Here is a 72,089-nt window from a genome sequence, read left to right as displayed (position 1 = left end):
TGACCTATGTCCGGATCCCCGGATATGAGATGCCAGTATTTCTTTATTTTGTTGGCAATCATCCAACTTTCTTTGTTATATGTGGTAATGAATCTTGGCGGATCTTTTTCCAATACTTTTTTTGGTTTCTCCATCAGCAATTCAGTTCTTGTTTTTCGGTCGACCTTCCTTTTACAGTTCATTAAATCTCTTTCTTCATATCCTCTGGATTTGAATCTCATCTTACTTTCATTTAGTTTCATTTCCGCATCATCAGTTTTGGAACAGTTTCTTTTCAATCTGATATATTCTCCATATGGAATGCTTTTTAACAGTGCTTTTGGGTGAAAGCTGGCTCCGTGTAGCACACTATTAATGGCTGTCTTTTTGCGGTACAGTGTCGACTCGAGTTTGCCATCTGAGATATATATTTCAGTATCAAGAAAAGCGATTCTTTCGGTACTTGTGGCACAGGTGAATGGTAGGCCCACAGAGTTTTCATTCAGTTTTGAGAAGTAGCTACGAAACTCGGAGTCTGATCCGTGCCAAATTATAAAAAGATCGTCTATGTACCGGACCCACAAAATGATCCGATTCAATTCCGTTTCATTGTTGATATCCCAGGCAATTGTTTTTTCCCACATATATATATATTTATATTTATTCAAGCTCAGCAGTCCCTTCGGTTCACGAAAAGAAGACTCAAGCACTCCGGGTAAGGCGACAGGATTTATTAACGCCTACAGCAAAGATGAAATGACAAACGTGTTTCAGACAAAGTCCTTCCTCAGTGTCAGCAGTGTGCTGTTCACGGCTCATTTTTGTAAACGCCCTCATAGAAAGTGAGGGCGGACTCGATTTAGGTACAGATATGTTTGGTTAGAAACGCTGGTAAAACTTGGCGGCCATTGTTATATACAGCATAAATGCGAGTGAAAGTAACATTTGTAATCGGGCTTTTACCCTCTGTACATAAATCATATATAATCACTATAGGCTAATAACCACTGCCAGATAGAAATAGAATCTCGCCGTGTATCGGCATCGTTCTGGCTTAATTACCAACAAAACAAAACGTTACAAAACACCAAACAAATATCCCTTGCACCATGAGCACAAAATAAAGGCAAATTACAATCAGGCCGTGTATCGGCACATCTCCGGCATCACAATATATATTGTATCCCGGAGATATATTAATATCAAACTAATTTATACTGCATATGTCGCAGTGAGGTAGGAAAAAGATATAACACATTATACTGCAGATTGCCAATGGTCATAATACTTACTTGAATGTATTCAATACATAGAATAAAAAAGTTAAGAAATGAAATTGAAAAAGCCATGTCTGTCAGGAACATAATCGAGATCATATGAAGACATATCATTTTCCCAAAGTTGGATATTGGGACATAATTGAAATTAAGATTCAAAAGTTCATAAGTTCATTGAAAATTGATCGTGTGTGAATGGTACATCCTAGAAATCTCTTGAAGAAACACCTCATGATAGTATCTAGTTCCATGAGTCACTACAATACAGTTTTCTTGAATATTCATATATCTGTGTTCCTCACTCGTCTAGGGTGTAGTACAAAATCAGTTATAATAGAGACATAAGTAGAGAGTCGGAGAATCATCTACCTAAGTGGACTGTCAATTCTTCCCCTGTATTGAGCCCTGAGGGACTTTTGGTCTGAAAGTCTATAATGAATCTAGAGTCTAGTCTGCGAAGACTCAGCAGTCTATCTCCCCCTCTAGGGTTCAAGGGCACATGATCAATACCAAAGTAACGTAGCAATTCCCTGTTGCTGCCATGTACTTTGGCAAAGTGTCGAGCAACGGGATAGGTTACGTCCTTATTGGTAATTGCTCTTTGATGCTCCAATATTCGGAGTTTTACGTTGTAAATAGTACTCCCAATATATTGTAGTCCGCATGGGCAGACCAAACAGTACACTACGTAAGGTGTCGTGCAAGTGATAAATTTGTTGATAATTCTGGGTTTTCCCAAACCCGGAACACTATACATTAGTGTGCGTCTGCTATTTTCACATGCTCGACATTTCCCACATGCAAAAAACCCCCTCATGTCTTTCAGAGTACCGCTGGTCTTAGATTGAATCGGCATGAGGTGACTCTGAACAAGATTGTCTTTGATTGACTTAGATTTTCTGAACGTGAGCAAAGGTTTAACTGGAACATATATATATCAATGCTCGAAGGTGTCCACCTTTGAGTAGCACGCGAACAGCAGCTTGGTTTATGTATAGGTGAGGACGGGGATTCACTCTTAGATGCCGCTCCGTACGGGATCTGCCCGACGCGTTTCGAAGCTCCATATGCTTCTCTTTAGGGGCTTTAACTAAAGCGGTGTGCGCAAACGCTGACCCACTTCCCCATTTTATATATAACACACCCACCGATGGGAGGCTCAAATGAGACTGTGCATTCTGGGAAGTGTGGTCCGGGAAGCACACAATCAAGTCCTGTATGGAATCCACAAGTGGGCCCGTCCTCGATTCCAAGTACGACTGCTGCTTCACTTTCGTGACCCCCAGGGTACGGGGGTGGTGCATACTCCGCGTCTGGACGGCCACGTATAAATCAATGCTCGAAGGTGTCCACCTTTGAGTAGCACGCGAACAGCAGCTTGGTTAATGTATAGGTAAGGACGGGGATAGATGGGTAACCGTACGGGATCTGCCCGACGCGTTTCGAAGCTCCATATGCTTCTTTTCAGGGGCTTTAACGGAAGCGGTGTGCGCAACCGCCGACCCACTTCCCCATTTTATATATAACACACCCGCCGATGGGAGGCTCAAATGAGACTGTGCATTCTGGGAAGTGTGGTCCGGGAAGCACACAATCAAGTCCTGTATGGACTCCACAAGTGGGCCCGTCCTCGATTCCAAGTACGACTGCTGCTTCACTTTTGTGACCCCCAGGGTACCGGGGTGGTGCATACTCCGCGGCTGGGCGGCCGCGTATAAATCAATGCTCGAAGGTGTCCACCTTTGAGTAGCACGTGAACAGCAGCTTGGTTTATGTATAGGTGAGGACGGGGATCCACTCGTAGAAGCCGCTCCGTACGGGATCTGCCCGACGCATTTCGAAGCTCCATATGCTTCTCTTCAGGGGCTTTAACGGAAGCGGTGTGCGCAAACGCCGACCCACTTCCCCATTTTATATATAACACACCCACCGATGGGAGGCTCAAATGAGACTGTGCATTCTGGGAAGTGTGGTCCGGGAAGCACACAATTAAGTCCTGTATGGACTCCACAAGTGGGCCGTCCTCGATTCCAAGGACTACTGCTGCTTCACTTTCGTGACCCCCAGGGTACGGGGGTGGTGCATACTCCGCGGCTGGACGGCCGCGTATAAATCAATGCTCGAAGGTGTCCACCTTTGAGTAGCACGCGAACAGCAGCTTGGTTTATGTATAGGTGAGGACGGGGATCCACTCGTAGACACCGCTCCGTACGGGATCTGCCCGATGCGTTTCGAAGCTCCATATGCTTCTCTTCAGGGGCTTTAACGGAAGCGGTGTGCGCAACCGCCGACCCACTTCCCCATTTTATATATAACACACCCACCGATGGGAGGCTCAAATGAGACTGTGCATTCTGGGAAGTGTGGCCCGGGAAGCACACAATCAAGTCCTGTATGGACTCCACAAGTGGGCCCGTCCTCGATTCAAAGTACGACTGCTGCTTCACTTTCGTGACCCCCAGGGTACCGGGGTGGTGCATACTCCGCGGCTGGACGGCCGCGTATAAGTCAATGCTCGAAGATGTCCACCTTTGAGTAGCACGCGAACAGCAGCTTGGTTTATATATAGGTGAGGACGGGGATCTACTCGTAGACGCCGCTCCGTACGGGATCTGCCCGACGCGTGTCGAAGCTCCATATGCTTCTCTTCAGGGGCTTTAAACAAAGTTGCTGGTCGCGTTAAAGCCCCTGAAGAGAAGCATATGGAGCTTCGAAACGCGTCGGGCAGATCCCGTACGGAGCGGCGTCTATGAGTGGATCCCCGTCCTCACCTATACATAAACCAAGCTGCTGTTCGCGTGCTACTCAAAGGTGGACACCTTCGAGCATTGATAAATAAATATATATATATATATAGTAGCTCCAAACACCGTTACCACGAGTCACACAGATAGCGGGTGCTGTCTCCGCGGCGGTGTCCCGCGGAAAATATAACGGCTCCAATTCTTCAAATGATCCCATCCGGGTTAGAAGAAAACGGCACTCACGGGGTTTATATTTCAGCAGAGATTTATTTCGTCAAGAACAAACGCGTTTCGGGATGAAATCCCTTCGTCAGTGTTATCCGTGAACATTTTGCGCTGCGCCATTTTAAACATCAAGGGTCATTGCCAGCGAAATGGGACTCCAAGACGAGCTTATTTTTGGGCGCCATCTTGGAGGGTGTTTTTAATGAACCTCCTATACTTAGTTCATTACCTTACTTAAATATCAAGTAAATAATCACGCCGTGTATCGGCAAATATGTAACAGCGGTAGTACGCCCCGCTGTTACCATCATAACCACAAAGCCCATAGTAACCTCTGTCTTAGCACATCAATCCAAACAAGCGATATGGTACAAACTTAGACCAACGCAGACGATGCTTGTCAATCGTCACAATATATATACATTGCAATTATCCATCTTGCCGTGTAAATATATATACATTGCAATTATCCATCTTGCCATGTATCGGCATGGGCAGCCTTAAACATGGCCGCAGAGAATCATAATCTTAGGCAATGTACACGGCAACATGGATAACACTGACGAAGGGATTTCATCCCGAAACGCGTTTGTTCTTGACGAAATAAATCTCTGCTGAAATATAAACCCCGTGAGTGCTGTTTTCTTCTAACCCGGATATATATATATATATATATATATATATATATTACCTACTGGCGGTCGCCAGTAGGTATATATAGTTAGGATTTTTTCTCTATGGGTTTTTTGAAAATTCTATGTCTAATAACTTTGGCGTTTGTGGACGGAATTGGCTGAAATTTTCAGGAAAATGGCACATTTTGTTTCTGAGCAGCCCTTGAAAATTTGGGGGGGGTTCGTCCAGTGGGGGCCGAGAAAAAAGGGGGGTCCCAAAACGTGTTTTTAACATTGAGTTTTCCATAGGGCGGTTGGCCTCACTTTTAGCCCGAACGGCTGAATGGATTTGCACGAAACTTGGCAAAATTGTAGGGACTGGTAGCCCGATGTGCCTTTTGTAGGTCTCAATATATGTGCTCCAGTGGATTTTGAGAAATTAACGTTTAAAAAAAGATATATATCTGTAACAGCGGACCGGTTAGCGCTCTGGTTCGCGGACTTTTCGCGCAACGGAGCTTTGTGAAGCGAAGCTGATTGGTTCTCCGGCGTCTGTCAACATTCCAAACAGTCCGTAGCGGCCGCCATCTTGTCTCTCGGTAGGATCGAGAGACAAGAGGAGGTCAAAACAAAGGGGGAAATAACTATAAGGGGGCATAGTAGATCCTCGCTGACCCCCTAGGTTTGATGTGGAGGTTTTAAAAGGGCCCCGCGGGGAAAAAAAAAATAATAAAAATAATAATTGAACGGCTGAATGGATTTGCACGAAACTTGGCAAAATATTAGGGACTGGTAGCCCGATGTGCCTTTGCTAGGTCTCAATATATGTGCTCCAGTGGATTTTGAGAAATTAACGTTCAAAAAAAGATATATATCTGTAACAGCGCTCCGCTTCGCGTAACGGAGGTTTGCGAAGCTGATTGGTCATTCTGTCACTGGGCTATAGTTGGGCTACATCTGGCTGATATTTGGGCTACATTTGTTTTTTTGTGTGTCTGGCGGCCATCTTTGGGCTACATTGGGCTACATTGGGCTTCATTGGGCTACATTCGGCTAATTAGCAAATAGCTCATCGCAAACTAGGAATGGTAAAGAATCGCTATTTATTCCTTAAAGTTCGCTATTTAGGAAATGCAAATAACTTTGATGATACATATGGCGGTTCATCTCTAACAAGATAAGAAGCATAGGGATAGATTTATGATGACTGGCGCATCACCAGGGATGTGTTAGTCATTCTGTGCCGCTGTTCCGTCACCTATGGTGTGCTGCATTTACAATGCGGCGCATCACGGGGCAAAAACAGCACAGATGCGTGATGTATCTGTGCCGTAAAGGTGGCGCATTGCTGGAGTTGTATCGCAAGTGTGATGAAGGTCCAGCAAGGGTCGGGGGTGCCCCTGTCGCAGGGTTTCTGTTCTCACACAGAACTGTGGACAGAGGATTGGAACCTCGGCGAATTAGGGTGTCCCAAAACTCACGTTAGTAATCAAAAACTATTTAGCAAGCTAGGTACAGTGTCACATTGGATATAACAAACTCTCAATGTTTAGACAATCCAGAATATGAACTTATAGTACCTCAGGATACGTGGAACTCATGAACAGTCGGTCGTTATATATTTCTTAGAAACCAGAACATGGAGTTAAGAAGAACACATGTGTATTTGAAATGTTTATTTACTAATGCCGTCTTCTCAGGCGTAGTACCTTAGATAATAAAAGTACACATATTATCAGTAGCAAAATTACCAGCATAGTTACTAGTACATAAAAAGTGAATGGTGATAGTATGTTAACATGCTGTAAATGAATAAGAGTTAGCAACACTTATAAGCAGCCGCGGGCCGTGGAGGGAGTTACGGTGAGGCAGGGAGGCGGGGAGGGGGAGAAGCAGGGTGGAGAATACAAGTACACATATTATCAGTAGCAAAATTACCAGCATAGTTACTAGTACATAAAAAGCGAATGGTGACAGTATGTTAACATGCTGTAAATGAATAAGAGTTAGCAACACTTATAAGCAGCCGCGGGCCGTGGAGGGAGTTACGGTGGGGCAGGGAGGCGGGGAGGGGGAGGGGCAAGGTAGAGAGGGCTCCACCCTGCTTCTCCCCCTCCCCGCCTCCCTGCCTCACCGTAACTCCCTCCACGGCCCGCGGCTGCTTATATCTCACCCTCCCTAATACACATATTATATTATTTGCTAAGAAGGTCTCTTTGTGTTGGTTTAGGGCGTGCCCATACTTTAGTGTCTTAGATTTGAAGGAATCACATCAGCATACACCAGCTCTCTCTTCATGTGAACCGCATCAACTGTTGTGTATGTGTGTTCGGCAAAGCAATATAAAACCCGCCTCATGCCCAGAATTGGCAGAAGTTGCACTTATGTTATGAGTATGAAGTCGTGGAGATCAGACCTCATAACAATTCTGTACCGTGTTGTTCTTGAAACTTTAGCACTCGCTGTACAGATATAGTTTAACAAGTAAAGCAGATAGTAGACCAATAACATATTATTCTCATGTAAACCACGATGAACTACTAGGTGGAAAGCTAAAGCAACAACTAAATGTCGTGTGCAGAAGTTGCAAAAAAGGAAAAATGGCGTTTAAACCGGTAATGAGCCCATGCTAACTTAACACGGTGTAAAGATATCCAGGACCTAGATGACACCTCCTCATGATCCGGAAACGAACTGAATAAGATAATAGAAGTGCCATCTCATGAGAGCAGATTGCAAGTTTATATGTGGACGGTCCGCAAGGTAAAGCATTAAAAACTAGGAAAATTCAATGCTAAAGAAAAATAAAACAGCCAAGTACTTTATCGAGTCTTAAGCCAATAGGCAAGGTAAATAATAAAAACTTGACAATTAAGTCAATGAATTGTCAATGAAATGCTAGTACTCAGCATATGAAACATGAAAAAGGTCTATGACATAACTGTGTATGCAAAATAAGCTGCAACAGCCTCCAACAGGAAGTCACCGTCTTCATCCGAAAACAGTTCAGCCATCCAATTTAAAAGCGGAAAAGAACATACGTGCTCTCCCAGCACCGGATCCTCTATCACCATCAGAGGACAGCTCGGTGGGTTTTCAAGAAAGCTGTGTTCCAAGAAAGACTGTGCTGCCGCCAGTAAATTCCAGGGACCAAGTAGTCCATGCATCAATGCCACAGCCATAATCCTTTCGCCAGGACAAATCAACTCGTGAGTAATGATAGGAGTCATCAGCTGATTAAAGTCGACGTCAGGAGAAACCGGTCTGCAGAGACACAAATCAATGGCCCAATCGAAATCACAGGTCAGGCAGTGAAATACAGGCTGGACACAGGTGAAGTAGGAGAACCGAAAAGATAATCCATATGCCGTGCTTAATATCGCCAACGGCATTGTGCCATAATATTCTAGCATGCGATTGCGGAACAGTGTCAGCAGCTGCAGGGTCGGAGGTTGCATAGGAGGGACATCCATATTTAAAAATGTAAAAAAGCACAAGAGCGTCCGCTGGTAATGCAAGTAAAAATGCAATCCACGAACCAGAGTGGAGAAAATGGAATGAAAGGGAGCAGGGATGACTCCAAAGATTTTCTCAAATGAAGTCACGAGACCACTGGTAACAACTTTAAAAAAGTGTGCCAGGGATTTTGTGGAGGATGCGTTAAAGATAGTCGGAAACATGTTGCTGAAATTGAAAGGCAAACCTGTGTACGGGTGTTCGCTATGTGAAGTACGAAAGTTTCACGGGCCGAACTCAAGGCCACCTCTCTCTGAGACAAAAGAGCTCTTATTCTTGTCATGCCGTTGAAACGTGTCCCAAGGTTGGTATTTGTGGCCAGATTGAAAACTCCCTATGTTCATGTGTGGGAGGAAATAGAACATTTCTGCAGCAAATAACCCGTTCACTTACTGTTACGATAAAAGGAATACTTTTAATTAACTCAGAACAATCTTCATTATTGAGCATCAAATAACTACCATTTTCCAACAACTTGAACGTGGGGATGATAGCAGGAACTGGCGTGCCTTGCATCACGCAAGCCATATTTGGTCGGTGTTTGTTGCATGAATCGTGTAACTGTATGTGCCTACACATTAGTGAATGATCTGGCGTCTCAGTGCATTCCTCTCCATTCAGATAAACTTCTTGATCATCTTTGAAACATCTGTATGTGTATGGAAGCGACCAGACCTCATGAACAAAAGCACTACCTAAAGGTTCATAAAGACCTATTGGTATATATTTCATACAATTTGAAAACTTATATAAAGCAAAAGGCAGCGTTATTAAACCGTCGATAAGGCATGTTGCCAAAAAACCCGCAATCCTCTGCTGATGATGTCACTGAGCATGTCATGAATGATGTAATATGTGACATCATCAGTAGTGGATTATGGGTAATAGTATCTCTAGTTTACTCCCCTATAGCTGTCTTTCTTTTAACATAAGTGTGTGTTTCCTTCCCTTATACTTACTGTTTTTGGTTCGCTTCCAGTTCGCGTACCAGCGAGCGAACTAGGAAGCGAACTAAGAGAAATAGAGGTTGGCACAGTTCCAAATATTGTACCAATTTTTTAATAACGGGGAGGTAGTTCTGAAAAGAACTTTATTTTTTATTTTTCTGAACATTTTTTTACTGTAAGGTTCCCGATTCGCGAAGCGGGAACGAAGAAAAAAAAATATTTAAAAAAATAATTATTCATAAACATATAAAATATATTTTTGGATTTAAAGAAGAATAAATTTTACAGCTACAGATATTAGCTGTTAAAAAACCAATGAAATTCACTGAAAAAACCATAGGTTATAGACCATATATAGTTAGGAATTAGCATTTACAAAACCTTGAAAATTCACTGAAAAAACCATAGGTTATAGACCATATATAGTTAGGAATTAGCATTTACTAAACCTTATTTTACTCACACAAAACCATTGAAATTCCATATATAGTTAGTTGCACTAACTATATATCGCGCACCCGCAATCCACTGCTGATGATGTCACATATTACATCATTCATGACATGGTCAGTGACATCACTGATGACATCACTGATGACATCTCAAATGACATCACTGATGACATCACTGATGACATCTCATTTGACATCAATGACCACATCACTGATGATATCATTCATGTGACAATACAATGCATCTCCTCACATTTTAATATAACCTCTGTTTCACCCAGTGTTAAAAAGAGAGTATAATTTTTGAAACCATTGACACACCAATACTAGTTACTACATACGCACTCACTGATTGCTACGTCTACACACACCTTCACTCATTCACCCATACAATCATTCATACATACAATCACTCATCTTTACAACACTATCATATGCACTCATACACCTATACAGACACTCACAGTCTGCCACGCATCCATGGAGTTACTCACACACCTAGTCAGTCCTGTAAAGAATCAATGACACTTCCATTTTCTTGTCTATACAGTTAAACATAGAGCACCTTACATTTTCAAACATATACTAACACATACTTACCTTCTTATACAATCATTGATACAAGTACAGATTGATCTGCACAGAGTCACACACCTCCCAGCTAGCCACACACACACTCAGTCTCCCATACAAATACTTGGGCAATCAATCAATAACCCATATAGTTACTCATATAGCTACTGATCAACACATGCAGCAGTTTACAGAACAACAGACATAATGATGCACAAATTAAGACAGTTTAGTCACTAACCCATGCAGTCAGTGAGACACATTTAATCACTCACTCATACAGTCAGTCATGCACCTACTAAATCCTTCGTCCAGACACTTACACATCCACTCATTCTTCAATATGTAAGACATATTTAAACTTTATAGAAACAAAAAATCACTGGATGTTGTTATCAGTGATGTCATCAGTGATGTCATTTGAGATGTCATCAGTGATGTCATCAGTGATGTCACTGACCATGTCATGAATGATGTAATATGTGACATCATCAGCAGTGGATTGCGGGTGCGCGATATATAGTTAGTGCAACTAACTATATATGGAATTTCAATGGTTTTGTGTGAGTAAAATAAGGTTTAGTAAATGCTAATTCCTAACTATATATGGTCTATAACCTATGGTTTTTTCAGTGAATATATATATATATATATATATATATATATATATATATATATATATATATATGTATATATTACCTACTAGCGGTCGCCAGTAGGTCATTATATTTAGGACCTAGTTTCCATAGGAAATCGTCAACATTCTATTTAGATTAACTTTGGCCCTGGTGGATGAATCTTTGCGAATTTCTCAAAGAAGATGGCTCGGTCCACTGCGCTCCTTCCCTGAAAATTTGGGGGGGATTAGTGAAGTGGGGGCTGAGATAAAAGGGGGGTCCCAAAACATGTTTTCTCCATGTTATTTTCCATAGGACGTTTAGACACGGCTACAGGTCGAACGGCTGAAGGGATTTATAAGAAATTTGGCAAAACTGTAGAGTCCGGCTCGCAGATTACGCTTTTTGTGGAATGGTGTAAATCCGTTCAGTAGTTGCTGAGAAAATTAAAGTTAAAGTCAATTATATATCTATAAGCGCGGACGGGTGCGCGCACTCAAGCGGCTGCGCGCGAGCGTTTTTTTTTTGCTGTGTGACGTCTGTTAACGTTCGATTTGAAGGAAATCAGGAAGTGTTGACCGCCATTTTGTCACTGCGAGTAAATATATTGTCATTTCAAAGCGTTGGAACATGGAAAGGGGAGAAGGTAGAGATTGTTTTGCTGCGTAGGTTTTCTCAGGGTGTGCAGTAAGGTCCTTAAAGGCGAAAATATATATATTTTTTTTCCGAAAAAAAGTTGCGGGGTGCGCGCACTCGGGCGCGCACACCTATTTACAAGAGTGTGAAAATGGAGATAAATCAGAAGTTTGAGTGCTTTGATATAAGATGGCTCTGAAAAGAGCCCTTGTGTTTATTGAGTTGTTTCTGCATTTATAAGTAAGTACCGATGCAGAGTCTGATGTTGCAGAGGAAGATTTTGTTTCCCTCATCCGTGAAATGAACACCATCTGTCCTATAGATGTCTTGCATGTGGTAACGCAAGTTGTTGTGGTAAATAGAACCCATGCTATAATCTCTGAGGAAAGCAGAAACAGATTTATTAACATGTCTCCTTGCTTTCTCAATTTGTGCACAATGCTGATTGGACCAATTCCATTTCTGTCTTTGGCATATATTGGAATATACCAAGGCAGTTCGAGGAAAAAGTGTCATCAATTGTCTAAAGGTGTCTTTTAGAAGCATTTCCAGACCTACCCCAGTCAATGTGCCTAGATGGTTCCCACCACAGTGCACAATTATAAGGTCTGGTTCTGGGAGATGCATAAAAGTTTTCACCAATGGTATTAATTGGTGACATCTTAATCCTCTTTGCCCAATCCACGTTATCTGCACATTTGGTAAATCAAGGTTGGAAATTCGTCTGCTTGCTGCATATTTTCCACTCCAGTGAATATAGCTGTGTCCTAAAAGCAAAACCTTCATTTTCAAGGAAGATGCAGTCATGCTCCGATGGGTTGTGGAAGTGGAATGGCAGTTAGAAGCTGAAATTCAGGATAAAAAAATGGATGAGGCTTGGTGTGGTTGAAAAACAAAAGATGATTGGTTGATTCTAATACGTGAAGATTGAAGACTACGTTGCATGTTAATGTTATGTAAAAGGAAAAGTAGTATTGGGTGTGAAAAAAATGACATGTAACAGAGCTGTGGATAGGCAGGTGTTTCTGGAGGGAAAACAGTGTTGTTAGTTTGCTGTAGAACGTTGAGATATGAACTTTTGACCTGTGCCTTCAGCCAGGTGCAGAATGAGGTGTTACCATGGAAACAGCCAGAGATGGCAGTGGGTGATGGGTGACTTTTATGTGACATTGAAAATATTGTGAGGGACAACCAACTGAAATGTAAATTTGAATACAAAATTTTGCGGGAGGAAATATGATTGGCTGAAGAGACATATATGAGTCTGTATTGACTGGATATCTGTGCCATTGAATTTTGGTTGCAGTGATAGCAGCATAATTGAGACTTCCGTCAAACGAATATCTATTTTGTGACTGTCACTGTTGTACATCGTACAAAGCATTGGTAAAGATTAGTCTGTAACTGTTTGTTTTGTCATGTACCGTAAAAGAAAGGGTTCACGGGCTGTTATAGGCCTGTGGGTTCTAGTATGAGTAAATCAGGTCGACAAAAGAAAATATTAAGTTAGTACAGCTGAAGTTACGTGGAACACATGAATACTGTTTCAATATACAATCATTTTAGTTGAGATTATGGATTAAAAGAGAGAACGTGTATATTTGAAATGTTTATTCAGAAATGCACTGTTTTCAAGGCAAGTTTCTTATCTAATACGAGTGCAGACATTGCAAAAAACAAAGTAATCGGTATAGCCACTAGTACATAAAATACAAACGGTATAGTTGATGAAAAATGAATATGGTTTAGCAAAATTAATTATACACTCTTATGAGGAAGTATATTGGGGCAGATTTATGAAGGCCTTGCGCCGCCGGTGCGTTACTTTTAACATAAATAAGGCTCATTATATGTTAATAAATGGATGAAGGTCTCTGGCCTTTCAGTTTAGGAACGATACATGAAAATGCTAGTGGTTAGACCAGTGTTTCCCAAACTGTGGTCCGCGGACCCCCAGGGGTCCTTGACCCATTCTCAGGGGGTCCGCAGGCAGCAGTTTTAAAAGCACTTCAAAGTTCCTTGCAGAATTATCAGTTTTGGAGCAACAATAAAAGTGTCAAGATAACACCAGTGATTAATGTACCTGCTGGAGAGAGGAGAGTTTTGTCCAGTGGCAACTTCAACTTATCTAATGTAGCACAGAGGGTTACTGCAAAGAATATGTACCATGTATTTAATTAAAAAAATGTTATATGCATAGGTCAGTGGGGTACTTACTGCTTTTGTAAGTAACTTATTTTTCTTCCCAGATTGTCGTATCCTTGTGCATAATAAGGTCTGCATTTACTATTCTTTGAAAGCTAATAAAATTCAATCTGTAATGATAACTGTGTTGTAGACTGCACCATTGTTTCCCAAAAACCTTTGGGGGAGAGCATTCCAAAGCACCCTCTGTAGTGGTCAGGCTCACTCATTGCACTTGGTATGCACCGTATGGGGAGTGGTCTGAAAACATTTTCTAGGGCTGCTTTTGGTTTCCAGACTGGCCCTTGCAGGAGCAGGAGCCTCGAACAGCAAAATAAAACCAGCAGCACCAATCTTCCCATTAAATTATTTCGTTTTTTGTAAATTCACAGAAGTGGAGGAGCGTGTCGTTATCCTCCTTGGCTTAATGACACGGTCCACCACTTCGGAAAGAGGGTTTTGGCCATATTTACAAGAATATGGTGCAGCCCTGTGTTTCCCCCTGCGCTTGCGCTACACTTAGCAGGGTAGCGGCAATGCAGGCACCCTTGCACCATAGTGCAAGTGTGACTGCGTGCAGGGGAAGATTGTTTATGTACAGGAAGATCCTCCTTCCTGAACATAAAAAATCCAAGGCGTTTTGCTTTTTCCATGTGTACTGCATAAGGCAGCACACATGAAAAAAGCTAAATCGAGGAGAAATAAAGCATTTATCCTCGTTTCGTCAAGTTAAGTCCAGGTGTTTCCTGGTTTTAATTATGGCACAGTCTCCTATTTACGCTGCCCTTGTAAATAGGACAACAAGGGGTGGTGATGGACAGAGTCTTTGAATTAAGCAGAATACTCTCACCCAGTCAAGAGATCAGGGCTAGATCCAACACCGTTTTTTAGCTCATTGCACCATCCCAGTTTCAGAACCTGGCTGTATGCAAATTAGTCTGTCCCTGGCCCAGTGCATCATGGGAACAGGGCAGACCAGACTACAAAAGCCAATTCTTACACTGGGAAGGAAACAAGCTTCCGGGGACCGGTTTCTGGCATTACAGCCGTCTTCGGCCCGGCTTGCTTGAATCCTGATGGTGCAATGAGCAAGGGACTCACATCTGAGTATACCCTTCCAGCCTTAGGGTGGACAAAAATATTTACAACAAGGGGTGGTGATGGACAGAGTCTCTGAATTAAGCAGAATACTCTCACCCAGTCAAGAGATCAGGGCTAGATCCAACACCGTTTATTAGCTCATTGCACCATCCCAGTTTTGTCTCCTTTCTGGTGAAGAATTGGCTTGGTAGTTTGGTCTGCCCTGTTCCCATGATGCACTGGGCCAGGGACAGACTAATTTGCATATAGCCAGGTTCTGAGCTGGGATGGGGCAGTGAGATAAATAACGGTGATGGATCAAGCCCTGATCTTTGGACTGGGTAAGAGTGGTCTGCTTAATTCAGACACTCTGTTCATCACCACCCCCTTTTCTGTATCGTTTTTGGCCACTATAGGTGTGGCAGGGTATACTCAGACATGAGTCCCTTTCTCACTGCTCCATCAGGATTCAAGCAAGCCGGGCCGAAGAGGCTGAAATGCCAGAAACCGGTCCCCGGTAGCTTGTCTCCTTTCTGGTGAAGAATTGGCTTGGTAGTTTGGTCTGCCCTGTTCCCATGATGCACTGGGCCAGGGACAGACTAATTTGCATATAGCCAGGTTCTGAGCTGGGATGGGGCAGTGAGATAAATAACGGTGATGGATCAAGCCCTGATCTTTGGACTGGGTAAGAGTGGTCTGCTTAATTCAGACACTCTGTTCATCACCACCCCCTTTTCTGTATCGTTTTTGGCCACTATAGGTGTGGCAGGGTATACTCAGACATGAGTCCCTTTCTCACTGCTCCATCAGGATTCAAGCAAGCCGGGCCGAAGAGGCTGAAATGCCAGAAACCGGTCCCCGGTAGCTTGTCTCCTTTCTGGTGAAGAATTGGCTTGGTAGTTTGGTCTGCCCTGTTCCCATGATGCACTGGGCCAGGGACAGACTAATTTGCATATAGCCAGGTTCTGAGCTGGGATGGGCCAGTGAGATAAATAACGGTGATGGATCAAGCCCTGATCTTTGGACTGGGTAAGAGTGGTCTGCTTAATTCAGACACTCTGTTCATCACCACCCCCTTTTCTGTATCGTTTTTGGCCACTATAGGTGTGGCAGGGTATACTCAGACATGAGTCCCTTTCTCACTGCTCCATCAGGATTCAAGCAAGCCGGGCCGAAGAGGCTGAAATGCCAGAAACCGGTCCCCGGTAGCTTGTCTCCTTTCTGGTGAAGAATTGGCTTGGTAGTTTGGTCTGCCCTGTTCCCATGATGCACTGGGCCAGGGACAGACTAATTTGCATATAGCCAGGTTCTGAGCTGGGATGGGGCAGTGAGATAAATAACGGTGATGGATCAAGCCCTGATCTTTGGACTGGGTAAGAGTGGTCTGCTTAATTCAGACACTCTGTTCATCACCACCCCCTTTTCTGTATCGTTTTTGGCCACTATAGGTGTGGCAGGGTATACTCAGACATGAGTCCCTTTCTCACTGCTCCATCAGGATTCAAGCAAGCCGGGCCGAAGAGGCTGAAATGCCAGAAACCGGTCCCCGGTAGCTCGTCTCCTTTCTGGTGAAGAATTGGCTTGGTAGTTTGGTCTGCCCTGTTCCCATGATGCACTGGGCCAGGGACAGACTAATTTGCATATAGCCAGGTTCTGAGCTGGGATGGGGCAGTGAGATAAATAACGGTGATGGATCAAGCCCTGATCTTTGGACTGGGTAAGAGTGGTCTGCTTAATTCAGACACTCTGTTCATCACCACCCTCTTTTCTGTATCGTTTTTGGCCACTATAGGTGTGGCAGGGTATACTCAGACATGAGTCCCTTTCTCACTGCTCCATCAGGATTCAAGCAAGCCGGGCCGAAGAGGCTGAAATGCCAGAAACCGGTCCCCGGTAGCTTGTCTCCATTCTGGTGAAGAATTGGCTTGGTAGTTTGGTCTGCCCTGTTCCCATGATGCACTGGGCCAGGGACAGACTAATTTGCATATAGCCAGGTTCTGAGCTGGGATGGGGCAGTGAGATAAATAACGGTGATGGATCAAGCCCTAATCTTTGGACTGGGTAAGAGTGGTCTGCTTAATTCAGACACTCTGTTCATCACCACCCCCTTTTCTGTATCGTTTTTGGCCACTATAGGTGTGGCAGGATATACTCAAACATGAGTCCCTTTCTCACTGCTCCATCAGGATTCAAGCAAGCCGGGCCGAAGAGGCTGAAATGCCAGAAACCGGTCCCCGGTAGCTTGTCTCCTTTCTGGTGAAGAATTGGCTTGGTAGTTTGGTCTGCCCTGTTCCCATGATGCACTGGGCCAGGGACAGACTAATTTGCATATAGCCAGGTTCTGAGCTGGGATGGGGCAGTGAGATAAATAACGGTGATGGATCAAGCCCTGATCTTTGGACTGGGTAAGAGTGATCTGCTTAATTCAGACACTCTGTTCATCACCACCCCCTTTTCTGTATCGTTTTTGGCCACTATAGGTGTGGCAGGGTATACTCAGACATGAGTCCCTTTCTCACTGCTCCATCAGGATTCAAGCAAGCCGGGCCGAAGAGGCTGAAATGCCAGAAACTGGTCCCCGGTAGCTTGTCTCCTTTCTGGTGAAGAATTGGCTTGGTAGTTTGGTCTGCCCTGTTCCCATGATGCACTGGGCCAGCGACAGACTAATTTGCATATAGCCAGGTTCTGAGCTGGGATGGGGCAGTGAGATAAATAACGGTGATGGATCAAGCCCTGATCTTTGGACTGGGTAAGAGTGGTCTGCTTAATTCAGACACTCTGTTCATCACCACCCCCTTTTCTGTATAGTTTTTGGCCACTATAGGTGTGGCAGGGTATACTCAGACATGAGTCCCTTTCTCACTGCTCCATCAGGATTCAAGCAAGCCGGGCCGAAGAGGCTGAAATGCCAGAAACCGGTCCCCGGTAGCTTGTCTCCTTTCTGGTGAAGAATTGGCTTGGTAGTTTGGTCTGCCCTGTTCCCATGATGCACTGGGCCAGGGACAGACTAATTTGCATATAGCCAGGTTCTGAGCTGGGATGGGGCAGTGAGATAAATAACGGTGATGGATCAAGCCCTGATCTTTGGACTGGGTAAGAGTGGTCTGCTTAATTCAGACACTCTGTTCATCACCACCCCCTTTTCTGTATCGTTTTTGGCCACTATAGGTGTGGCAGGGTATACTCAGACATGAGTCCCTTTCTCACTGCTCCATCAGGATTCAAGCAAGCCGGGCTGAAATGCCAGAAACCGGTCCCCGGTAGCTTGTCTCCTTTCTGGTGAAGAGTTGGCTTGGTAGTTTGGTCTGCCCTGTTCCCATGATGCACTGGGCCAGGGATAGACTAATTTGCATATAGCCAGGTTCTGATCTGGGATGGGGCAGTGAGATAAATACCGGTGATGGATCAAGCCCTGATCTTTGGACTGGGTAAGAGTGGTCTGCTTAATTCAGACACTCTGTTCATCACCACCCCCTTTTCTGTATCGTTTTTGGCCACTATAGGTGTGGCAGGGTATACTCAGACATGAGTCCCTTTCTCACTGCTCCATCAGGATTCAAGCAAGCCGGGCCGAAGAGGCTGAAATGCCAGAAACCGGTCCCCGGTAGCTTGTCTCCTTTCTGGTGAAGAATTGGCTTGGTAGTTTGGTCTGCCCTGTTCCCATGATGCACTGGGCCAGGGACAGACTAATTTGCATATAGCCAGGTTCTGAGCTGGGATGGGGCAGTGAGATAAATAACGGTGATGGATCAAGCCCTGATCTTTGGACTGGGTAAGAGTGGTCTGCTTAATTCAGACACTCTGTTCATCACCACCCCCTTTTCTGTATCGTTTTTGGCCACTATAGGTGTGGCAGGGTATACTCAGACATGAGTCCCTTTCTCACTGCTCCATCAGGATTCAAGCAAGCCGGGCCGAAGAGGCTGAAATGCCAGAAACCGGTCTCCGGTAGCTTGTCTCCTTTCTGGTGAAGAATTGGCTTGGTAGTTTGGTCTGCCCTGTTCCCATGATGCACTGGGCCAGGGACAGACTAATTTGCATATAGCCAGGTTCTGAGCTGGGATGGGGCAGTGAGATAAATAACGGTGATGGATCAAGCCCTGATCTTTGGACTGGGTAAGAGTGGTCTGCTTAATTCAGACACTCTGTTCATCACCACCCCCTTTACTTGTAAATAGGAGGCAGCATTAAAAAATCAATGGCTGTTGCAGTGGAACGCCCATCGCAACACCCACTTCCCACCTCTTTCACGTTAAGTATTGCATGAAAGTGGTTCTTATTTGCAAAGCAGCGTTAAGCCATAGTAAGTGGCTCAACGGTGCCTTGTACATAGGGCGAAACCCATATCGACACGGGAATATCGCAAAAAGTGACGTTCCCATGGAGATAGGGGTTTGTAAATCTGCCCCAAAAATTGTTAGTAATTCGAGTTTTTCTTTTGTGTACACCTGAAACAATTTCCCTGAGATATGTGGCATACAAGGTAAAATAGAACACCGGGACCTTTATCGATTGCGTTATGTTGCACAAAAGAAAAAAATACACGTAACAGACTTGGATCATTTACATTTTCACTATTTCTGGGCACTTTGCTTTTTGACCTTTCAGTAACCGACTTGCTTTATTTCGCCTGTATTTTACGTAGATCGGAAACAATGGCTATGTATTCGAACTTACCAATTCAAGAGCTACTATTATATTTGGTTTTCACAAAATCTTTATTAAAAAATGATGACGTACAAATGCAGGCATACAACCACGTAAGTGATGACGCACAAATGCAGGCCTAAAACTACGTGGGCCAGCCACGGAGCAGACTGGGGCTGTACAAGAGGGCATATTTATTTGAGGAAAACATAACTGAGTCGCTGGTCATTTTATTTCATCAAGGTACGATAAGTGGAATAGAATCATATCGAAAATTAATTGTGGGCAAGTACCATCAGTGTTGAAAAATCGACCTTTCAATAATACTGTAATTAATGATGCGTCAGAACTTAATATCAATTCATTGTCCGAATGTTCAAGCAATACTCATCCCCTCCCGCCATGTGCTTCAAGAACTGCATCCATATTTCATGATCTGAAGTCTGAGCATCCGGAACACAACGGGGAATTGCGAGTTTCGTTTATATCGGCGCCATTTTGGGTGGGGTCAGGCGGGCCCAAGTATAGTCTAAATGTCTCCACCAACTCGGGGTTGGACCAGAATCTCTTTCGGCAGTCCAGAAGTTCCGTTAAGGGGCAACAGAAGGGACCGGTGACATGAACCATCAATCAAAGAAATTGAGGGGCAACAATCTTTCCTACCGGGTCATACTGATGTTCCACCGGAACCGATCGAATCAGTAGTCTGCAGGATTTTTGGTCATTCAAACTGAGGCTGGCGTCAGCATGAGAGCGCCAACGTCTTGTGGCTACGCTTTGGTCGTTCTGCGGGCAATCATGGCAGTCCTTTTCCATCGGGGGCGGTCGGAGGCCCGCGGAGGCCGAGGGCCCTCCGCAGCTCTCGTAGAATCTTCAAAGTTGAGGAGAACGCCTCTGGACAGGTGTCTTCCATTCAGAAAATATTGTTGGCAGCATTTTGAAAGGAAAGACAGGGGCCCATTTTCTGGTTAACAGGCGACCAGGCCAACTTTTCACGCCAGGCCCATTCCTGCAAAGTCGACCGCCATTTTTAGGAGATCTGCAACCACCGGCAGTCACTGGGTTGCAGGAGCAGATGGACTCAAGCCTGTCGGGCGAAGCATCGTTGCACCGCCACAGTGGACGAGACCCTGCTGGGTGAGTGGAGCGTCGCTGTACCGTAAGAGTGGACGAGTCCTTTGCGGGGCGCGTGGAGCGTCCCTATACAGCCACAGTGGGCGAGTCCTTTGCTGGGCTCGTGGAGCGTCCCGACACCGCCACAGTATGCGAACCCTTTGCTGGGCTCGTGGAGCGTCCCTATATCGCCACAGTGGACGAACCCTTTGCCGGGTGTGTGGATCATTGGGGGTGCAGCTGAGGGGCCTCCTCCTGGGGAGGCGGGAGAGGCTTGTCCGCACCGCCTCTCCCTCCCAGTGCACCCCACGGCGTCTTGCTGATATTTGTTATGGCCGGACCAGGCGATGAAGAGAGGGGGGGTCGGAGGCATATGCAAGACATCCCCCCCTTGTGGCCTGCAAGGCGCCGAAAGAGGAAGGGAATGGCAAGACAAGTTCATCTCGGGTCGGGCCCATGCCTTCTCCGGCCGCTCTTTGCCACGGCCCCAGGAACGGATCCCTTGGTTCATCCTGGGGACAGGCCTTGGCGCGTGGTGTCGCCTCCGGACTATTCACGTAATGGTTCTCCACCCCAGGCCGTTGCCGACGGCTTTTATAGACTTTCTGACGCTCAAAAACCCTACTAGAAAGCAGCCCAAAAGTAGCCCAACATTGCTACTTTGGGGGAGGAGGGACAGGGACGGCGTCAAGTAGACGGCGAAATGCATTGTGGGTTTGTTGCTGCGGCCGTTTGTCATGTAAATAGTTCTTTTAATATATTTTTGTTCAAGAATAAAAACGTTTTAACCTGTTATTTTGCTGTCGTGTGGTATATTCCTAATATTTGTTGCTCTGATGTCGTTTCCCCTACCAAATGTAACATGTGATTGTAATCTACAGCCGGACATTCCGACAGGACATGAGAGCAAAAGGGGGGGGGGGTCAGATCTGAAGTTGGGCAGGCGATAAGATCACGTTTTGCTATGTGGGGCTATCTATGTTCGTGATGGGGCCTAAAAGGGGGCAAGATGGCGGGGCCACTGTGCCGTGACTTTCGCTTTAACTCCAACAGTGGTGAGGGTGAACACAAATGAACGCCGCTTATGTACATATACATTTTCATTTTCTACACCACATGAAACCTGCTTCAGGTTTCATATAGGCGTTTTGTTGCAGGGTGGGCATTCATTTGCATGAAAGCCCTGTAAAACTAACACAGTGAAATTTAGAAGATTTCACTGAGTCAGCTTTATAGCATTGCTGAATCAAATCCTTACGCCTGTTTGAAACAGGCATAAGGAGTGATGCACCATGCAATTTGTGGCTTGCTCCTGTGCATTGCAGTAGACATGTCGCGCTTACGACGTGATTCCTGCAATGTGCTGCTTTTGCGGCACAGATGCGTGACGCATCTGTGTTGTTTTTGCTCAATGGTGCTCCACATTGTAAATGCGGGACACCATGGGTGGCAGAGCAGCGGTGCACATTAACTGGTGCATCTCTGGGGATGCGCCAGTTAACATAAATGTGCCCCTTTACATTTAAGTATGAGCAGGGGACACAGAGTTGGTGAGGCTTATCCAAGGTTAAAAAGAGATGAGTCCTGTTCACTGAAAACTTGGACATAGGACTCACCTCCTCAGCATCGCTGGACATGGCTAAATAATAGCTGCAAAATGTTACTCTTGTTAAACAATTTTACTATTATAGTCTCTGAGATTTGTCTCTTACTCTGCAACATCTTATTGTTGTTCTCTTTCTTTAAAGATAACGACAACATCAACCATGAGTGATAATGAGCAATCCGTTGATCTCGATCTTATCGTTGAACTTGTCATTGAAACGTCAGTGGAAGTGGATCCCTTAGATGATTTAAATCCTGAGGATGATGAAGAACATGATGAGGATGCCGATTTGTCAGAATTGTATGACATAGGGTGGGAAGCTGACCTGCTTGAGCCTATGGAACTATAAACATTTATTTTTAAAATTTACTGGAAATAAAAAGTGAAAATGTAAACCGATTCATTTAAAATTAAACACAACTTGAAAATCAGGTTATGTGTAGTGTCTTTAATAAAATAGTCAAATATGCTCATAAAAATATTTCTAAACCAATGAAAAGCTTTATTAACAAGTCACATGACTTGTTATGCTTACGTTACGCGCTCCGCGCCGCGCCCCGGATTGCTTCCGGGAAGCTGCGCTTCGCGCCTCGCGCACCGGAGCACTTCCCATTGCGCTAACGCGGCGTGTCATATGACGCATTATGCAACAACGCGATACGTCGTTGGGGCTCCACCGGAACTGATTGAATTGGTAGTCTACAGTGTTTCTGGAAGTTTCAGACTGAAGCTGGCGTTAGCATGAGAGCACCCCGTGGCTACGTCGTGGCCATTCTGCGAGCAATCATGGCAGAAGCTCCCCACCGGAACTCTGCGGGAGTCGGGGGCCCCTGTGACTCTTGTAGAATCTTCAAGGCCTCGTAGTAAAAGTATGCGTGGTAAAGGCTGTCGTTGTAACCATGCATGCGTTGTAATGCATGCGTGGTTAAAGTTTTCGTTGAAACGGCCTCGTTGTAATGGTCGTTTCCCTTCAGGCCCATGCTGTTTCAAAACTGTGCATGTGCTTGAAGCAGGCGTAGGTATTTTGACGCAGCATAGAAACTACTAAGAACCAATTGGAAGTGTTGTTTTCAAGTCACATGACTTCACATGCGCGTCTCAGGACGTGTACGTGGTGATAGTATCTAGTCACGTACGCCATTTGGAAGTAGCGGTCTAATTTAACGAAGTTTCAAAACGTGAAAAGGAGTAAATTCAAACATATCCGGATTTAATATATCTTTTGAGCTCGATTCAAGCATACAATTGTTAAAGTATAAAACCTTTTATATATTTGAAAATAGCAAGGTGTGTACATTCGGTCACACACGAAAGTTTAAAAAGACATTCGGCTCCATTTAATGAAAATTTTCATAATAATAAAAAAGAAGCCTAGGTTTAGTGTCTTTGACGTAGTATAAGTTCTTTTGTGGGTCTATGAAGAAATTTAATAAGTTGCAATTGTAAAGTTTTCTCGAAATATATAGGCGAGTGCGCGCACACGGTCGCGCACGAACGAAAGCCAAAAAAGCGGAGATAAACCCCCTTTATAATATGCTCCTGGAGCTCTTTTTGGTACAATGAGTTAGTTCTGAAAAGAACGTTTTTTTTTTTTAAAACAAGTGTTATGTTGTGTTTGATTTTTTAAACTTGCAACAACATTTTTCATATGTGACACAGGATCGAAATGAAATGAAGAAATGTATCTTTTCTCGGGGCATTTATGACTCTCAATTTTTAGTTTAGTAAGAATGAGGCTCTGCTCTCCGTACAGAAGAATGTCTCCACACTCATTGCATTTCATGTGCACCTTTGCAAGATATGGTCTCAAGTCCATCACAGCACTCGATGGAGATACAGGTCGTCCACCAGAAGATGTGCTGGCCACCTCTGATGGTAATAGCGTGGCCAGGGCTCTTGTCGATGCCTTTGCAAATTCAACAGGGTGCACTTGTTTGACATGCCACACCATGGTATGTATGGAAAAGGAATATTTTTTTCTTGGATTTCCTCTTGAGAGAACCTTATTGCATATCGCGCAGGTAACTTTTGGCGCATTAACTTTCTTTTGTTCTTCAGGATAAGTGAAAAATTGCCAAATAAAAGATTCCTTTTTTCTTTTTAAAGGTAGTCGCTCATTTCCTTCAGATTCGGAAGATGAATGCGGGGCGGCAGCCATTTCAGCAAAGTCTTCCGAAGGGTGTTGAACGTTGTTTTCTTTTGAGAGTAGAAAAGATAGTGAGAGAAGTGGGTGGAGTACTCCGTGTAAATTGCAGAATAGAAACTACTAAGAACCAATTGGAAGTGTTGTTTTCAAGTCACATGACTTCACATGCGCGTCCCAGGACGTGTACGCGGTGATAGTATCTAGTCACGTACGCCATTTGGAAGTAGCGGTCTAATTCAGCGAAGTTTCAAAACGTGAAAAGAAGTAAATTCAAACATTTTCGGATTTAATATATCTTTTGAGCTCGATTCAAGCATACAATTGTTAAAGTATAAAACCTTTGATATTTTTTTTTAAAATACCAAGGTGTGTACATTCGGTAACACACGAAAGTTTAAAAAGACATTCGGCTCCATTTAATGAAAATTTTCATAATATTAAAAAAGAAGCCTAGGTTTAGTCTCTTTGACGTATTATAAGTTCTTTGATGGGTCTATGAAGAAATTCAATAAGTTCAGATTGCAAAGTTTTCACGAAATATATAGGCGGGTGCGCGCAGTCGGTCGCGCACGAAAGCTTGGAAATGCGCTATCCATTTTATTGAGAACTGTTGCCGAGAGTGCGCACACCGGGTCGTGCACGAAAGTTTAGAAAGGCTATTTTTATTTATAGACAAATTTTAATGCGTTGTAAAAAAGGCAAGGTACAGACTTTCTAATTCTGTATCGCTTTACAAGGAGTCTCTATGCAACTTGAACAGTGAAGAAAACTGATTTTTTCCGAAAAAAATATTGCCAGAACTTTATTGACAAAAGTATAGGTTGCATACACGAGATATTTCTGAATTAGCATTTTAAAAACTAATGAAATTCACTGAAAAAACCATAGGTTTTACACACGTTATATTCAGGAAGTAGCATTTACAAAACCTATGAAATTCACTGAAAAAACCATAGGTTTGACACCAGTTATAGTTAGCTGGAAATTTTACTGATATAAAACCAATGAAATTCCACGTTATAGTTAGTTGGACTCACTATAACTTGCGCGTGTAATGCACTGCTGATGACGTCACATATTACATCACTCATGACATCACTGATGACACCATCCTTGTGACACAGAGACAGACCTCCTTTCACTGTAATCTAACCCTTGAAACACATATTCAAAAATAGAAACTAAAATTTTCAAAAAAATGGAGATACCCATACCAGTTACAACAACCAATTCAATAATTCCACCATCTATATACACATGCACTAATTCACCAACAGTTCTATATATTCACTCATACATATATTCACTAATCATATGTAGTGATACACCTACACATCCTGTTACACCCCGAAAGTCATCCAAAAATTATTCACACACATACTCACACATGCAAATAAACTATTGAACATCCATTAATTTGCATAAACAGCTATACACACACTACCACTTTACTTCTAAGGAAACTTACACATACTTACTCTCTTAAAAAATCACTTATAGAAAAATACTAATTTAAACAGGAACTCTTACAATCCCTCACTCTCAGATATACTCACTTATATACATCAATATTCACATATACTAGATTAAAACATATGTAGTTACTGATAAAGACACTAATAAGACAGTCATTCACTCACTAACACAGACATATACACACTCATCCACCCATACAGTCCTGCATATATGCTGTCTTCAAAACACATACAAACAGAGACTCAGCCATTCTTGCATCTATGTAGTAAGTAATACCCCCACCAAACCATGCAAACACTCATACTGATACTAAGAAAAACATCTAATAACCTATATACATACACATGTAGCAACTCACCAACCCATGCAGGCACTTATACACAAAGTGAAACACTAATACATATATTGAACTATTTAAGCATTACTCACTAATATATGTATTCACTAAGATATTCAATAATATATACATATATAACACATATTTATTTTTCAGAAAGACACACATTCACTGGATGGTGTCATCAGTGATGTCATGAGTGATGTAATATGTGACGTCATCAGCAGTGCATTACACGCGCAAGTTATAGTGAGTCCAACTAACTATAACGTGGAATTTCATTGGTTTTATATCAGTAAAATTTCCAGCTAACTATAACTGGTGTCAAACCTATGGTTTTTTCAGTGAATTTCATAGGTTTTGTAAATGCTACTTCCTAACTATAACGTGTGTAAAACCTATGGTTTTTTCAGTGAATATATATATGTTTAAACAAATATGCATGAAAAAAACCATGGTATAAGCCACTATTTAATAGCCCAGGAGCAGACGCACGCAGCGGGCACGCCAAAGGTAAGCCCATCTGCGCCCGGCCAAGCCCTGCCGAGACCAGGGGCCACAACCCCTGTTCAATTCAACACAACGGGGATAAGGTACTCATCTAAACAACTGTTAGAATTTCGCCGACCCTCTTTTCGTAATTGTCATACAATTGAATTAGACAAAGCCCCCAATAACTGTCAGCACTGTAAGTTCTCCATTATGGGCACAGTTTACAATGTCTACCAGGACAGGGTTTGACACCTAGGCAACTAACCTGGACTCTCTAATCACACTAATTTAGCAGGGAAGACAACACACTTAGGTACACCTCCACTACATCAATACATCAAGATTTTACATTCTACAGCATTAACTGTTGTAAATTCCCGAGGCTTAAAGCTGACATTTTTGATCCTCTATAAAATAACCAACCAGATGCCATTTTTCTAACGGAAACCTGTTTACATAACTGTTCAGGGCCTGATGTGGCAACTGCACCCCCTGCAAACTACTCCATCTTTAGGAAGGACAGAAAATTAAGAATGGAGGGGCATTGCTATTATTCACAAAACCTTTATTGAATGCAATTGCAAAGATGTATCTGCCACTGACTGTGAAGCCTTATTATTCAAACTCACACCTAAGTTTACATTGTCTGGTACACTAATGTATCGCCCTCCGGGCCCAGCTGGGCCTTGGTCACTGTCCTTCCCCAACCTTAAAAACTCCCATGTTCTGAATGCTGCCAATTTTACCATCTTGGGTGACCTGAATCTTCATTGAAATGTTCCTGTGTGCACAAAAATTGCTGCTTCATTGCTGACCTTGAAGCAATGAATATTCATCTCTGTAATTCAGGTCCACTCATGTAGCAGGCCACCTGCTTGACCCAATTTTTCCAATTTCTCGGATCTTATCTGCCCCCCGGTTTTCCCACTGTGCTGGTCTGATCATTGTGCGGTTACCCTTCTGTTGGAAGTTGCAGCCGCCCCCCCGGTAGTCGCATCTCAAAACTCAAAGTCAGACACTGGGCAAAGCTCAATGTTGGAGCCTTAAACAATCTCTTAGATGATTCTAGACCAGCTATAAAAAAACGTTCTACCTCAGATATGGGCTCTATCCAAAGCTGGATCTCTTAGGCAGTAGATACCTGCCTTCCTCTCTCCAACAAACGTTTAGGTAACCATCAGCTGGAAGCCCACTGGTTTACGGAGAAGCTCAAGATGGAGAAATCCAAATGTAAAACTCTGGAAAGGCAGTGGAGGAAACACTACCAGACAGATGCTAAGATAGCCTACAAAAAGCCTCTAAGTGGCTAGCACACTCTGCGCAAAGCAGCTTGTGCTGAGTTTGTCTCTAAAAAGATTTCTCAAGTGCAACACTACCCTAAAACCCTTATTAAGGTACTTAAAGAACTAACTAGGAGATATGTAGGTAATTGATTGTTATGAAGGTTGTTACAGGAAAATGTGTTGGGGGGTAATACAATAAGCCCCTATGATTCGATATAACTAATAGGGAGTATTAAAAAGGGGACGTAAATGACTAAAGGAAATACACATAGTAATTAAGATGAATTACCTATTATAAGATTGAGAAGTCATGTTTATGTTTTAGATACAAGAACAGTGGATAACTGATTAGATCGCTTTTGGTTTATTGAGACATACTGGATGAAATTCAAGAGGGTATGTAGCTGATGCCTCACATATCTATGGTATGAGAGATTGTCTCTTTTGATAATTTTAACTCAAATCATCATCACACTAGGGAGTTGTGAGGGAGTATCCCGTGTGTATATATAAGGTTTAAGATTTAGAATGTTTATATCATTGTTAATTGCAGCCCTGAGGAAGTCTGATGTCATAATACAGACAGGACAAAACACGTCTTGGCTGCGCTGTGAAAAATTGGAAATTATGAAGAAATAATAAACCGAACATTACAAGCGTGGGAACCATATACTGGAGGACTGTGATCATTTACATTGAGAGTGCTCGGAAGGACTTTCTATATTGTTGTATTGAACCACGCAGGTGGCTCAACTGTGGAGTCGTGGTAACCGGCTCTGTCTTTTCCTGGAGCACCAACAGAGACAATTCATGTTACTAACCTAAATCTGCTGAGCGCTCATATTTAACTGTTACCTTTTTAAGAGTTAGTATCTTAACTATCTTGCTTACTAGTTAAACAACTTAAAAAGAATGTGGTAGATAGAGTCTCACCCCAGCTGTATGCTGTGCTCACCAGGACTGCTGCTGCTGCAAAGCCCCCCTAGGGCAGAAAGAAGGTGGTGGGTATAGCGTCGGGGCTAACAAGCCCAAAAGAAGCATCTGTTTTTTGCATAGAAAGTTTCTGGGTGGTTGGTAAAGTGGGGCTGAGAAAAAGAGGGGTCCCAAAAAGCAAAATCCCTATGTAATTTCCATAGTCTTCTTTAAACATTGTTATAGCAAACACTGCTGAAATGAATTATACCAACTTTGGCAGGAAGCTAGATCTTGGTACGCATATTGCACTTTTTGTGATTTGTTATAAATCTGTTCAGTAGTTGTTGAGAAATTAAGTTGAAAAAAATATAGATATCAGCATGGTTGGGTCCGTGAGAGTCTCAAAAGACTCTTGCGGGAGCACTAAATTAAAAAAGAGCTCTTGGATTGACCCTGGGAGCTTTATTTCCCTTGGACAATCTCGCTCCCACGGGCAGGGAAACCTTTGTTTTCTCCTACTTGGCAGGAGCATTTTAAAATATCCCAACTCTGCTCCTAGGAAGTGGGAGCCTACTGTTTTCCTACCCCCACAGATAAGGGCAGGAAAACAGATCAAGAGATTGCCATACCCCCAGAGGGAGCATCAAAAATAGATGCTCCTTCCAGGTGGGAGCAATGCCGGCTCCTACAGCATGTGGCGACCTGTCTGGGGGCCATGGGCACCTGAGGTTACCCCTGGTCCACCAAAGAGTGTATGGTGCGTGCCCTGGGTGAGCACAAGGGCACCTACCTTTAATGAATGCGGTCCGCTGGGATGGGAGCCTTGAGTCTGAAAACCGCTCTAGGAGAAATTTAAGAAATGTGTGGCCCTGGGGGATGGGGTCACCAGGGCCTTTTAAAGCCCCAGTGAAAGGGGGCAGCCCCCAATTCTTTAAAAAAAAAACATTGGGAATTGGGACCGCAGTGCCCAATAAGGCTCAGGGAGGGAGGCAACACAGTTCAGTCGCCTTTAATAAAAAAAGATGGCCCTGGGTATGGGGCCCCCAGTGCCTAAAGAGACTTGGGGAGGGGACCACACAGCTCGCCTCCCCTCTAGAACTAAAAAAGCAGCCCTGAGGGATGGGGTCCCCTTGGCATAAGGAGGGTCAGGGAGGGCGGCATGTGGCACCCTCCTCTTTAAAATACATAAAGCACCGGGGGATGGGATCCGCAGTGCCTAATGAGGCTTGGAGAGGGTGGCCACACGCCCCCTCTTCTATTTTATTGGTATCTTCCCAGGCATGGGATCACAGGGCCTAGTAAAGCTCGAGGAGGGGTCACATAGCCCCCTACCCTTTTTCTTCTCTTTGGCCACAGATGGGGTCCCCGGGTCCCAAAGGGAATGCGGCCACATGGCCTGGGTGCAGGCCAGGCCCTGCTGCCAACCCCCTGCCATGTATGGCCTTTGGGCATGCGCAGCATGGGGTTGGCTTTACATATGTTAATAAAATATTACTTAAATTTGGGGAAAAAATAGAAATTCACTGTAAAAAAACAAAGTTTAGAGTAACATTATAGTGAGGTGTGATAAAAAAAATCTGTTTTTGTTTCAAAAGAAACAGTCGAAATTCACTGAATAAAAGAAATGTTAAAGTAATGTTCTAGTTAGGTGAAAATGTCATTGACAACATTAACAATAATTAACTAAATATACCACAGAAATTCACCAGCTATAGTTAGCAGAGCTAACTATAACTTGTGCCCTCAACTTTCCCTGTTTATGATGTCACATAATATAATACATCACTCATTACATCTCAAGTGACATCATTGATGTCATCACTCATGACACCTTCCAGTGAGTGTGCTACTTTATTTTACTGTTTACACAGAGGCAGGTAGCTACCATACTACTTTTCTACCTATTTTTGTACAGCCTGTGTCTAGGTACAGGGTGTAAGTGTTTACAAAATGGATGTGCTTCTAATGCATCATAGATGTGTAGAGGCACTGAGCATGCTATAAATCTTTCTATTGACGAGTAACTCTGTGTCCAGATAGCAGATGACTAGTTCTGTCGAATATGTTGTACATATGTTTTTTGGCACTTGAGAAAAAGATTCCAGGAGGGCAAAGACTCTACATATCAGATACTAAGTATTGTAAGCTGCCTCAAGTTACTAGGTAGATTCGTCTCAGAATGACAATGTCTACATAACATAGATGTCTGTGTGCACCAGGTACTAATCTGTGCACATGTGCCTTTTTGCTTCAGAAGATGGTGTATCTGTAAATTTTCATCACAATATTAAGGCTGCAGGTAGTATGACGTTTAGCACCCTCAGACATGTTTATTTTAAGTGAATAGTGTCTTTTTGGAAACCTTTCGCATTGAATGCATACTGTTCCTAGTAAATACCTTAAATTGCACTTTGATATATTTCTCATGAGAGTTTCACTGTCTGCAAACATTGTGGTACAGAGTTAACTCTTGCCATACGGTAAACATTGTTTAAAGTACCCAGTTTCCCACGCATATGAACCTAATTTGTCAATGTAGGTTAGGTGACTATGAGTCGTTTGATGCAGATAAAGTTTTGTTCGTAGTAGCTTATTAATTTTGGAACAGATGTTGAGAATCTTGAGAGCGTTAGCTTTCTCAGCACACTTTTACACAGAGTGAACTCTGTGTGCAGTAAGGTTTTTTCCTATGTCTGTGATTGATTATTAATGTGAACTAGGCTACCCGTGAAGTGTATGCTATAGGGTCAATGTTGTACATAACTCATGCCTGCTACACCCAAGGGAGTTGTATCTGTGATGGCAATAATAATGTGTCATATTGTTCTGAGCTAATTTGCACTTGCTTTCAGGTCTCTAATGCAATACTAGTTTACAGAGCAATGTGTGCAAAAGAAGCTTGGATGATGTAATCAGTGATGTCAACTCTGATCTCATCAATTAAGTAATTTTAGATGTCATCAGTGATGTCATAAATGATGTCATAGAACATATCATGAGTGATCTAATATGTAAGGTCATACGCAGTGCTCGTCAGGGGCTCAAGTTATAGTTAACTCCAGTAATTATAACAGGTAGATTTCTGAGTTTTTAATTTATAACTTTTAATGTTTTGACTGACATATTAAACTAACTGTAACATTACGTTCACCTTTGTTTTTTTCAGTAAATTTCTAAGGGTTTTAAAAAAAAGAAACACAGATCTTTTCATCACTCCTAACTATAACATTACATTAACCTTTGCTTTTTCAGTAAAAAAGAAATATATATATATATTATATATATATATATATATATATATATATATATATCCACAACCAAGAATCGCTCCTACTGGAGTGCTGAGCCCCGAGAAAGGTGGCGCAAGTACCGGCGAAGCAGTCCGGTTAATTAATCAATTTCCAAAAAGACACACAGTTCGTGTTTGCGCTCTCAGGAAAAAAGGCGAAGGAACCCAATGGTAGAATCTGCAGTGTTTAATCACACAACGCGTTTCAGCTAAAGAGCCTTGTTCATGTGTAACCCAGCATGGTCACAATCGGCATTTAAGTACAGTTACGAGGTTTGCAACAACATACATCAAAAATAAAAGTAGGACTAGTGCACGAAGTTTGGCAGACATCTTGGAATGGTAAATGCTGCCACAGACAAGGTTCCAAATAGTGAATTACATTAAATTCATGTAAAATACATTAGTGCATTGGAAAAAGTTGTCAGCAGTGTACATACTTTAGTGCCTCTTTGATCTACTGTCCACAAATGGCAATTAGATGAAGTTTACAAGTTTTATCAAATCTAAAGTAGGACTAAGGTGCGACATATATGCAGACATCGTGTAATGGTGAATAATGCCTTCAACATGATTCAAAAATAGTGAAACAGCGTAAATTGATGTAAAATACATTTAGGCAATGATTTAAGAAGAAATTATAAGCACTATATACATGAAATGCAAATCTATAGTCTAACGTTGCCGGTCCAGGCAAAGTACTGTTATACATTACCACATTGTAAAATACAACGGGTCCTTTTGTGGAGGTTGGATTATCGCTCCATATACGAAAATTATAAATATATGTTAAATACATATGATCACCCTAAATACAAACGTGAATCAATATCTGAGCGAAAACACATTATTTTGACGCCCTCAACGTGGCTGACAAGATATTGGACTGCTGTTACTAAGTTAATAACCGTTTTGTTTACCATGTGTATATCCATTAGTAGTTCTTGTTTGAGCGCGTCTTTCTGGTTCCCACTGCGCCCTTTGTCTTGTCAGTATTCCCAGCGTTGTCGGAGTCTCTGTTTCCGATTTCTCCTCTTCCCCGACCTCTGCCTTTTCCCCGTCCGCGTCCTCTCGGTTTCGGAGAAGCATATATCACTTGGTTCTGTTTCTCTTTGTGACGGCTCTGTTGCATCACCCGGAATTCGTCTAAAAAATTCTTCCTTGGGGCTATTTCATCACTGGAGGCACTGTCCACTGTGATATCCGATTCCGTGTCACTCATCGTTAAGTTGTCTTTAGTTATGTCTCTTTTTATTCCACAGGAGGAAAGGAAGGGGCCATCACTGAATTTTCACGTACACGGGCGTACCTACCCTTTGCACTCTGGAATTCACCGCTCTCCACCTAAGTCACTATTTTTCATCGGCTTGTAAGGTTTGAGATTTTATAACAATCATACTATAATACGGGACAGACACCTTGCCTCAGCATTTTGCATATACACTTTGCTTTGTGAATTTACAGTGGACATTGACATTGTGATACTACTTATTTCATTATGGAATAATCTTGTAGACTATGGTGATCACGAGTAACAGCAGTCCAATATCTTGTCAGCCACGTTGAGGGCGTCAAAATAATGTGTTTTCGCTCAGATATTGATTCACGTTTGTATTTAGGGTGATCATATGTATTTAACATATATTTATAATTTTCGTATATGGAGCGATAATCCAACCTCCACAAAAGGACCCGTTGTATTTTACAATGTGGGAATGTATAACAGTACTTTGCCTGGACCGGCAACATTAGACTATAGATTTGCATTTCATGTATATAGTGCTTATAATTTCTTCTTAAATCATTGCCTAAATGTATTTTACATCAATTTACGCTGTTTCACTATTTTTGAATCATGTTGAAGGCATTATTCACCATTACACGATGTCTGCATATATGTCGCACCTTAGTCCTACTTTAGATTTGATAAAACTTGTAAACTTCATCTAATTGCCATTTGTGGACAGTAGATCAAAGAGGCACTAAAGTATGTACACTGCTGACAACTTTTTCCAATGCACTAATGTATTTTACATGAATTTAATGTAATTCACTATTTGGAACCTTGTCTGTGGCAGCATTTACCATTCCAAGATGTCTGCCAAACTTCGTGCACTAGTCCTACTTTTATTTTTGATGTATGTTGTTGCAAACCTCGTAACTTTACTTAAATGCCGATTGTGACCATGCTGGGTTACACGTGAACAAGGCTCTTTAGCTGAAACGCGTTGTGTGATTAAACACTGCAGATTCTACCATTGGGTTCCTTCGCCATTTTTCCTGAGAGCGCAAACACGAACTGTGTGTCTTTTTGGAAATATATATATATATATATATATATATATATATATATATATATATGTAGAGAGAGAGAGAGAGAGAGAGAGAGAGAGAGAGAGATAAAGTACTTCCTGCTGTACATAAAGATACTGCAAGTCACAGAGGAGTTCCTTAACCATATAGAGGAACAAGGCTAAGTATCTTTATAGAGTAATTGATCTCTAAGGTGACTCACAATATCCTTATCATGTACTTCAGAGGGTACGTTAACACATATAATACATGGTCGCACCATCACCTTTCCCACAAACGACTTAAAACCTTGGTGCATAGCTCTTTCATATGAAAGACAGAGCATGTTTGCAAACAGTAAGAATAAAAATAAAACCTCTACTTCAAAATTAACACATCAAAAACCTGTTAAACATTTGCTGCAAACAGATTTTAAAAGCTGTTCAATACAAGTGAGTTACAAAACAATAATACCGTACCTCAGAACATGCAGAAACATGCAGATAGTGATTCTAGATTTCTTTTAAGGAGTGTAAAGAATTAACTTGTTCTCTCTGCTTGTCATTGTAAGCTATTAAAATGAAGCAGCAGAATGGAAAAATAGCATTCCCTTTGTTGCTTTAAACCGACAGACAGAGGGAGAGAGAGAGATGTTTGCATGCATGTGTTCCAGAGCAGCTGTTGTGCATAAATGTCCATTCACTCCTTGCAGCAAGGTATCTCAATCACATAGTGTGCTGGACTCACAGCCTCTTTCCTGTCATGTATCAATTTTTTTTTCTTCCAAAGAAAATCCCCTGCACTCTGAGGTACTATCGCTTAGAAGGATTTTTATGAAAATAAATTGATTCTCAATTGGACAACATATGATTGAATCAGTCTACCTAAGACGGTGAATCGGGAAAACTCATATTCTTAACAGTGTATGTCATCATTTGACGATATGTTAGATCAGCAAAACACAATGGATACATTTAATTTGGGGAGAACAATTTCTCAAATGAGCCTATGTGGTACCGAAGACCCTACACAGTTACCCATGGCAAGGCAACATATTTTTAAATTGTTTATAAGTGTCCTTGGTTATGTTGGTTATTAATGTAATAAGAGCTTATCTTATGTTTAAAAAAATCAGAAATTCAATTAAAGCAAAGGGTATAGTAAGGTGTTCAAATAAAAGAAAAACTAATATTGCCTTATGGCCCGCTATAGCGGGCTATAACAGCCATTAATGGCCTGCTTCAGTGTTATAGGCCCAAGCCTAAGTTGAGGGCCTTTAACAAGAGAGCGGGGCTTTAATGGCCGGTATAGCCCAGCTAGGGCTATTAGAAAATTCTCCCACTAGAGGGGAGAATGTTCTAACAAATAAAGCAAAGGCCTCAGGGAAACTTAATGGATTTAAATCCCCTCGGGCTCGGGGGCGCTAGAGAGCCCGTGGCAAAATGACTGAACGTTAGTGTAGCTCTGCCAGCTGAGACAACAATCTGTTAATTATCTACTGATTTATTGGACATCTTCTCTTTAAATAGAGGCTATGTCATCTAAAAGACTCATCACATTACTTCTGTGACAATAGCCACCTGGGAAGAATTTGCAGGCTATGATGTGCTGTCCCCAGGATATGGGGGGCATCCCCAAATCGCACTCTGAGACCACTTGATATAAAGTTATTCCAAAATTGTACTTTACGAAGAATTATTTTTATTTATTAAGTTTACTTTTCATAACTTGCATTCTTTATTCATTTGAGAATATCCATTTTAATGATTCTGATCGAACTCATGTATCTGTAACATAAATGCACCCAATGCATTTCAGGCAATGCCCTTTATCAGGGGCTTAATCCTATGAAAATAAAAGAAACTTTGACTCAGTATTATCCAGTACACAATTTATATCTCAAAAATCAACTAAACTTTAGGTAGTAATAATGAGTAAAGACTTGTATATCTTCAACAAATCATGTGTGCTATTAAAAGAACCAACACAAATGATTCTAGATGTTACGCCCAGTAAATTCATGCCACTTCCATGCTCCTGAAATTAGTAAAGAAATAGATTTAAAAAAAAGAAGAAACAAAGTCTTGATAGTTTTAGTAAGTGCGAAGTAGGAATTAAACTTTCATCAATCGATGATTGTCAATGTTGATAGTGTTCGATGAATGAAGTGTGCACTGACAACTAGTAATGAATCTAAATCCTTGCGTATGGTGGAAAATGAATCATGCTAGTGGCTGTGAATCGACGTTCATGCGAGTGAAACTTACTGAAACGGTATAGGTGGATTGCCTGCAGGTCCTGGACCCTTTTCTATATTATCGATGGTCCCAAAAGTTTTAGCCTTTAATGACAATGTGAGGTGAATGTTACAGAGTTTGCAGGACCAAATAACCACATTGGACTGCCTTCATGGCCTGAGCACTCCTGCAGAGAGAAAATCAGAGTGCCCAGCTACCAAGACCACTGAGAGCCAATCTGGGGGTCATGCTGAGCAGTGGCCTTGTGCTCTGGTGGGGGCCCCAAACTAATGCTACTGATGCCAGCTGCAATAGGTAAGGCTGTGGACCCTGCGGCTCTGCCCCTGAATAGTGACTGAGGAGTACCACAAGTGTGACACGCTACTAAGGAGCCGTGCTGAGGAAAAGGGTGTGTGAGCCGCACAGATTAGCGACAAGTTGCAGCTGAGAGTGGAGGACAGACATTGGTAGCTGTTGTTGGCGACCGGCTTCTGGGGTGATCAACTGCTTGTCCAGGCTGTTTGGCAGCCTGCTCCATGTGACATTGATTCTTGCAACCCTGGGCACATGGCCGTACGCCCGGAGAGACGGAAAGTTTGGGAAGCGCCGAGGTTGGAGGCCTGGACCACCGGCCTGGGGACTATCTGGTCGAAAAAACGGGAAGCCCGTCCCCTCTGCTATATGGAGTGCACTATATAAACTGCACCCTGCGGACGGTGCACCAGGCTCAATACAGTGACCTACACTCTCACTGAGCACAATACTCTGCGGACTGGGTGGAGCTCCTGATATCTCTGCAGCGATGCCTGGGGAATGTGGCAGGCAGATGTCCACTTCTCATCAGGGTCCTGTGTGGGGGCATGCCGTAGACTCCAGCACTACACCACCACAAGCCCCAGTGCAGGGAAGTGTTTCTTACGGGACCAATCTAGTGGCCACCTCTTCAGACGACAGCTAGCCCACTCTAATTGAATACCAGGACTGGTGCGGCGCGTGCAACCCTCCCTGCAGCATGACGGGGGGGGGCTGGCACTCTGTTTACTGAGTATTCTGGGGACTCACTGCACACTGAGACTCGGCTGACGGGGTGCAATTAATCCCCTCAAATGAAACATTTAAAGAAAGTAGCAAGTCGGATCCCATTATATGTCTGAACGCACTGCAAAGCCTTGCTATAGACCCTGGCACTAAACCACTGCAGGCCCTGACACGGAGAGAGTGGTTTCGAGGAGAAGAGGATTATGGACACTGCTCTCCCACACTTGCTTGTTGAAGAGTGTTGGACTTGGGCCTTTTGGCAGGTTCACCCCTAAACTTTTTGCCTTTAGCCTCTGGCATGGTGGTAGTGATTTTAGGCCTCTGCGCACTTAAGCACTGTGGCCCAGTGTAAAGTGCGTGCGCACTCGGAGAGCGTGTGGTGAGATGGCCTGCCCTCCCATAGGAAGGCATGGGGGATATGTGTGTCCATAGTAATTCCTAATATGTAGGGTGTGCAGGGTCGAATTTAGTATGTACGAACTCATGAGAATAAATGCTGCGCGATGGTGTGCGCAGATTTATTGTGTCTAGTGCAGAAGTAACACTTTTAGAAGTTGGCATTTCTGTGTACTGTAAGATGTGAATTGCCTGTCTGGCTTGTGAGTGACAGGGGCTGGCTGGTGTGCTTGGCTCCAGGAGCCAGGGTGAGTCTGCCCGGTGGTGAATAGGGAGATCTGCATGTAGATGGGAGGGAGGAGTTGCACCTGGGACCTGAATAGAGCTGTGCTTTCCCTCCACAATGCTGGCTCCACCTCCTGTGGTGCGTCTGATGTCCCTGGCCTGTCCTGTGAATAGAGAGGGGAGCTGAGCAAAACAAAGTGCTCCAGAACAAGTTGTATCTGGTTCTCCGCTTGCCTGCACCTTTGAGACAAAGGATTTTGTGGTATAAGAAGGGGCTGTGACCCCAAGTAAAATGTTATTGTTTGCGACTTGAATCTACCAGGGGCGTGCTGCTGCTGGGGCTCAGGGGAAGGCTTGCTCCCCTGGGCTCTGCCCTGCCCCTGAATGCCTGTAGGACTTCTTTCCCTGGGACCCTTCTTCCTGGCCTGGACCCTAGAGAGACTTTGGCAGCCCCCTTTGCGCCCTGGGACCGCTGGGCTACATTCTTTTCTCTCCCCCTCCCCAGGAAAGTATGAAGGCTGCGCAGAGCTGATGCTGCAGACCCTTTTTAGAGGGAATCCCCAGCATAGGGATTCCCCCCTCCTTAGGCACATTGCGGGTGCCCACCCCACTTATTTTAATATTCCTTGCAGGTGCCCACTCTGCATTTTGTCCGCGTGTTTTGTCATTGACTATACCCAGTGCACAATTGCCTGCGCTGCGTCTTTGTTTTAATTTTATAATTGCTGCGGGTGCCCACCCCGCTTGTTGGCATCTAGCGCGGGTGCCCATCCCGCTTCTATATTTGTTTTTGCCCTCGAGGGAGCCTACGCCTCGTTTTTCACCCAAGAAGAATTCACCACCGCAGGCCCGGGAACCTCGGGGACACCCCCGCGACGTCACAGGCAGCGCCGCACTGTGATTGGTGGTGGCACTGCGCTGTGATTGGAGGGAGTCCCCGACCGCTGAGAGAAGCTGCATATCGCTGGTCTCTCGGGTGATGAGGGAGACCGGGTGAAGCTGGTGCCTACTTGTGCGGGGCTCCCATGCCTGAGGGGGATCCCTGCAGTCACCAACAAATGCTGAGGGAAGGCGGAGGGGGCTCGAGGCACATTGCCGGTGCCTGCCCCCACCACGTAGGAGAAAGCCTTCCCCCGCCATCAGGAGAGCTGGTGAGTGATGCCGTTGGGGAGGGGCAGCCCATTTCAAGGCACGCGATCGGTGCTTGCCTCCATTGCTCTTGTCTCTTGAGAAGCCCCGCCAGAGAGTGGGCCACTTCCCCCATCGCTTGCCTGAGTATTTTTAAAGCCCATGCGGGGCCCGAGACATTAGACCATGATTGCTTTAAGGGCCAGAGGGGCCCGTGTTCCAACCCCAGGTGGTGCCCTTCGAGGCCAAGGGCCAGTTCCCCATTTAAAGCGGCCCCGGATGGCAGCGGGCCGCTCCTACCTCGTGGGCATGTTTTACTTACAGCGCCAGCACACTCCACAGTGCGCTCCTCGCTTTGGGGGCAAGTTCTTTTCCTTGATGGTGGCACTATTAGTTGAGGAGCCAGGGTGCTCCCTGAGACATGTTTATTTTTCGAGCCTAGATGGCTCCAATGTGTGGCGCATTTGTTCCTAAGGGCCAGTGAGAGCCCATGCCGCATTTCTACCTCCCAGCTGCCCAGCAAGTAGTGGGCAGCCGCACCGTTTAGGTCTTTTTCATTTTAGGGGACATGTTCTTTGAATCCAGGAGTGAATCCATGAGTGAATCCTTTGCCCCATCTCTGCCTGCACAGCTGCACAGCACTTAGTGCCAGCTGCTATGTTTAGGCCCTTCATTGAAGACTCCCAGCTGCCCAGCAAATAGTGGGCAGCTGCAACGTTTAGGTTTGCACCAAGTGCGCACCCTTGACTGTCCCTGCATTAGGCAGCGCGCCCTGACTTTGGACAGAGGGCATTTGAACCCCTTAGAGATGGCCAGTGGGCACATGGGACTATTAGGTTTGTAGGGCGCAAGGCCCTAGTGTGCTTTTTATAGGTTCTAGGAAATGTCATGTTTGTAGTATGTTTTATGCACCTTGATTTATGCGTATAGATGTGCTGTGATCCTTATTAGGTTTTACCTACTGTCTTCTGTTTTATTTTTCTACTGTGGTCTAGGTTTGATTTATTCCCTACTGCAGGTTGTGTTATAAAGTTTATTTCCTAATGCAAGTTATGTTTAGGAGATTATAGTCTACCATATTTTAGCTTATGAGGTTGGCGCAGAATAGAGTTCTCGCCTTGTGTGATACTGTGCCTGTTATGATTTATGTTACAGGTTGACGCTGAGTATAGTGTCTGCCAGGGATTACTGGCTGTGTTCTAAGTTCCTGACATATTCTTACTTTTACTACTTTACCAAGTGACAATTCTGACAGTGGCCCGTGTGGCCCTGTCATGTGTAAATAATCCCCTGTAAATATTGCCCGTGCCAGTTGGCACAAAGTATATTTTGTGATTACTATCTGATGTGTTTTATTATAATACAAAGGCTATTTTTATATATAACCTTGTGTGGAGTTCCTTTTGTGGTGTGCCTAGTGTGTTCTTACTGTGTGTGTTGTGCAAATGCTTTACACATCGCCACTAGGATAAGCCTAACTGCCCGTGCCAAGCTACCAAGGGGGTGAGCAGGGGCTTTCTTTGGCGTGTAACTCCCAAGCCCTGACTAGAGTGGTGGTCTGTGCCTGGCTTTGGCGCAAGCCTTAGCCAACCAGAGACCCCTATTTCTAACACAGAGGATGAAATGCAATCCCTTACAACTAAATGCCTCAACATGGAGAAAGTGATGGTATCGATAGAAGCCAAAATCCAGCACCTGGAAGCCAGGTCATGAAACAATAATATGCGCATCAAGGGTATTCAAGAGTCCACCAACCCCAGCCAGCTGGAAAACTACGTGAGAATCATGTTGAGGGAGATCTTTGGTAGTGAACAACTGCCTATGGTGCTAGTAGTTCAAAGAGCGCACAGATCATTAACAGCAAGCCCATCTCCTGGGATGTTGCAGAGACCAATAATCGTCAAACTATTAAGTTATTAAGACTGCTACCCTGTGTTACGCCTCTCCAGGCATAAAGGAACAATACACTACCAAGGATAAGATGATGCATTCTACCCCAACATCACCATGGTGGTGCAGTCCGCTCAGCATGAATTCCTGCCGGCAAAAAATAAACAGCACGCAGCAGGAGTACCATACACCATGCTCTGCCCTGCCCGCCTTCGTGTGGGACATGACAGAATGCAGAAAATATACACTATGCCAAAAGCAGCCATGGACTTTGCAAAATCAATTATCTGGACAAGGCGCAGATCACGGAAGGTCCGAACCAGCTACAGAATATTTCTGATTGCAACAACAAGTATGGAGAACGTTGATCTGTACTCACCACCTCTGTGATCCCGTTCCCACTGACACCAGCCCAGTGTCCTCTACAGAGCAAATATAATAACCTTTGTAGCTGTATTATCGCTTGTGCTAAGTGCAGTGAGCGACTCTACCTCATAGTGTGAGTGGCACTCTATGACCTTTTGATACAGTGCTGCCTTGCTTTCTATTGACTCACTGTCCTAGGGCTCCTCTTAGTGGTCTCAAGTGACGGCCCGTCAAGTCACTGATTCACTGGACTGTTTTCAGTCATGTTCCTGGTCACTAATGTCCACCTGGGGTACACACTGGCCTCTAGCTTCCTAACGAGGATGCACCCCAAATGACCACAAAGAATGTGGACAAGAATTTGTCTGTAATTTCTGTTTGTTCATATATCTGTTGATACTTTCTGTTCTGCATGGGATGGCTTTAGCAAAAAAGAAATGCTGAAGTGGGAGTGGGTTGGGTATCACTTTTCTTGTTTGAGATTCCATCTATGTGCTGCAACTTTTATAAACATGTCACTACGCTCCAACACGCAACCAGCTATGTATGTACCGCTTCACAGTTGCATACAATTTCAATGGCCCAAAGTGAACAACACATCAACTTTCTTACATGGTACGTGCATGAGCTCAATAATCACAAGAAAGTTTAGCAAATGTTTGTCTATTTAGACCGCCACCATGTGCAAGTTGCACCTCTTATTCCAGAGCTGCCTTATTCTGATTAAGAAATAAACTCCATTCACTCTTAAACATTTTGAAATGGATAATCAAGGGAGGTACGCCATTGTATAACAGTGTCTATGTGGCACTGCTGTCACCCTTATGAACCAGTATGGGCCCAATGTAGATGACGCTAATTTCTATACTAGGATATGGGGCCGTTTACATAAATTGAACTCTATGGCCATCATCTGTGGGGGATACCTTGCTGTCCAACACTAGATAAATCTGCTACCACAGTCTGGCAGGGCAAACACTCAGCGTATATCTTCAAAGAGGGTATGGAAGATGAAGGACTCAAATACATAAGGAGAGCACAATATCTGGGGTAAGAGAGGGCACCATCATGACATCAGTACCAAATGTGGTTGCGGCTTGATTACTGACTGGTGACAAAAGAGGTAGGCACATGGATTGCAGATGTCCACCACATGTCAAAATCACTCTCCAACTACTGCCCAGTGCTTTTGTTAGCTGCCTTTCCTACTCATATGCCAAGGCAGTTTCATTGGAGGCTTCAAGCGTTAGCACTACTTGATGTGGTTTTCCGGGGAGAGGTACGCATGGCAATCGTGCAATATTTTGAAGACAGTGAGGGCTTGGTTGAAGAGGCGAGCACACTACGGGAGGCATTCAAGGCTACCATCAGGGTAGCCTCCATTGGGCTCCAGGCCGTAGTACTGAGGGACATCTGTTCAGTCCATAAAGACCACTTTTCAGAATTTATAAAGAGCTATGAGGTCTGCCCCGACACCTGGCAGATACTAGAGCACACATCACAGAGTACAATGATATGGCAGAGCAAGAGGTGAGGCATGTGCCCAGACTGTGGGTGGTGAGAACAAAAGGGAGGGAAGCCGCCCTGGCCTTAGTTTAGCTGCCAAAATCATGGAGCCCTGGATGCATACACATGTAGTGGTTGTATTATCCCAAGACAGGTACTTTCACCATGATACTCCATCTATTGCTGCCCACTTCATGGAATTTTATACTGACTTATGTGGGGCCTTCACCTCGGTAACAGAACAAGAGACAGCTTCATCCTTGGACGATGTGGTGCTCACCTGGCTCTCATCACGTGAAAGGTAATTTTTTGAGCAGCCAATCTCTGATGAAAAGATAAAATATGCAATACACACCCTCCTGAGTGGGAATGCTTCCGGGAGTGATGTGCTCCCTAGTGAATTCTATAAGTTGTATCCAAACTTACTTGTGCCCAACCTCAGAGGCATGTCTGCATTGGCATATGCCAAACACACACTGGCACTAACCTAAAGGAAGACTCTAATAATAACACTCCTAAAACCAGATAAATAGCCCGATTGATGTGACTCATATTGTCCATTGTCACTAATCAACACGGATGTCAAAATCCTTGCGAGAATCCTAGCAGCTCGGCTTCAGCCGTTACTCACCTCGCTGGAACCGCCAGGCCAATCAGTTTTTATTCCCTCTCAATCCACAAGGCAGAACCTGCGCACAAGTTTTACAGTGCTTCACCAACTGGATCTCTCACTCCAGGTGGCCGCTGAATGCCTTGCCGCCGCCAAGGCATTTGTCTGTATACAGTGGCTATATATGTTCACAGTCCTGTACTGTATGGGAATGGCACAAGAGGTTTTGCTGTGCATTTGCTTGCTTTACACAGACCCGGTAGAGCGGGTCCACATCAATGGCAGCACATCGGAGACCATGAGAATATATAGGGGACACTGCAGAGATGCCCATTATCACTGATCTTATTCGTCCTGGTGTTAAAACCCCTTGCTTGCGTGATCAGGCAGCAACATGCTGCAGCTGACCTGCAATTTCACTAGCGTCCCTTAGCCCTATCTCTTTATGTGGATGACATGGTGTAAAGCTGTAAATCTGGCACTGTTAGTCCAGGAATACATAAAGGATGAATGGTATTCTGGGCTGAGCATAAATTGGTCTAAGTCAATTATCTTTTCCTTGACCACAAACACTGAGCCCCATGCCCTGGACTTTCCACTGGAGTGGAGTACAGATCCCATAAAATACTTTGGGGTGTGGGTGCGCAGAAACACTGAGATAGCTATCAGGTAGAACTATGATACTGCCCTATGATAGGCTAGCCTGTCTGCGCCCGTCCACGCCCAACCGGGGCCAGGGGCCAGAAACCCTGCATCTCCCAACTCAGATCTACACAGTCGCCTCTGCTAGTCGAGAGAAAAACTCACAGAACTAGCAGATTGTATGCCAGGTAATGAGACGCAGTCTATGAAAGCCTCTCCAGGGAGCACAAAGGGTGCCTTCTCATTCCTTTGCTGCAAATGGTGTCGCCGGGTATCCCTAGATTGGTCACAGAGCCCAATCGTTCAGAACGGTCCTCAAATCAAATGCATCTATTTCAATGCTAGGTCAGTGCCCAAAGACCCCTCGAGATATGGGATAACTAGCCAAGATAAAGCCCGACCTAGCCTTTATCACAGAGGTCTGTCTAGATGACAAGAACACCCCAGATGTCACCATTGCCCTACCAATTGGCCACAAATTATTGAGACACGACAGAATGTGCCGGAAAGGAGTTGGCATATCCTTGCTTTTTAAGGATGGTTTCACATGTCTCCCTGAATCAGTAGTTCAGCTGGGGAAGCACAAGATTTTAGCGTTTGAAATATTAAACGGTGCCCACAAAATACTCAGGGGCAATTGTCTACAACCCTCTCGGTTATAAACCAGATTTCAGTGCTCAAATTCTCACTCAGCTGTTTCCCTCATGCCTAAAACACAAGCACTATGTTCGTATTAAAGACTTTAATGTTCACTTTTAAGACTCTAACAACCCCTTGGCAAAACACCTAGATAAAGACATGCAGATTTTGCAATTAAAACAGTGGGTTAGGTAACAGTAGTGGCTCCTGGAGGGAGTGCTGCGGGGCGGTGGGGTGGGGCGGGGAAGGGGCTGGGTGGGAGTAGGAAACTACGGCAAACGGCCACCTACCGCCCCGCAGCACACCCTCCAGGAGCCGCTAATGTTAGGGATCACGCACATATTGCCGTGCACACCCTGGACCTTTTGTTTTCCAATATAGAATCCACCAACATCCTATATGTAAGGCCTCTATCATGGACAGATCACTCCCTGATCTCCTTTACTCTTAATCTATCAGCAAAATTAATCTGCCCCGTACACCATCAGCAGCAGTAAGAAGAGCCTGGAGGCATGTTATCCCTAACACATTTGAGCGTCATTTCTCTCTAAAAGACCCAATTGCCCTGATGTCCCCGTGTGTGCAAATGAACGTAGAAATCTTCCAAGCAGAAATCTCCAATATGCTGGACCAATGTGCCCCCAGACTAGGGAACAAATCCTTTAGAAGGACACCATATGAAAAATGGTATGCACTAGAGCACAAGTGGGGACTGCCTAAACAGGACATGGATAGATTGTCATATAAAACGGAAATGAGAATCTACAATAATGGTATTAAAACTGCTAAGAAGTCCTTCTTTGCAAAGCATGTAAATGACAACAGCAATTAACCTAGGGAGCTCTACAAAATAGTTAAAGAGCTATGTAACCCATCTAGCATGCCCCAAGTCATGCCCCCTCAATAGAGTGCTGTGATCTATTCTTCATTCAGAGATCAGCACCCATCAGATGACATAGATTAGGAAACTTTAGACCCTCATCTTGCGCCCAATCCTACCTCAGTAACTTTGACCCCTTTACAGAGGAGCAGGTTGCAAAAGCAATGGTTGAAGTTAAATCAGGGTCCCCACTTGACTCATGCCCTTGTTTCATCTTTTTCCGGATCATACCAATTATATGCCCTAACGTAACCCGCATATTTAACCAATCCTTACATACTGCAGTATTTCCAGAGATTTGGAAAAAACACCACTGTAGTACCCATACTTAAAAAGTACAGATGTTCAAAACCCGGAAAAATACTGACCGATTTCTCCGCTTTCATACTTATCTAAAGTGATGGAGAAGTTGATAAATAAACAACTGACCGACTACCTTTAGACCAATGAGCTCCTGGATCCAACCCAAACTGGCTTCCTGGCCACCAATAGCACTGAAACTTCCCTCCTGGCAGTACTAGATATTAGATCATTGACTGACCAGGGTAAAGCCGCCCCCCTGATCCTGCTGGATTTATTGGCAGCTTCTGACACTGTTTCACACAACCTTCTGTTGAAAACCCTTTATGAAAAGGGTATAAATTCTAAAGCCCTTCAGTGGCTTTGCTCCTTTTTAAGCAATAGAACGCAGACAATACAACTTGGCCCATTTTCCATAAACCCAAAATCCATTGAATTTGGTGTTCCAAAGGGAGCTTCCTTGAGCCCCACCCTCTTTAATGTCTACGTGTCTTCACTGGCCAAGATCAGCGAAAAATGGGGAGTCAGTATCTGCTCTTATGCAGATGACACAAAACTGCAGATAGCTCTTGATGGACACGAAGATATGAGGATCAGACCAACCAGCTGTCTCTCAGAAATGGCAGCCTGGATGTCTGAACATTGTCTGAAACTTAATGCAGACAAGTCAGAGATTCTACTCTTTGGAGGAGCACACTTAATCTGCGACGCAACCTGGTGGCCCCCATCACTATGTGTCACACCCACACCCAAACAGGTTGCAAAAAACCTAGGCATTCTCATTGACAATGCACAAACCATGCAGGGCCATGTCTGTGCACAGTGTGGGGAAAGCTTTGCAACACTGAAATTGATAAAAGACCTCTTTTTATGGATCCCTCTGGAGTGTAGGAAAACCATCATCAAAGCCTTGCTTATCAGCAAATTGGACTACGGCATGCACTTTATGTAGGCATGGCGGACTACCTCTTCACTCGTCTCCAGGTGGTTCAGAATGCAGCTGCAAAGCTGGTGTGCAACAAGAGCAAGTACAGCTTGGCATCAGAATGCATGAGGATGCTCCATTGGCTTCCTGTGTGACAAAGGGCTAAATTTAAACTGTTAGGTGAAGCACACAAAGTTCTACACCACCTTGGCCCCAGAATTCTTCAAGATAGAGTTGAATTCTAGGCCCCCACGCAGAACTTGAGGTCATGCTACCAGGCACGGGCAAAAACTAAACGTGTCAGGAAGACCAAGGCAGGGGATCGCTCCTTTTCACACCTAGCAGCGACTCACTGGAATGAATTACCACTAGAGCTCTGGCTTACCGATGACTTTCTGGTATTCAGGAAGAAATTGAAAACCCATCTATTTCCTAGGATCTAATCAGTAACTTAGAGATCTTCTCTCAGTACTCCACTCTCACTTATGTTGCACTCTCCTTAGAGCTGTGATATCCATACGGATTAATGTTGCACTGTATAAATAACTAAATACTGCTGTCTCTATACTAGAGGACCAAGTAGCCTGATAGATATAACTTATCTTGTCACTAACTGACAGAATAGAAATTATGAAGATGGTCATACTCCCTAAGTTTTTGTATCTGTTCATAAATATCCCATTTCTCTAATACAGGACTTTTTCAAAACTCTCAAGTCATGCAGGATATCCCTTTCTTGGACCGGTAAGCAACCTAGAATCTGCTGACACATGCTCACACGTCCATATGTGCAAAGTGGGGCTTGGGGCCACACATTTATACCTATTTGACCTTTGTGCATAAGCACACTTTGCACATTATTGGTGTTATCCACCAAAATACACAACACACATATCAATCAACAGGGATGATGTTTACGATATACCCCTTAGGGCCATCCCGCCCCATGGACACGACAATAGCAGTAATAAACACTGTACACAGTACAAGAAATGCCTGGCAGGTACTTGCACACATGCTGTTAAGTCCCCTATGCATGTCCCGACAATGCACTGTTGCATCATCCGGCTATGTCGGTCACTCAAGAACTCAGGGCACTTACTATTTTGAAGGGGGCAGGACTGGAAACAATGGGAGATGCCTACCCCGGGGAAAATTCTATTGCACTTGAAGACTTACTGGGTTCACAGAGGCAGACCCAACTTTTGGCTTTCCCATATCACTGCTTAAAAGTAGCCATGAGGGCTCTCTATCTGTCCTTTCCTCCCACAACTGTTGCCATGAGAGGCCGTACAGATCCTATTCACCTGTACCAATGACAAGAGACTCATTACTAGGCTATACAATGCCTTCCAACAAGAGGGGTCCAAGGGCACGTCGAATGCACAAGTTAAATGGAATGCTCTCTTAGATAACCCAATAACATTAGCAGATTGTGAACTTTGTTGTGCCTTAATGTGCAGATTAAAATCATGCTATAATTTAAGGATTATTAACTTCAAGTTCTTGCACCAGATGTACTACTCTCCCCTCCAGTTGATAAAATATGGGTTGTGAGCAGAGGCACAGTGTCTCAGCTGCCGCAAACTTGCATCAGACTTTCTTCACTTGGCCTGGTCCTGCTGCCCTATTAAACACTACTGGATGCAGGTGACGTAGGTCCAGTTGGATATGGTGATGGAACAAGTTGAATGTAGCCCCTAAACATGTATTTTGGGCCTTGTTAAGGATCTCCAGCCAGTTAATTGGAAACTTGTAGCAGTGGCATTGCTGCTGGCAAACAAAAATCACTGGGGTGGGAAACAGCCCCCTAAATTTGAAATGTGGAAGAAGGACCTTGTGGCATACTGCAAAGACCAATTGGATTGTTATGCAAAAGAACACCCACTGGCCTCGACACCCAAAAATATCCCTCACAGCATGTTTGTTGATGACTGTAGCCAATGGTTGATTTTGGATCGCTGTTTGCAAAAAGGACATATGTTAGAAATGTGGTTTCTGCCTGGTTTAAGCATACCCCAGTCAGAGTAATGGAGTTACAACATACAAATAAGAATTTGTAATATTTAGATGAGAAATTTGGGGTAATCGTGCATTAAATGCCTTACTTGCAATGTTTAGGTAATGAGATGGAATTTCGATTACAGCTGTTATGTACACTTTCAATAAAAACAATAAAAACATAATTAAAAATTTATAATCTTTTCGGGCTCCCTGAGAAGCTGTGAAGGACAAAGATTGGAATGTTGGAGCTCCAGGCTTTTACCTGCCATTAGAAATACTGAAATTCACCAGTCATAGGGGCATATTTTCAAAGAACTATTGCTGAGTTATGGGCATTTTATCGCAGCCAAAGTCATGATACATTTCTTTCTCCAATCACAAGCTAATGCTAACAGCCCATATCACCAGTTTACCTGCGATAGAACATTTGCACAGATGTCCCCGGCAACTATCGCTAATGAGATGCAGAGTAGGAGGTCCCGTGCCAAAAGCCACAACAAAACCACTCCGTAACATTCTCATCGACCAGCCAGACCGGCGATAAGATCACAGAACATGCGATAAGGCGCGTTAGCAGCAGGAAATTAACACCTGCTGTGACCTGGTGTAGACTCAGACGACAGCCTGCACCAGAAAAGGGAGCCCAGGCCAGAGCCACACCTGAAGAGCAACAGATGCCAAGGAGCCACTGATCGTGCATTCCAGACACCCAAGAGGGCCACGACACCCACCGCCACCACCCCCAGCACCACTCTACACCCCCCCCGGACCCTACCCCGGGCACCTTCCACCTTCCCGGAACAAGATATTGCACATCAACATCACAAAAACATGAACAGAAGCATTCGCCTGATGTCGCACCTTTACAACAATCAACATACATGGGAGTACAGAAAATCTGATTCATTCATTTACCAATGAAATTCCAAACAAAATAACACATTAAAAATTTGTCTCCAAACAATTATTTTGAAGAGTCATGGCAGAGCATCCCTGGACAATCTTTGAGTCACAGCCTGCAAGACAATATCTAAGATAAGAAGGTGTGGCAGGCACTCATCAAAGGACAGAGAGAGAGAGAAAGAGAGAGAGAGAGAGAGAAAGGAGGAGAGAGAAAGAGAGAGACTGAATAAGGAGCGCAAGGCCAATTGGGCCCTTGGCTCATTCATACATGCCAATTGGCGTGTGTTTTGAAATTGGTGCCTGCCAAATCTAAGGCCTGGCATCAAAGTCAGCGCGAAGGCCACATCACATTTAAGAACTGCAAGCAGTAGTCAGACTAAAATTAGATATGAAAGCTCCTATGTCTCAATACACTAGGCGGAAGGACAACCGAAACGCCAACCTTGGTCCTGAATGCGGCTGCCACACCCTGTGTGAGATACCATACAAGCCTCCGATGACTCCAAAACCACGAAATGCGCTAATGAAAGACCAAAGTGTCCACACCCCACACACACTTGTCCCTGCTCGAGCTACACCTGCAAGGGATGCCCTTGACACATTGGTTAAAAACAACCCATTCGTCCAAACATTGCAAACACATACGACTCATTGACCAGAGCTGTGGCATATCGTCCACCGAACTGCCGCCGGTCTGAGGATTGCCGGTGCTACGAGACCAACAAACGCAGTGGCAGGCAATCCCGGGCACATGCACAACCCCTGTCATGTGGAACTGTACCATGCATGAATGCTGCATCTGTTAAGATCACTGCCAATGGCAGTGTTGTGAATCAGTTTCCGTCTGAGTTTCAGTCTTGCCTACGTCACCTGCGTCCAGCCATGGTTCCACTGTCGATCATGCATATTAAAGTGGCCCATGAAGGTCTGCCTATCCAATGCAACAGTAGCTGAACTGGATTATGACTTGACAGTACGCTCCCTGTTGGCCCACAAACAGGAGTGTCACCCGGATACCCGTGCATGGGATGCCTTGATCTTTGGCGTATGTGCTGGCAGTTGTGCATGGGAGATTGGACAACTCCTCGTGTGCAGTGACCACATTGAGGCGTTCCCCTATTAGTCTGTGTTGCAGATTGGTAAATCGGCATGGAATGCACACATTTGCCCAGACCAGGTAATGGATTGGCTCTCCCTGGTGTTCCTTCAACTCGACAACGACGTACTCTTGGAACAGATTGCTGGGCTCACATTCATGAACGACTCTGTTCCTGCAGCCGGGGAACATCCTTTACGACGCGGATGTTACCCCGCGCTACTATTACGACGCGTCTCTTACAACGCAAGTCGTAACCACGACTTGCGCTGGAGGGCGCGCAAGCACAAGGAATAGCTAATTTACTATTCCAACACCTTCCCTACTATCCACGGGGACTAGTGTTGGAATAGTAAATTAAACTATTCCTAAGTCCGCACCCTACAGCGCAAGTCGCGGTAACGACTTGCATTGTAAAACACGCGTTGTAACGGTACGTGTGGTAATAGCCCGCGTCGTACCATCATACATCCCTGCAGCCACATCTGATTGTCACCCACAACACAGGTCCCCACCCCTTGTTGCATCATGGGGAATGCTCACATATCCCACCACAACAGTAGACATGTCTGCCTTCGCCAGGACTCAGAATGAATGTCCGTGGAACAACGCGTGTGTACACACACCTGTGCAAGGTGATGCAGTCCCATGGACGGAGCAGCACAGCAAAGTTTGGCAACTTTCCCAATTCAGACATACTGCTGGGGGGAGAGTACACACATGGCAAAGTAGTAGGACATGTGACCTTGTAGGACCCTTTCACCTGCTCACTGTCAGCAGAGCAGACAGTCGGCGCAGTCAGTTGGTACAGCACCATGCCAATCCCATGTGCTGTGCGTCGCATCCCCTGACACGGGGCAATAAGCAGACGCCAAACATCACATGACTCGTCCAGCAAGACAAAGTGGGCTGAGACCGTTGCCATCTGTAATGATTTGTGTACATTTTTGCCTCCCCATTTCTTGCACCTCAACATGTTCCCATGCTGCGTGTATGTGTCTTAAACATTTCCCTGTATGTTGTGGCTCTTGCCTTGCCCGTACTGACACGCACATGCTAATAACGTCTTCACATCTACGCTAGTGTTCAACTGTGATGACTGTTGATTAGAATGACAAATCGTGTGCCTCAATGAGCATTGTCCGTACACAGGGAAAGACTGACGGATGCATGTACAATGGGGGCGGGTCCCTTTTGACAGCTCCGCCTCTGTGAGCCAGACATTATGATTGGGATAGTTGCTGGCAGACCTGTGCACTTGTGTGGATGGTGTCCACCTTCTGGCAATGTAGAGCAGTGTTGTACATCAAAATAGACTGTGTCCACACAGATGTGTGTGAGTAAGTATGCAAAGCGACTTTCTGTTTTCACATGTGATGGAGGACACCACTTCAGGCCTGCTACCGATTTTCTCATTTCTACACACAGTCCTATTTAATACATGGACGTGTGCCTACGTTGGGGGATTGCGAAATTGTTGTTCATGTGCAATGAGGCCACAGCTAGTTCACACCTTCACAGTCATCTAATTCGCCATGTGGCTCAGGGTCAAACATGCGCATTGATGTAATTTACCTGGATGTACCTTCTTGTGCAATCAATATCCCTACATCCATCTATACTTTCATACTTCAGTGAACATAGGCATGACACATCTGTGTGATTTCGAATGTTTTATTCGCATTCTGGTGAATGCCGGAGCTGGAGATGTACATGGCCATGTCAAGCCCACATTCAATGGTAGTCCAGTGGTGGATCCATCAGAGTCCTTTGGGGAATGAAAAGTGAATTTGAAGAGGGAGAGTGCAGTCTGCAGCCAGATTGCTGTGTTATTGGTAACCAGTGAAGATATGGCAGTCCATGTCGGGATCCAGGTGAATGTCCCAGAGTTTTCCGGGGGACAGTGGGAGGTGTTGTCCCAGGGCATGATGCATATGGCTGAACCAGGCAGGGACAGGCCATATGGCGGGGATGGATGCTACTACCTCCTTCTTCACACAGTCATTACCATCCACATTTTACTTCTCTAATACGTCTTCTGTGTTTGGTGTGTCAGGTGTGTGTGGTGGTGTTATGGCTGCATCACTGTGTGCCACTGACACATCAGGGTGTGAAGGTGATAGGGCTGCATCACTGTGTGCTATTGACACATCAGAGGTCAGAGATGTGTGTGTCAAAGTTCCCGCTGCACTTATCTGGGACAGGCTCAGTGGCACCAATGGGAAGATGAGGAACTGCAAGGCATGGAAGATCGCAATTACATCTCGCTGGTGTTCAGCCGTGGCAGCCATGCTTCCAGCCTGCATCGGCTCCATGGTCTCCATTGTCCTGCACATCTGTGCCAACTCTGTGCTGTCATCGCTGGTGCTTGTCTGACTAGACAGTTGTATCCGAGTAAAGGCCCCAGCGATGTCAGCCAAGGATTGTCGGGGAGCATGGTGCAGACAGTGGGTGTCTGTTAAGGACTGCAAGTGGTCCCTGATGGGACTCAGTTGCCCACGTATGGCATTAAGTTTGGAAGCCACAAGATGGAAACCCACCTGCAGCTGATCAGCCATCTCCTCCTGGCAACACAACACATGGCGTTGGAATTTCATGTGTTGGTCGGGGGTCCTGGGAGACAGCCATGGTGGTGTGTGTTTCCTGCTGTGTGGTCTGTGCAGGGAATGGGGTCACCTTGATGCAGCTGGGCTGCCCTGCTAGTGGGGGTGGGGTGTAGAGGCTGTCCATTAGCCGTTGGAGGGTATCTGAGCATATGGTCTGCTCTGCAGTAGGTGTTGATTGTCCCTCTGCAATGTAAAGGGGCGATGCATTTTAACAGTGTGTCCCATGCATGTTGACGCTTTGTAGATGTTTACATACAGACTGCATGACAATGCACATTGTGACTGTTTTGGTGGAGCCGGCTATTTGATGGCAGATAGTGGAAATTTCAACTACATGACGGATGTTTGGTTATCATCTCACAGTATCATGCAATGCCAGATGTGAGTGGCCAGTTACTATGCACAAGCAGAACCTGTTGGGTCCTCTGTCCTGTGGTGTAGGAGTTGAACTTTGTACCACATTGCCAGTCAATGTTGATGTGCTGTGATTGCAATGTGTGTGTGCTGCATTGTGGTAGAGTTGCCCCTGCAGCTCTGATTTAGCGGACCCTTATCCCTTTGAGGCAGTGTGCCTTTGACTTGTGTGCTTTTCAGGGGCTGGGATGGTGGCGACTTGGGTCATTTGTGCTCTTGGACAGATTTCGTGGTCTTGTGCATTGTTTGTCTGCTGATGTGTTATGGGCGTCATGGATTGTAGGTGCGGGTGGATGTGTCAGAGTGTGACCTGCTTCTTTACGGATGTGATCCACACTGGGCCACCTAAATGTCAAACCATGTACCATGTCAATTATTTTGACTGCAGCCATGCTATCGGTCATGCAGTGTCACTTGCAGAGTCAGTGTGGCTCACAGAGCCGCTGCTTTTCTGGATTCTGCACATGTGCATGGGTAGGTTGTGGCATTGGGGATATGGAGACCAATTTGGGGAGAGGAGTTGGCCTAACGGCTAGGGCGCTCGACCTCGGACCTGGGGATCTGGGTTTGAGTCTCGGTAACGACGCCAAAACCTCCTTTGATTCTAGGCAAATCACTTAATCTCCCCGTGCCTAAAATGAATGTGTGTCCTCATGTAATGTAACTGGTGATATGTAAAGCGCTCTGATACCTAATTCGGTTCGGGTCTAGTTTGCGCTATATAAAACTCTGGGGAAAAAAATAAAAAAATGGAGGGGGCCCTTTTGTGCACATTGTGGACGGGGCCCAACTTGGTGTTTCTATGTGTGCCAAGGGTATCAGGGACATGTTACACTATCATTGTGCGTGTGCAGTGTGCTACACATGATTGTGCTGTAGTGTAGCTCCTATTTTCCCAATAGGCTCTGCGCATTGGAATAGTACCTACAGCAGTAAAGGCCTAGACCAGACGTTAACTAGGTCTACTACTGTCAATACTAGACTTAATTTTTGGGTTTGACAGCTAAGCTCAGAGTTCGCTAGAAACTTTCTCGAATGTTCAAGGAAGGATTAACTCCCCTGATTAGACAAGAAGGGATTTAGTTTCTGACAACCATAGAACATGACAACTTTGCTCTCCCCTAATCAAGAGTCAATCTCAAGAGTCGTGTGAGCACAAGGCAATTATTTTACTCAGTCAGTACGTGCATTCTTAGTCTCATCAGAATGTAGAGAAAAGGAAGAGACGGGCGTGTTCAATAAAAAGGTGTTATTTATTGATCAGTCTCTTTTCTCGTACAAGAGAAATGGATCGATATTATTGCAATACTTATAGTTAAGTAAAGTGCATACATTAAAAGCAATAGTATAAAATAATACTGTAAAAACATTGATATGGTTTCTGAGCCATATGATGTTTTAAAATGATTAAAATATATTTACATACACATATACATTTGACTAAACGTACTCAACTGGTGTTTCTAAATACGCCTACCCCGTGTACCTGACCTAAGTCTAATGCGTGGGCGGGAATAGAAAGTTACAGTTTAAGTTAAGTTTGTTTTTGCCAAGTGAATAACTAAAGAATTCTCTGTGAGGGGTTATTCAGTTCTGTACCTGGAATTTAGGATGGATGAGGAATGGTATCTCTTTCTCTGCTCTCGATATTCCAGGCTGCCTGCGAGGGCTGCCCAGAAGCGCCGGTGCTGGGTCTCTCGGCTTGAGATAGCAGCGCGTCTCTCAGCGCGTCAGGAAGGCGGGGCTGCTGCCAGCGGGGTCTGCTTCTGCTCTCGGCTTCGGCAAGTATGGCTGCTCCGTCTTGTCACCACGCGTGTGTTTGCATAGGGCAAGGTCGGCAATATTTATACCTTAAAGGTGCCGGGATTGACGTAAGGATGGACATAGGTACGTCAATAAAGATGTCATACGACTTGCTCGTTAGCACATTCTTTACTAAAGTTCTCTGTGAAATCAAAACAATGGCCGCACGGATTTTCCAGGTTGTCATAGGTTTGATTTGTTATGAGAACGTCGTATGCCTTATCAGGGGCTGGAGGAATGTCGCTTGTCTAATTAGATCTCAAGCGTTATGACCTAATTAGATAACACGTTCCTGTGCCGTAGTGTGACTGCGTCAGATAACGGTATCTGCATCATGGGGGATTTCTTGCCTCATGGGCTGACTGTTAGTTACCTTGATAGTTAGTTTAACCAGAATAGGGTCAGGAATAGGGGGACTGATTCAGAACCTATAGAAATACACGACACCCACTCCACGCTAACTATGGTCATATCTACTAATCTATGCATAGTATAACATAGTACAACATACTATAGAGTATAGTGTATACCTTACCACCCCAAAATACATAAATGCATTTCGAAATTTTCAAATATACTGAAAAATTGCAGTCATATATATTGTATGCACTTAAGCTATGAATTAAATGCAAAAGTAAACACGCATTTTTATGTATTATTGCTCTTTGGTATATGAGTAGTACACATGAAATGGCTCTTAATATAGCTATACAGAAAGGAAAGTCGAGACCATTTCATCACATAATAAAATTCTTGTGAACATACCAGCGGGCAGCTAAAGTCTATATAAAGTATCTAAAAATAGAAATCTTAGTTCTCTAGGAATAGTTTCTTACTTTAAGCAGAAGATCAGTGTCCCGGGAAAAAAATATATAGAAAAATATTTTAAGGGGCTTGCTGAAAAAAGTCGCTGTCCGTGAACTGGATTGTTATTGTTCATGTGACTTTATTTTTTAAAAGTTGAAGGCCGAATTCAGGGAACGCCGTGCGCGAGTTTACTCAAAAGTCTCTATTTCTGTTCCGGAGAGAACATCATATCATTCAGGCTTTCGAAAAAACTGTCAACAGCTTCATGGGAAAGTTCCACTAAGTCGGAAATAGGTGTAACCATGCATTCATGCGCATGATTGTCTGCATTGACATTCTGATTTGCATTGCTGACAGAAAGTCGTACCTGTTCGATGCTGCTTTCATCTTGAACTTCACTACCCTTCAATCGCAGTGGTGAAGATTCCAGGAATGCCGTCATCAGGATTGGCAGCCTTTGAGGGCAGCACAAAGCGTGAACCTTGGTAGGAACCAACAGTGTATCTGCATCCACCGGCGCATCCGATTGTAGCGTCAGACAGGTGTCTAACACGCATTCTTCTCCGCATAGCAGACACCTTAGTACAGGTAAAACACACCTTTGCCACATTGGTCGAAATGATAGAAACCAAGTCATGTTTAGGTCTCTAAGCCGGGAGAGTCCCAGGATTTTTGATATCCGGTCCCGGTATCCAATGGCTAGGATCGTATCTTCCATTGTCGCGAGAGTTTGATCTGTGACATGGGTTGCCATAACGAAAAATAAGGACTAGGAATAGGATTCCTGCAATTAGTCCCAGGATCAGGGGAAGTCCGCCAAAAATCGAATGGACGAAATCTGGAAAAATACCCAGTATGGCTTTGAATGGTGTTAATGCCATCGAAAATACTGTCTTAAATACCTTTGAGACCCCAGTGGTATCAGAAATATTTAAGATTTCGCTCAGGATTTCCGCGAAATGTACGGGGGAATTGGTTGATAGTAATGTATGTATCTCTGCAGTCGTCCTTGCGACTTGTAGATCATACGTTTCTTTTGATGACGTGAGCCTTGTAGGCGTCTGAAGAAGCACTGTTTTCATTCTGCTTAAAGTGTCTATTCGAATAGAAGTAATTTTCAAACTGGGCCATGCCCTCGCCTCCCTGTCTGGAAAGGAGCTGGGGAACAAAGCACGTCCACAGCACTTGACCTTCGCCGTTGTAGTGACGAGATAAGGAGTCCCGGGCATAAGACTACAACATCTGCGGTCTACAATAAGAATGTAACTCTCATTATAGAGTCTTTGAAAGAATGGTTCTATTTCAGTTGCAGGTGCGCCTTGCTGGTGACATGAAAGGTTGTATGAATTCCCTTCACAGGCTCCGTGCAAACTAATACCGTTACACAGAAGTGTGCCGCTTAGTGACATAGCACAATTGTTGCCACTAAGAAACACTTTCTGTCCTTTATTACTGACACATGCATGTGAATAGGGCAGGTTCCAAGTTGTTTTAAGGTACCCCTTTCCCAATTTCTCGTACATGCCAGCCTGTATATATTTTTGGCAGTATTGAAACCTGAAGGTTGAGATTGGAATATTTATGATTCCGTGGATTATCCATTCACTGACAGGTCGTTCTGACATTGTCAACGGTAATCTTTCTAGTTTTTCAATGCTCAAGATTGTATAATCAGCACCCTTCTGCGCCATACCGATTTGTCTATCAGTAAGGTTAAAGATTTGGAATAGTGACGTTGTGTTGATTAAACGCCAAGGCACATAGCCTGAACGCAGATTTTGTAACGTCCAGCCTAGCTGTACAATAGAACGCAATTGTGACTGACCATGTTGTAATAACAGTAAGTCTTGCGATAATATATCGATTGCTGAAGACACAATGCTGTCCAATGAAAATATTCTGGAGGACAGAGTCATTAACCCATTGTCCACCACAGAAAGTGATTTTTCCAAATTAATACGGTCAATTTCCCGTATTCTTTCTGCTGTTTCAATTTGAGTAACCTTCCAGGCCTCATTGTATGCTGCATATACAGAGGCTGCTATGAAACGCTTTTGACGCTGTTTGCGTGGTCCCAGTATGAAATCACGCAAGTCAGCACCATCAGTAAGTAAAGTTAGGTGTTGCTTAATTTCAGGCAGTGTGGAAGTTTGTAGCCATTGAAGGCATAATTTGCCCACACTGTAGGTTGTTATTATCCCTGGGTGATGTCTTTGGGGATATCTAGGGTCTGGCCTGGTCATTTTGAAACCCTGTGTTTTATTCAGGAATCTATCTTGACAGTGATTTGTATCTGTGGGCCAGATCAACCATTGTTTCCAATCAGGATGTGTTCTGTTTTGGTTAAGTATATGGTTTATGTCTATTTCTTCATCTGTTTCAGAGCTATTGCTAAACATTGTTGGCTTTGGAATAGACGGGTTATTTAAATCTTTGATTTTGGCTAAGCCAAGACAGGTGGTTTGTTGAACAGTGTCATTTAAAAATATCATTTGTTCTGGGATCATGCAGGCTCTAAACAAAGCTTCTAAACCCTGTACTTGCCATTCTTTTGTACCCCAAACACTTTTCAAATCAACATTTTTGTCCCAATAATCAAATCCAAAAGTATTCATTTTTTCAAAGAATATATCTGAATATATCAATTTTGTGTTGGTTATCATGGTTTTCATCCCTGTCTTGTTTGACAATTTATAATAAAATGTTTCAGCATTACTAGTGTTAAAACCTTGAAAGTATGAATATTTGTCATAAACGGTTCTAGAGCTCCCTTTTGGAGGTGTAGCACAATGTTCCCATTGATTATAATTTAAAACATTTCTTGGTTGTGCAGATTTATGCAAAAAACTGTTACCATAATGGTTGTAGCAATACATACTATCATAATTTGTAGAACCTTGCAAATAATCATGTTTTGTAAATTTAGCAGACATTACTAAGTCAGACATCATATTGTTTATACTTTCAAAGTCCCAATCATCAGCAAATGAGTTTGGTTTTGCAAAGTCACTCAAGGAGATCTTGATTTGGTGTGGATATTTCAGGATCTCGACCGGACCATAAATTTCATAGTCAGTGTTGTCCCAGGCTACCCCACCCGGTATTGGAATTGCTGTGAAGTTGGCTGAAGAAAGTTCTGAAGAAAGTTCTCTTTTCTCGACGTGTGAAGATGTGTGTGGTTTGAGGACCAAGTTGATGTTCTGACTTGCTGTGTCCATTTTAGCATATTTTCCCTCAATGAAGCGTCCCAAAGTAAATACCATGATGAGCCAAAGTATGAGGATAAATGCACCAAAACCCACCCAAAATTCAATCCATGGGGAAACCAGATATGTTTCTTTCAGTTGTTTCAAAAGTTCCTTAGCTTTGTCTTTAAAGGATTTTGATGATGGCTGTGTCTTTTGTTCGCTGAAACCTTCAGAGGAATCATCGAAGTTGATGAAGTAACCAGATGCAGTTCTGTCAATTGTTCCAATTGGTTCAGGATTTTTGTTTCTTGCATTTTCACTTGGAACTTCATTGTAGATTGGTGTGTCTCTGCTAAATGTTTTTATTTGGGTTTTCAGAGGTCTTAGTTCTATTGCATTGTTGCATAGTCCTTGTTGTTCTTCTGTAGGCGTTTCGAATGTGATGAGCCTCTTTGATAGGACCTCTGTACTGGTAGCAAACCTTGGTGTTCTGCTACTTATTGGGAGTCCACTTGGCCTACCGTTTGTTATCGGCCACATGTTGTGGTTTTACCAGGTCGATGGATACAACTCGGTTCTCCTTTTTTCCAGCAAGTGGCGGTAGTACAACTGATCTTGTCCCGTTGACAGACAAGACAGGAACTGCTTTTCTGTAAGAAGGCCCAAATTCCTTCTTTACCGCGATCTTCTCCCTGACTAGATCCCCGACTTTTGGAATCCAGACAGGTCTTGCTGGGACAGGTGGTGATTCTTCAGTGGTTGTTGGCTGTTGTTTCAACTGTATGTTGCTCAGGTCTTTTCTGTTTTGTTTAAGTCCTGCAAAATAGCCAAACGGTCTTTGACATCAAAGGTTTTTTCTATTACCACTGAAGTCTGACTATCAAGGTCAGAGATCAACATCCTAGTTCCGAATAATAATTCGTACGGACTGAATCCCTTCAGAGAATTTCTTGGCAAGTTATTTAGACTACGTTGGACACTTATTAGATGTTTGACCCACCCAGCTCCCGAACCTAATATCCTTTCTATTATAGATTGCTTTCTGCCTTGGTTTTTTCTTTACACCATCCCATACCCTCAGGAAGGAAGTGAGAAGATTCCCGCTGGGCTGTGCTCATTTGGCCATGTTTCCCCCCCAGGCTGGTTTGCCTGAGTGAAAGAAATGGTCGAACGTAGCATGCTCTTAGCGTATATGCCATTTAGACTCGCAAATCTTGTATAACAGTCCGGACGTCAGCCGAGTGCTGTGGATCTACATTATAAGTGGAAACTAGCCTGTATATGTTAATCGCAAGCCTTTCTTGCTGGTAATATTATCTGCCTTGATTCGACGAGGTATTAAACTGCTTCTCTCCCCTCTGCGATCTCTGTTGCAGTTTGGGCAGTTTTTTACAAACATGGTGTAGTGCAGGCTCATGCCTGGCCACCAGTACCGTGATTGTAATTCTTCCAGAGAATCTTTTAATTTAAGGTGTCTGTGACCCTCGCCCATGTGTGCGTCTGCGATTAACAAGTTTCTCCTGTCCATGTTTGGAATCACTCTATCCCCCACTCCAGGGATTCGAGCAAAAGGGACGGAGTTTGCATCGATTATGTATGTATAATTGAGTGGATAGTTGATCGGTAACGCTGAGCAGTCGCCTTTTGATGATGTTTTCACCGCCAGCATTGTTTCACCGTCAATGTATTTTAATGTACGCTTTTTCCGATCTACGGGAGCCAATTTAGTGGCTGCCGCAGCGGCTGTTTCAGCCAATGAATTCCCTACAACGTGAACGCCATCACGTTGATGACTCAGTGAGTGAGTCACGTGAGTCTTTGGTAGTTCTTTTTTCAAAAGAGCTACTTGTTCCCAGAGCAGTCTCTGCTTTATTGGTGCATCTGTGTCATCTTTGTAACCGTTCTGAATCCATGTCTGCAAATCCTTGTTATATGCTTTGACGCAGTAATATGAATCTGACACTATAAGTGTCGGGAATTCGCGATCCGCATTATCTAGCGCCATTTTCAAAGCTATTATTTCAGTTTGTAGTTCTGAATTAGTTTCTACTGAGTGTGATTTTGTTAATAGAGGTTTTAATATACCTCCGCGCCACACTTCTTTTGTAATCTCACATGTGGGGTTGTATGCATGTTCTCCCCAAACGGAGGGTTGAGCATGTCCGTCTGTATAGATTACACAGGCGTAATGTCGTAGAGGCAGAATGTCGATTGGCAGAGGATACGTCTTTTCATATTTTAGATTTTTTAATTCTTCTAGTTCTCAAAAAATTGTCAACCAGGCTATACTTGATAATTCATATCCTTCGTATAGAACTTTTAGATGGGCAATTCTGGATTTTTTTAAGTTGAATTTGTAACCCTCTGCAGCGAACCCAAGTATTATGGTGTTCACTCTTTTCAAGTGAGTCTCCAAGTCATCATCTGTTAAGTAAATGTCATCGACATAAGATAATGCTTCATCATCATATAGTTGTAGTAATTCTGTTACTCTCGCTGAGAATACCCCTGGGCTGTTCTTGTACCCAGGGGCTAACCGACAGAATTGTTTTTGAGTGCCATTTACTGAGAATGCAGTTAAAGATCTGCTCTCTGGTGCTATGTTTTGACAAAAGAATCCATTGGAGATGTCCAAGGTTGTTTTGTATTTTTTGCGCACTATGTTATTCATTAGTGCAGCACTGTGTGAGTTTTGCACTGCAAAGGTTTTGCAACATGTGTTAAGATGTCGGTAATCCAAAACTAGACGGTATGAATTGTCTGGTTTGGAGACCGGAAACAAAGGATTGTTCATTTGTGAGGTGCAAGTTTCAATCACCCCCTGGTATTCTAGCTGGTCTAGTATTTCATTTACCTGTTTTTTAGCTTCTTGCTTAATTGGGTACTGCCTTTGTGCAGTTGGTTGTGATTTTAACTGGATTTTGTGAGGAGGAGAATCCTCATCCCATCCTACATAATTTTTATATAAAGCAGGTGCTAAGGCCACTGCCCACTTTCTAGCAAGTGTGTATTTTTTATGAATCGGTATTTGATTCGAGAAGGCAGGCATAATTACTTCTTCGCCATGAGGGCACTCCCTGACAAACTCTGGTGGCCAGTCTTTTTCAGCTAGAAGGATGTCATAGCCCTTGGATAGGTTATCCCAAAATAGTCCCCTTATTTTCCTAGTCTTATCTCCCTCTATACGTAATATTATCTCGTATATCTTGTGGGGCTTGCTAACTCTGGTATCTGCAGTTTCCACTTGAAGGTATTCATTCGTGTCCACTGTCTCCAGATGATTCATAAGGACTTTGCGAGCTATGCTCACCTCTGCTGCGCTGTCTAGCATTGTCTGAGCCCACTCTCCGTTTTTCAGTTGTGTCCTCAGTATTCTCGGCATTGTTAACTACCTTGATACTGGCTACCTTCTTTTTTGGAAATTGTAATTTCTTTTTCAGTTGAGCAGGTTCCTTGTCTTTGGACTTGGCGTGCTCTTCTGATCGTCCTCTTCTTTCCGATTTCTGCGAGGAATTCTGAAAAGATTGAGAGGGACGTGTATCAATGTCTTTATATCTATCAGGTTTTTTAATATTATCCCTATTTCTAAGGTTATATCTATTCCCAGAGGGGTCACTCTGGGGTGACCTTTGTCTCGGGTTTGGAGATTTCTCTCTTCGCCTAGGCGACCTTCCTCTGGACTGGAATTTCTTTTCTTTAGGATTGGATTGTTTGTTTCCATCCCAGTTCTTTTTTGGTGAATTATTATTATTGTTAAAAAACGTTTTTTCTGGACTTGTAGTCAGTTGCGGTTTTACTGGTATTCCACCTAGACTATCTCTGCCTAGTTCTTCATAGGATTTTTCTATGATTCTGGCAATTTCAGCTGGTTGGTCTGCTATATCCGTCTCTTTTAACCTCTGGCGGATCGCCACGTTCGCTGCTTCACCTTTTATGTTGGCTAGTAATATAGCCGAGACCTGCTTGAAGTCTTTCAGTAATTTCATACCAAGAGTTAAAGCAGGTTCTGGACCGTATTCATCTTGAATTTGTTTTAGCACATCTGGTATTACCGAAATGGATGGAACACCGTGCGTTTTTGTGTAGATGGAAGCAAAGACTGTACCCCAAGTGTCACAGTCCTCAATGTGTGGTGCGATTCCCATTGGGAGACATATAGTCAGAATCCTGTGTTTTTCCAGCGGGGTGGTGTCAGGAAACACCGCCTCTATTTGGGTAATTTTCTGTGCCAACCAGAATGGTATTTGTTCCCGTTTAGCTGGAACCTTACCTAGGCAGGATTGGATGTTCTGTGGTGTAATTTTATTTGTGTTCCCCTGGTGTGGGGTCAGCTGTGGTAGTTTAATCGCTGGCTGAATTGTTGAAGTCCGCATTACATACTGAACTAATTGTCTATGAATTTTTAGTAATTGTTTCAGCTGTGTTAATAATTCAGCTGCAGGCATCCTATTGATGTCTGGATGTGGTGTGTATCCGGCTAGGACCGGCCACGTTGCTCCTGGTCTTCCTAAAGGACCGAGCATTGTAATGTGATTATTATGTTTTAGGGCGCCATCAAATAAGAGCAAATGCTCTTGGAATTTGAGTGGTACTTCCACCTCCTCGAAAGGAGTGTAAATGTCAGGAGGTTCCTCTACTTTGTAATAGTGGAAGTACTTTGTTACAGCATTTGCTGCTGGAAAATGTATCCATGTATAGTATACCTCTGTCTGCCGATATTCGTGTGCCTCAATTACGAATATGACTGTGCCACCTCTAGGTGTCAGTCCATTTTCTATAAGTTTTAAGGTTGTAGATCTCCTTTTGGCGACCTGGATGAGTATTATATCCGGGTCTGCTGTTTGCATGGTAGCATCAGCATCTGCTATTTCAGTAGCTAATCTAATTGCCTCTCTTTCATCATCACTCTCTGCCATTTTACAGAAGGATGGTATTATGTTTGTTTGCAGATCAGGTTTCTTATGGAAACAGAGATTAGATGCACAATATTCTGGAACTGTTTTATCCTTCAACGTTGACTTGACCAAAAACCATACATAGGAGTTCCCTCCTGCGAGGTTTTGGAGGATATAACCTTTCACCCACTCCAGACGTCTTTGGAGTATTTGGGAAAAGGGGTCTGAGTGAGAAAGCACGACTGAGTTACTCTAAATGTCTTACGTTAGTTTTATCGCCCTTTCCAAACGCGTTGGGCGCCATGTAGTGTAGCTCCTATTTTCCCAATAGGCTCTGCGCATTGGAATAGTACCTACAGCAGTAAAGGCCTAGACCAGACGTTAACTAGGTCTACTACTGTCGATACTAGACTTAATTTTTGGGTTTGCCAGCTAAGCTCAGAGTTCGCTAGAAACTTTCTCGAATGTTCAAGGAAGGATTAACTCCCCTGATTAGACAAGAAGGGATTTAGTTTCTGACAACCATAGAACATGACAACTTTGCTCTCCCCTAATCAAGAGTCAATCTCAAGAGTCGTGTGAGCACAAGGCAATTATTTTACTCAGTCAGTACGTGCATTCTTAGTCTCATCAGAATGTAGAGAAAAGGAAGAGACAGGCGTGTTCAATAAAAAGGTGTTATTTATTGATCAGTCTCTTTTCTCGTACAAGAGAAATGGATCGATATTATTGCAATACTTATAGTTAAGTAAAGTGCATACATTAAAAGCAATAGTATAAAATAATACTGTAAAAACATTGATATGGTTTCTGAGCCATATGATGTTTTAAAATGATTAAAATATATTTACATACACATATACATTTGACTAAACGTACTCAACTGGTGTTTCTAAATACGCCTACCCCGTGTACCTGACCTAAGTCTAATGCGTGGGCGGGAATAGAAAGTTACAGTTTAAGTTAAGTTTGTTTTTGCCAAGTGAATAACTAAAGAATTCTCTGTGAGGGGTTATTCAGTTCTGTACCTGGAATTTAGGATGGATGAGGAATGGTATCTCTTTCTCTGCTCTCGATATTCCAGGCTGCCTGCGAGGGCTGCCCAGAAGCGCCGGTGCTGGGTCTCTCGGCTTGAGATAGCAGCGCGTCTCTCAGCGCGTCAGGAAGGCGGGGCTGCTGCCAGCGGGGTCTGCTTCTGCTCTCGGCTTCGGCAAGTATGGCTGCTCCGTCTTGTCACCACGCGTGTGTTTGCATAGGGCAAGGTCGGCAATATTTATACCTTAAAGGTGCCGGGATTGACGTAAGGATGGACATAGGTACGTCAATAAAGATGTCATACGACTTGCTCGTTAGCACATTCTTTACTAAAGTTCTCTGTGAAATCAAAACAATGACCGCACGGATTTTCCAGGTTGTCATAGGTTTGATTTGTTATGAGAACGTCGTATGCCTTATCAGGGGCTGGAGGAATGTCGCTTGTCTAATTAGATCTCAAGCGTTATGACCTAATCAGATAACACGTTCCTGTGCCGTAGTGTGACTGCGTCAGATAACGGTATCTGCATCATGGGGGATTTCTTGCCTCATGGGCTGACTGTTAGTTAACTTGATAGTTAGTTTAACCAGAATAGGGTCAGGAATAGGGGGACTGATTCAGAACCTATAGAAATACACGACAGTGCATGTGTGCCGTTGTGCAGTTGCAGCCTGTAAAGGGAGTTCCGTGGGGTGGAAAGGCAGGGCGGGGGAAGGGCAGCATGGGGGGTAGTAAACACCGGAATATGGATGATTGGAGGTAAGTAAACAATTAAATAAATAAACAAATGTTGTAGCGTGCACGCTGCATCGCATTTTGCAACTGCCATTGTGCCCATCACTTGCTGGTGGTTACTCACCCTGTTGCTGTTGGGTCAGGTCATATCGAGCTGTTTCCAGACCCCCAACTCCTTGCACTGTCTCCACACTGATGACTGTGGCCACCATTTCCTCCAGCTCATTCAGCTCCTCCTGTGGCACAGGACTCCCACCTCCTGTCGCCTCTGCTGCCTTCCTGTTGGTGCCATGTTTCTGTTTGGGCTGGCTTTGCACATCATGCCAGCGCCTGTTGGCTACCTCCATTGACCTCCTCGACACTCCGACTGCATTGACGTTGATGACGATGGACTGCCATATTTCATTTGTGTTGCCAATGACCCAGTGGAGGTGACGGACAGATGTTGGTAGTGTTTTGTCACCTCCGTGACGATGATCCAGTCTTCCTGCGGACTGAACCCCATCTTCCTCTTCCTCGTCTCCTTGCCCTTCCCTGAACACGGGGTTCCTGGCTGGTCCTCCGTGGGGCTTGTGGGGTTCGGGTTTTCCTCTGATCTCGGTCCGGGTGCATCCATGGTGCTACGCAGTATGCTTTGGTTTTGGTGTGGTTTTTTTGTTGCTTTTATAGTGCATTTTCCCGCATGAGACGTGGGAATTGCAGGCCTGTTGCTGATTTTTGTATCGCGATTTGGGACATTGCTTCTTTTTTGGCGTTCATGTTTCGCATTTTTTGTTCGTCGTGTCAATTTTTACGCGGTCATTTGGCGCGTTATCCTGCTCCTTTCGCGTGGTGCCGCCAGGTTGGGAATAAAACGTTAAGACGGTGTTATTTTGACGCGATAGGCTGCAATATGCAAAGTTGCGTTAGACTAAATTTGCTGTCATTATCACACGTTCTTGAGAATATCCCCCAAAATTTACTGAGCTCACTATAGCCTGATCTCATGCCAAGCACTGCTTATGATATAAACACATACTTTATGCTTTAATCCTAATGCGATGTTTTTGAATATTAAATTGAAGTAACCTGCAGCCTTTTGCAAGTGTAACAAATACATTCTGCACTTTATGCATTCATATTTTATTATTTATGGATTAATTCCAGAGACTAGAATTGGAACAGTTGACTGTCCCTGAAACAACTTCTATGAGTTTTTTGTCATACTGCTAGCCTTCCGGTCTGTCCACCTCCGTGGCTTCTAGAATGCTACACAAGCCTAATCGAAGAAACGTAATTGCTTTTAATTTACTTCGTTCCAAAGTAAAGGAGTAAACTATATGTTTAATTATAAACTTTCCACTTCGGGCAGCTGTAATTAATGACTCCGGGAATGTTGCAATGCGCCTAGAGCAACCCTTTATTACTCCCGAGGTACCTGAACACCGGCAGCCTTTGAGGTCCAGTCGCTTTCCATTAGTAGTAGAGTCAAAAGTTCCCACCTAAGGCATTAATCACGCAGCACTTCGGCACTTGGAGACTTTTAATTACACATAGTCTGTGTGTGTGTTCTGTACACAGCCTGCGTACACATTGCAAGCTGTGAATAAATTGCTTATGATAGCATTTTTTGTTGCGTTTAATGCTGCGTTTGCACTTCTGGCCATTCGCGTTCTTGTGACGCATTCCCCTTCCACCCCAGTCTTCACTTTTCTTCGTCTATCTTTTCCCCTACTCCATTTTGGAGTCAACAGTACAAGAAGATCTGATAACAATGACTTTCAAGGCAGAATTTAAGAGACGAAAGGAAGGGAAATGCCATTCCTGCTCTGGTGAACGGTGGAAAACGCATTGACTGTAATCATGTTTCCTCTAGTAATTCACGAGTACGTTATGTTTCATTTTAAAAAAAACTGTCTATTAGCATGTACACAGATAGGCACAAAAACACGCATCCTCCATGAAAACAGAATAATTTCATGACTAGAATTCCAGTATCCGCATCTGAATATTTTGTACACCCAAAGTTATTCAATCACCAAATGTGTAATAGAAATAATATGCTGTAAAAGCAAAATTTTCTTAGAAAATGTTAATTATGGTTTGAGAAATAACATAAAATATTCACATATTATTACCATGCAGGTTTCGGCACTGTATGTTGATTTAAATATAATTAAACATGTATAATAAAAAAACGAATGCAATATGAGATAGTGATAGATTTAAATATTTCAATGATGGTTAGATCCATAATTCAGTGATTGCAGACGGAGTTTATTTAAGAAACGTATGTATTTTTTGTTATCATGAATCGAATTATTAATGCTAAACTACTAGATTACAATGGTATGTGAAAGGAAAGACGAGGGCTGAAAGACACAAAGAAAGAGATTTGAAAGTGTAAACTATGTAAATTAGCTTTCTTCGACTGCGTAGGTCAATTGTGTCCTATTGTTTGGGGTCTTCACATACTATTCACCAGGTACGCCTTTTGTAAATTAGGCATATTGGGGTATATTACCAACAACTAGCGATAATTTTTGTCTCTAACTTGTTTAGAGACAAAAATTATCGCCGCACATCGGCGATTTTTATCGCAGATAAACCTTGCTATTAGCAAGGTTTATCGCAAATGCGATAAAAAACGCCCGCAATGCATGAATATCGCTGAAAAGTCCGCGATATTCATGCATTATCGAGCAAATGCTCTTAGCCATGTTATCCACCTCCCATTGGATAACATGGCTAAGAACTGCTCAGGGCAGGTGTTAGCTTTTGGAGATATTCGCCCTTAGCGCAAATATCTCCAAAAGTTGGTAATAGGAGATAGCGATGTTAGCGACTGTTTCCAGTCGCTAACATCTTGGCACGCCCACTTTGCATGTCATTAGTGATAAATATCACTGACATGCAAAGTGGGGCCCATGATGGTCGCTATCTCCTATTAGCTGTCGCTAACTGGTGTTAGCGACAGCTTGGTAATAGGGAGATAATTTTATCTCCGCTTTCTTGGCTTTTAAAGCCAAAAAAGCGGAGATAAAACCCCTTGATAATATACCCCTCGGTTCATTATAAATCACTTGAGGCTTTGCCTCTCGTGGGTTATATTTAAAGGGCCTCCCAGAACTCTGCAATGACCAGATGCGTTAATATTAGACCATGTTACACGTTATCTGTTTTTTGTTTCCATATGAGATATTTATCGTGGAATACTTAGCATGGAACAGCTGTTTTCTTTATTGCAGCTAACAATGGCAATTGACCATTTAATCATGGCTCTTCCATATTTGCCACATACTTTGCCACAAAATTGGCCAATTTCACAAAAGTCTTGTGCCTAGCTCAAATTGGTAAATATATTACCAGTAGAGAATGTCCTCCATAATTTGCATTTTTTGTCGCTTAATTTAGATAACCTTACTTCACAATCCCTATGACAGTGAACAATGACTCTACACAAAACCAATAAGTATTTCCCATTTTTCAGGGTTCTCTGTGGAACACGTGTTTTTATTCCACAGCATGTTGTGCAATAAAAGCAAAAAACTGTAAATCACCAAAAAACACTGTTACAAATTCGAATCATTTTTGTGGCTCAAACATGTAAAAATCCAGAAATTCAACAGTTACTATATTTATGAACACACACAACACATGCAAAAATTTGCTCTAACCACCATGTTGTACTTCTGTTTTTTATATATATATTTAATTAAAAAACTCAAAGCTTAAAGCTAAGATATAGTTAGAAAAACCTTATTTATGCTTTATATACAAACCCAACTAAACTATACTAACAGGAGAAATGTAAATGTATGGCTATATCGTGAATTTTTAATTCATACACAAATATATCGAGCTTATATTTAGAATTTAAGCACCCCCTTCAATTTACTATATGTCGCATACCTCTGTACACTTTCTACTTGCATCAATTTCGGCGCTACACTAACTATAACTTGTTCTTTCTCTATGCACTAATTATTGCCTTGCATATAATATAAACAGAATGTGAAATCACTGCAGTTGTAATAAGAATTTTGACATTGGATATGACATACATTCTCAAAACAAAGTGCATGGTAGAGTGGTAGGTTATAGTTATCATAGTGTGGTGATTGATGCAACAGGAAGGTGTTGTACAGTGTTGTACGTTTTGTGCAGCGGAGTAGCGTGTTGTAGAATACAGTTGAATGTCCTACAGTGGAGTATTTTTGGCCGTAGTGGATTTGAGTGTCATGGACTGTAGTAGAGTTGAGTGGCATAGAGTTCAGTAGAGTGGTGTACAGTCCAGTGTAGGGGCAAGCAGTGTAGTACTGTGTCATACACTGGCATACAGTGTAGTACAGTGTTGTATAGCACAGTTTTATAGAGTATGGTAGATTCTTGTAGGTTGGAGTGGCATACATTGGATTCTCATACAGTGGCTTTCAGTGGGCTAAATTATCGTTCAGCGTAGTCGAGTGGAGTGGTGTGTTGTAATGTAGAGTGGACTAAAGTGTCACCTTGTGTCATACAGTGCTGTGGAATGGCTTATGCTGTAGAAGCATTGCATACAGTGGAGTAAAGTGTTCTAGAGTGGTGGGATGTGTCATACACTGGAGTGGTGTGCCTTGTGTGAAACTGTTATAGAGTGAAGAACAGCGTACTGGCATAGAGTGGAGTGCAGTGTTGCACAGTGGAATAAAGTAGAGTGGATTAGAGTGTGGTATAGTGTGCTATGGTGAAGTGGCATATATTGTTGGCTATTGTAGTGGCATAGGGTGCTGTTAAGTGGATTGGCCTACAGTGAACTGGGTTACAGTGGAATACTGTAGGTGGAGTGTCTTAGAGAAGAATGGCGTCCAATGGATTAGCATACAGTGGAGTGGCGTACACTGGAGTAGCGTAGAGTGGAGTAGCATACAGTAGATGGTGGCAGAGTGGAATAGTATTCATTGGAGTGGGGTACAGTGGAGTAGCATAGACTGGAGTGCCATAAAGTGGAGCAGCATATAGTGGTGCAACATAGACTGAAGTGCTGTACTGTGGAATAGCATAGATTGGAGTGGTTTTCAGTGCCCTGCCATGGAGTAGAATAGCATACAGTGGCGTAGCGTACAGTGGAGTGAGGTGCACTGTACCTGTCTACAATGGATTGGCATACAGTAAAGCAGTGTAAGAAATTGGTTTACTGATTGAGAGGACAAAATCCTACTAAAGCAGAAACCACAATCCTTCTCAGGGTGAAGTCACAAGCAAACCCTAATTTAATCTGTGCTCAAACCTCCGGTAGTTTGGCACAGAGCAATCAGGCTTAACTCACAGCCGATGTGTAAAGTATTTGTATAACAGCTCCAAAAGTAACACAGTGAAAACCCAACAGAAAAAAATCACACACCAGATTACAAAAATAGAG

Source organism: Lissotriton helveticus, chromosome 11 (genome assembly GCF_964261635.1).
Source record: "Lissotriton helveticus chromosome 11, aLisHel1.1, whole genome shotgun sequence".
In the NCBI taxonomy this organism is placed as follows: Eukaryota; Metazoa; Chordata; class Amphibia; order Caudata; family Salamandridae; genus Lissotriton; species Lissotriton helveticus.
This window is presented reverse-complemented; position numbering follows the sequence as displayed.